The sequence below is a fragment of the Lygodium microphyllum genome, chromosome 1 (assembly GCF_053477565.2).
Source record: "Lygodium microphyllum isolate KBCC chromosome 1, Lygodium_microphyllum_v1.1.10, whole genome shotgun sequence".
Lineage (NCBI taxonomy): Eukaryota > Viridiplantae > Streptophyta > Polypodiopsida > Schizaeales > Lygodiaceae > Lygodium > Lygodium microphyllum.
In genome coordinates, this window is record NC_141135.1 from 131,629,481 (window position 1) to 131,691,222 (window position 61,742).

Sequence of the window (61,742 nt, forward strand, 5' to 3'; positions counted from 1 at the left end):
GGTTGTTAGAATATCCTACCTTAGAAAATCCCTTGACAAAGAGACTCTTGAGGTTATTGAAGTTATTACATTCAACATTGTCTAAACTAGTGTACCACATCCATCCTTTGTCTCCTAGGCAAAGTCTGGAAGCTTGCATGCATTGAGCAAGGTTTGTGAGGTTGTTTGCCTTGCATACTAGCTCAAACTGCTCCACAAAGCTATACAGGTCATTCTTGGACTAATACGTGTTGAGTTGCTTACCAACCACATGTATCTGGGTCTAGCTCTTAGAATTCAGGTCGATTCCTAGTCTTGCTAGCAACAAAGTTGCCAAGGATGCTTCACTTTTCTCTACAGTCATGTTGCCTAAGAGTCACTTTGTAAGAAGCTCGCTTAGCATAAGATCAACCTCTAGTGCTCTCTCCCTCTCAAAATTTGGTCTTGTCTGATTTCAATTGGTGAGCGCTAAGATGCATTGGACTTTGCACATTTCTATGTCTTGCCTCAGCTTTTGAGCTTACTACTCTTAGTTCTAGGCAGTTATACCATGACGTAGTGCTTTCCTTGCCAACTTCTACTCTTTGTCGAGATCGGCTATGATGTCCTCGACTGGTCTACCATGATGCTCCATTTTAGTTTGCAAGTCATATTGGGTTATCATTTACTAGATGTCGACCAGGAACTCTCCCAAGTCAAGCTCATCATTTTCAAGGTTGGTACTAGTTCCTGACATGTTGCCGATTTCTTAAGCAACTAGGGCATCGATCAGATTGATCAAGCCAAGTAGAGCTACATCCCTAATCATGCATGTTGCTCTTGCTCCCCAAATGGCTCAACGATTCAAGTCTCTCAGGATTCGGTGATAGGTGTCCTTGGCCACTATTCAATGTCTAGGGATCTCCTCCCACTAGTGGGTTTGTTCAACTTAGCTTATCTTGCATAGATTCCTTGTCATTTAAAACAATCCTCAATGTTACATGCACTCAAATTCTAGTGGGGTGCTCCTCAAAGTGCGTTGTGTGAGATCAGGCTTTCAGCTTTTCTGATGCACATCAAATGTTTCATTAATGCAGTATGAGAATTCAATGAAAACAATATAATGCAGCATACACTTTTCATGATCCTTTTGTGCAAGTGAAGACGACTCTAGCTAGTTTGTTCTAGTCTCTATGGCATTCTAGATGTGTGGTCTGAGAGGTAGCAGGTTCGGTCAGTTATCTAGGTCTTTATCGGGACGACACACAGTAGAGGGTCAGTGACCACATTCATTTTTTGGATCGTTAGGTCACGATATGACTCAGACTGGTACAGTTTATCTAAGCAAACTAGGGACTCAAATTGTCCAAGCGATAGCAGGACTCGAATGACTATGACTCTATCTGAGTGTGGCATCGAAAATTCTAGAACGGTCAAAATTATACCGAATCTCACACACACCTTGATCAATCTCTCAACTATGATCTTGGGGGCAATTATCCAACATGGAGACACACCTCAAAGCTTACTTGCCGACGAGGCTCAAAGGCATCTCTCTCTTTGCTGTCTTAATGCCTTGAAGCTCTCTTTTGCCTCTTTTTCCCCTGTTTTGGACCTACTATTATAGTAAATACCCTATTGTGTGTTTCTCTATTTTTCCTATTTTTTCCTTACCTAAATGCATCCAAATCACAAGCAACCACTTACACTAATCCAACCTACTTACCTAAATTCAAAAGAAAAAAACCTTACTTACAAAGGAGATCAAATACCTCTTCAACACCCTCGCTTCCAACCTATCTCAAGCACTAGTTTGAGGCAACCCTACTTCAATGCTCGATTCAGAGCACACAAGCACTCAAAGATTGAATCCATTGGTCCCAGCAATGAAACCAAAATGTGAGAGCTCGCACTTGACTTCCAAGACCCACGAATCACTTAGTGCAAGCATTTCAAGCCAAGTGTAATGGCTACCTCTCACATAGCCATGTGCACTCTCACACCCACAAGTGTAGTGAGCTTACCTTCACGCTCGATCGAGTTGCCTCCTCCCTCAAGTACTCTAGTAGCTCCATGATCCAAGGTGCAAGCAAAAGCAAGTTCGATCCTCAAGCTCCAAGCTCCATTGTCATGAGTGAGACAAGAAAAGAGAAGAAGAAGAAGAAGAAGAAGAGAGGAAAAGATGGAGGGAGCTTGGCGCTCTCTTAAAAAAATTTAGGGTGCACCTTCGCATTCAAAATGTGCCTTCCCTCTTTTACACTTGCCGTGAACTTTTAAGGTTGCCCTTGTGCTTTTGGTCTTTTTCCTCTTATTTCTTCAATCGAGCCTTCGTTTTTTGCTTTTCCCTATATCTTTTTAATTTTATTTGCACTAGGGTTAACACACACATTGAGATAAAAATAGAGAGCTTAAGCTTTCAAGGGCAATTGCTTTAAAAGAAAAGGGCACATATTCTATCAAAGATTATAAGGTAAAGCTTCCATTATTGTTATGAGTATATTTTTCTTATTTATGTGCATAAGCATGAAGGCCACCATCACCACGAGGTAAAGTTAAGTCTTTTGTACAACGAAATGTAAATTTGGTGCCCAAAAAATGCAAGTGTTGGAAAATTAAATGTGAAGGTTAATGTGTGTGTTTTTGGCTGTTGTTATGAAAAAATTCACTCTTTCTTTATTTAACATGTTAGGGTTATAAATTTTCCTCAATGGAAACATTATTTTGGCCATGAGTATAAATCGAAGACAAGGCTATGTGAATGGGTATTTTTACGAGTTATTAAATGTGTGAAATAGGTATTTTTCATTTCTTAAGTAGAAATTTCATTAAGCTTATGAATTTAAATGATTATGTGCTAACTATAAGTAAAAAATGAGCAACTTTACATACATATAGAATAATGAGAGAGAGAGAGAGAGAGAGAGAGAGAGAGAGTAAAAGAGCATAAGCTACATGTAGGAGTTGGGTATATATAAGCTAACTATAAGCTCATAGTAAGTGTAGGCCAAATATAATCTAGGTTAGGCCTTGTTAGGTCAAATCCAAGAATAAGAATAGGATAAGTGTGTAAGGTAGAATATGCCAAGCTAGGCCTAACTTGCAAACCATAGGACGTGCTTCATAATTAACTATCTACTATATTATCACCTAGCCACATCACCTTCTAGACTAGTCTTTGGTAGGGTTAAAAAGCTATATAAAAAATAGATGCAAGCTAAGTGTAGGCCATTCTATAACCCAATGATGCTAGGCTTAGATATATTTGTCTATATTATGTTGAAAGAAAAATCCATATTAGGCTAGGCTTCATTAAGCTTAGGCTATGCCAAGCCATGTTGGTTGGCTACACTTGTCTATACTACATTTTAAGCTAGGTCTCACTAAGCTTAGGCTAAGTATAGATTTAACTACTAAATTATCTAGGTGTAGATTCAACTATTTAATTACTAAATTATCTAGTTGTTGATTTCTTATGTGTTTAGGGTGCACCATTCGTCCTATTTGTTGTAAGAAGAAAAGGAAACAAAAATACTCAACTAATCAAAGGTATAGTTATTTATATTCACTTTGATAATTGGTTTATTCTTTTATAATCATGGTTTGCTATAGTAATGGTTGAGTTTCAAAGTTGTGTTTTTTGTAAATGTTTCTCTTCATTTTAATACAATTTTTGATATAGTGAGGGTCATCATATCAAGACCCCAACCTTGAGGACGAGAGAGAGAGAGAGAGACAGACAGACAGACAGACAGACAGAGACAGAGACAGAGACAGAGATAGAGACAAAGAGACAAAGACAAAGATAGAGATAAAAACAGAGACAGAGATAGAGAGATGGAGAGACAAAGATGATGATGCCCGAGAGGTAGAGACCTAATTTGGGAACCCTCCCATCCCAATCAAGTTGTATAAGTATATGAATACTCCTTGACTTTTTCAACCACAAATAGTTGCACAATCCCCAATAACTCTATTAGTACTAGTTGTACCCTTCCCAAGTGCAAATGCTTCATAATCCCCATAGCACGAGCCAACCCATGAGAGTGGTAGCAATAGTAGCCATGGGTGTAAGCATCATAGCAAAGGTTGTATTGGTATAGCTTATTTTGGTGGTAATCATAGCCCCTCTCCAGCATAAAGAGATATCAATAAAGGCCCAACAAAATGAAGAGAGAGAGAGAGAGAGAGAGAGAGAGAGAGAGATAGATATATATATATATATATATATATATATATATATATATATATATATAAAGAGAAAGATAAAAGCCCGGCAATATGAAGAAAGACAAGAAAAGTCCCATCCAAAAGTGTTTTACCAACTAAATGTATCGGGTGGGGTTCTCTACAATTATGCGAATAAAGAGGTCATGAGCTACTTATGATCTATAGTGCATGTAAACTATAGAGATTACTTCTCATGGTTCAAACATCAAGACCCAACTGCAATCCAAGGTGACCATTGTTGCAATCCATGAGAAGTCCCCTAATCCCCCACATTTGAGGTTCACAAGTGATTTGGTTACAGAAAGGATCAAAAAGGAAATCTCTCATAAGAGGACCATGGTTAAACATAGAGCATTGGAAAACAAGAAGAGGATAGAGCAGGGTTTGGTTCCTAAGCCAATGCTAATCGCTACATATGGTCAAGAGTGGATAGAGGCTCAAAGAAAGTTGGATCATAGGGTCTTTAGACCATAACAAAAGGAGGCACAATGAATCCAAATGGAGTGATTCAGCTCATTACATTTTGGGTCAAAAGGCATCCATACATGGGAGGCAAACTTTGTAAGCATTTAATTTTTATTCGTTTTTATATGTAACTATTTGGTTTGTTTCAATTTTTACATTTGACTATTTGGCATTTATTATATCTAATCCTCTTAGTGGTTTCATTTTGCAATTGTGTCTTTTTGGTCAACTACTCACTAGTCACAAGATGAGCTACAAGCATCAATATAGTAGACTGGACACATGGATACACTCATCATCACGCAAAGCAACAGTAGGATGAAATCACAATACAAAAAAATTATTACGTCTTTTTTTTGTGAAATACTTTGAAATTTCTTAGTATTCTAAGCTTTGATTATGCATGTCTATAGGGCAACAACATAATGGGAAACAAGGGAGGAAGGGACAGGCCCAAGAAGAGGGGATGATGCAAAGGACGAAGAGCACAATGTTGGGGAGTGTGATGGCAATAGAGGATCGGGATGATCAGGGAAATGGAGATGATAATGAAGAGGGAGATGATGGTGTTGAAAGATAAGCATAGGAACTCTCCTTACACAAGAGAGGACAGGGGAACCCCTAACCCTAACTCCTCCAACGGCTATATAAACAGCCTAAAGTACACACTCAAGATGGTGAGAGTGTACTAGTTGTACTTTGAGAAACTAACTAAACAAGATCGTGTTCTTGTACTTGAGCTCTCTCTCTCCCTCTTGTGCACACTCTCTCAAGCTTCAACTCTGATTTTCAACATATGGTGGTGCTGCCTCTTCAAAGGATATGTGACCTTTGTTGTATATACTACCATACTAGGTTCTAAATCCATAATAGATGGTTTTAAAATCTTGTAAGTATAATCATTTGTACATTTTGAGTAATGCAAACTACTTTTGCTCATTTCTCATGTACACTTAATTTATTAATGTGTGTACCTTTTTATTAATATGTGAATGTAGTTCATAAAATTGATACCCATGAGTATGCAAGAAGGGCAAAAAAAATCAGGGAGCTGCTGGTTGTAGAACTATGACTAGAGCTACGTGTTTGTGAAACATCATTAAAAGATGCGTAAAATTTCAAGTAGAACTAGATTTCTTTTCACATTTAAAAGACTGTGAAAATTGTGCATTTATGCATGTTAAATTAGTCATAAAAGGTTTCGCTTATAAATCGTAATATAGACAATTTTAGACATGCTCTTTTGATGGGTGCTTAATAAGGATCGTAAACATACCTATAAGTATTTTTCTAGTTCAACAAATATGTCAATATAGCTGTGGGAGCTCTCGCTCAACCGCCAAGACCCACATACCGCTTATTGTTTCAAACGTTCCAAGCCGAGCACTAATGGCCACCTCTCACATGACCAATGCGCCATCCATATCTACGAGTGTAGTGAGCTTACCTCTGTGCTGTTCGAGTTACCTCCTCTCCCGCGCACTCCGGTAGCTCCACGATCCGAGTGCAAGCTTCAAGCAAGCTCGATCCTCCCACTCCAAGCTCCAAGCTCCATTGCTGCAAGAAAGACAAGAGAAGAGAAGAGAAGAGAAGAGAAGAGAAGCAGAGAGGAGAAAATGGAGAGCTTCTCCACCCCACAGTCCCTCACCCTCACACACTCACTCCCTCACACTCTCATACTCCCTCTCTCAAGCACAAGCTCAAGTAAGCAAGAACAACAACAAGAAGAAGAAGAGGAGAGCTACTTTTGGCCACACACAAGAATGAGCTTCTCATTCTCTTTTCAACTTTATATACAAAACCCTAAATCCCTTTTGGGTGGTCATCCCCTTTTCCCCTTTTTTACATGGCCGCCCGTAGCATGGGCCCTTTTTCCCATTGTCCTTCTATCTTCCTAACTTCATGTCCACCGCCTGTCTACATTTACAAATTGCACGGGTGAGAGCCCGGTGCTCTTTTACAAGATTTCAGGGTGTGCCTTTTTATTTTAAAATGCGCCTTTCCCCTTTTGCCTTTGCCTTGGACTTTTAAGGTTGCCCTTGTGCTTTTGGCATTTTCTCCTCTTCTTTCTTTAGTCGGGCTACCTTTTTTCCGCCTTTGCCCTGCGTCTTTTCCACTTCCTTTTGCTTTCTTTGTGTTGGGGTTAACATTACCCCCCTCCTAGACGAGTGCCAGTCCCATGGCACTCACTGTCGTAGGTAGCAAGCTATAGCATGCACCAAAGACGTGGGTGACAAGGACGCCTGTGGTTTCCGTGGAGGAGTGTTGGTGGTGGTGTGGAAGAAGGTCTTGAGACTTTTTTGTGGCCAAGATGGCTGGTGGAAGGATGTTGGAGTGGGCGGTAGGGCTAATGTGTGTTTGGGATTGCATTGACGGCTAGCATAAGTGTTGGTTTGTTGGAGATTCTACACATGTCGATTCTTTGCGGGCTTGTCGGATGGTAAGGGATAAGCATTCAGGGTTGGGTGTCGCTGAAGAGCGATTGAAATTTCATTGGAGGCTTTAATACCTACAATTTGAAAACCTCTCATGTGGTCTCTCCCTAAGGGGTAGTGCTAGTATTCTTATCGTGCACAAGACATATGTGATTAGTTTGGGAGACAGGTCAAACTCTAAGCAAGCTGAGAGTATTGTCCTACACTTGAGGACCCAAACTATGTATATACTTTGGTGTAGATATTATGTAAGTGCTCATGCATACTTAGATATTACGTAGTTAGAAGACCATGGGCTAGTTTCTCATAACAATGTGTGGATAAAGCAAAGTTGTCCATGTTAAGAAGAAGTACACGTGAAGGTATATGAGACATCCTTTGCATTGTGACTGCACGACGGAGCATAATTGAATACAGGGACACCACACTTTCGGTATAGCAGGAAGCTAGTGGACTTGCTTGATGAGGACGGTGTACATTTCATGGCCAATCGTGCGGTGCATACCACAATGGATTGTAGTGGTATTAAGGTAGAGTGCAAGAGGGAATTGTGCAAGTGGGTCAGGGTGACAGGTCTAACCATAGGCGAGAAAAGCTCCCTGGGTATGTCCTGCCCTTGATGTGCCCTGAACAATTGTGGGTGATGCTAAAGGGCTAGGGGACTAGGGACGAAGCCAGGCGACCAAGGTCCCTAGACGTACCTAATTTGAGGACCCCTAGGTGCTATGCTGTGATCGTGGGTGCTTCTTATCTTTTCATTCATTTTTTTTCATTTTCTTTTCCTTCTTTTTTTTTGCCTGAGTACAACCATTACAATATGTTGAGGCTATCAGCCTTTCAATGGGTTGGAAAATGTCAAGCTTTGAAGGCTCAGGAAATGGATAGTACAATGATGATTGTGCCCTAGCCTCGTTGTTAGAGAAGCAATTGTTGAGATGGGGAGACACACTTGAGACATTGCAAACCTCCTTGTGACACACGTGATGTTGGTACGATTGAGGTAACGATTGCCATGAGCCAACTATAGAGCTTGACCCAAAAAGGGATCGTGGCCCATAAATGTGCTTTGGGCCATACGATGTGGGCGGTCGGCAAGGGTGATTCGTGCTTTCGGCAGCATGGCTTTGCCGCGGCTCCTTGTGGGGTCGATGGTCTTGCGGTGATCGACCATTGAACACTGTCGCACAGAAACCTATATCATCCTGCATCCACTTGTCACTTCGTGAGAGTATATGCTCGCTTGTGTTAAGTGCATCAATCAAATGCAATCATGATAACACACAATTTTTCAGGATTCTATGATGTCTATTGGGATGCTTATTTCATTGCTTGTTAAGGTCGCATACATTAACGAGAAGTAACGGGAATGTGTACAAGTGGGGATCTTGCCCCTTTACTCATCAAAAAACAAAATGTTATGGCATGCTAACTTGTCGAGCTACTTGCACATCATAGGGATTTAGTCGATAGGTACGAGGCGAGGTGAGTCCGAGTGGCTAGGCGACCGGGCCGGTGCTAGTACGGGGCTCCCATGAGGCTGGGCAGGGAACATGTCAGCCAGGACATGAATGGTGTAGTCCCGGGCCTCTACCGTTTCCAGAATGTCTTTAAACAATTCATTAAATTCTGCCCTATCCCTAGCCGCCTTGTCACTTCGTGAGCACCTAGTGCCCGAGCGTGCTTGGGGGGTCTGTGCAACTGGTGTTGCCACATTTTGTGTGCCTCCCTGAGCATCCGCTCCCCTGGCCCGTGGATTCTTCGGCCTTTGTCCGGGGCGGTGTCGCTTGGGGCCACATTTCTTGGCGTACCTTTTAAGAGTTGGCACGTAGCGCACTGGCAAAGGGGCGTGTGTTGCATGTTCCCGTCGACTAGCGTCCTTGCAAGCTAGCTGCCCTTGGTTCTCCGTGTTTTCCTCACGGGGGACCTGTAAGATGCAAATCAAGGATTAGGATTTGTCACATGATAAGACCATTCATATGTAAGGGATTATAGTGCAAGTTATCAAGCGCATAGGATGAGAAGGGGAGGGGTAGGGATGTAGTGCTTATTGTAGAGGGATGGCCCCCGTGATGTATATTGAACCTCCTGCCATTAGCAGATCTTGGTTCATGCCGAGTTACGTCGGCTGGTAGTCATGGATTTAGGTAGGGCTCCTCCTCGGAAGGATAGACCAAAAAGGGAGAAAGGTGTATAGAAAGGGACGGTACCCCATCTACACCATCAGAGTTGTTGGTCAAGGCTTCCTATGGCGGTAATGAGGGTTGCATGCCCTTCACTTGGAGGTGGGAATGGTCACTCGACTTTTAAAAGTGTGATGAGAGGAGGACCTGAGGAGCTTAGCCTGTCAAACCCAACTCTTCTCCCTGCACTTGACTGTCATTGCTTGTGTGTGTTGATAGTATCTATACAGGGTGACACAAAAATCATTGTTTATATATACATCTATATATATACAAATACGAATCCATGTCACCTCACGAGGATAGAATCCAATTGTAGAACTCAGGGTTGTACTGGAGTGTGGCACATGCATCTAGTATTCGTGGCAGCTTACTCAATACCGATAGATATTTTGCCGCATCGAGTACCATGGAACCTTGTCCGAGTCTACTGGCAATATATAACTCCTCCTCAGTGAGAACCTTATCAAACAGAGCGTTCTCTTGGCTAGTTCCAGCTAAGTCCATACCCCGAATGGCAGTCAGCACTCGAAGGGAAGTTGGTGCCACATAGGTTGGGTCTCTTCGAGACCGCCATTTGGCCAATCGCTCCTCTGAGACTGTCATGATCTGAGCCCCTAGTTCGACCATTACAACGCGGCTTTCACACCAACACTGCTCAAATTGACTCTGGCCTGTTGACAGTCGCTTTAGTTGCTCTATGTCTACGAGATTCGATCAGCAGAGCACTTCATTGAACGTGACGGTTAAGCGCAGTTCATCAGCCTCCTCGTCAGAGATGAGTCGCATGCATTTATGCAAGAGCCTGTCATAGTGCTCATCAAGATGTTCTTGCTCTTCCCAAGATAGAGGAAAGGACAAGTAATCTCCAAGTTGCTCCTTGGGGATTGTGCCCATGTCCTCAAGGACGTAGACATGTGCGACCACTTTGAGCTTAGCATCCAACTCAGTTAAGCATTCTGCGATACTTCTATGTTCAACGAGGGCTTGCTCGGTTGCTATCTCATGCAAGGTTCTAGGAGTTTCCTTAGGCTTTAGCATAGCTGGAGGCTCAGGCCTAGATGAGCAAGATTGGTCAACGCTAGGATTTCTTATGCTCTTGGGGTTCTCACGTTTCTCTTGAGGTTTTGTTGCTATTTTGTCATGGTTCTTCTCGGATGTGGCTGGTATGGATTTGTCACCCTGTTGTGATGATGTTGCATCCACTCTTGATTGGTCAATGCAAGTTCTATTGTCAGTGGATAGAGTGTTGCAAGCAACTATTGATGGTAACAGCTACTTTGCTTTTTCAAAACACACAAATGTGTCTGAGGTTTCACCGGAATTAGGAGAGGCATTAATGGGTTCATTGGTGGATGGACTCGATGCGTTATTCATCAGCTCTCCGGCGCTCTTCGTCTTAATGTTCTTGGGGTCCACAACCACTTGTGATTGTTGCTGTCTTCGTTGCTTTCTCCTCTTTTTCTTGGTCAGCGCAGGTGCATCTAATGGCTCAGGACCTTGGGCTAGGTCGACCGCTGATGTGCTTGGTTGGGCCTCAGCATTTCCCTTCTCTAGTGTCTCCTCATGGGACACAGTCGTGGCCTACTGAATAGCCTTACCAAGCTGTGAGGGCACAACTGTCTCCCTTTTCAGGAAGTCTAGCTCTTCAACCAACTCCCTTGCGTGTAACTCCTCCAGCCTAGGCTTTAGGCACTTTGAAAGTGCTGGAGTTGTCGATGAAGTTGGTTGTGACACCTCCTCCACAAGTAAACTTCTAAGGACATGTTCCACAAGGGGCATTGTCACGGCCAAGGGCTGTGACTGCTATGATCCTTGATTGGAAGTAGTAGCAACTAGTTTAGTGGGCTAGCTACCCTTGGTGGATTGCAGTGTCAAGTCCCGAGGGCGATCAGAAGTGGTTGTGACTTTTGTTGGCCTTTGAGCACTCATTTGTGTAGATCGAACATGAGCTGATCTAGTCGCATTAGGTGGCTCAAGGCATATCCTTGGGTCGAGAGCTACAGATGGTGTCGTGTCCCACCTCTTTGACGGTTGAAAGCTTAGATGGAGATAGAGATTGGAATTGAGCAGTCGCCCTTGACAACTGTTGTAGTGCTTCCTGTGTCTGTTTGGGAGAAGAGGGCGTAGGAGATCTAGGACTCCTAGGTGGATGTGGCACTAGCTGAATGATTTTCTCAAGGCTATTAGATGATTGTGCCATTTGCTTTGTTGAGCGAGTAGCCTTGCCATGAGCAATGTTGTGCCTATGATGCTTGTTCTCCCCTTGGGAAATCAAAGGCTCATTGGGCACTAATGGCTTTTGTGCACACTCCATGGTTACATATGACATCTGCTTATTAAGCATGCTAGGCTGAGGCTCTTTCCTTTGAACAATCATGTCTGGTTTCTTGCCTCGAGACCTAGAGTTTCTCTTAGATTTCCTCCTGTGCCATGCTTTTGATGCACTCTGGCCTTCAGTTGATAGAGGCAGTTTAGCAGGGGATTTTGGTACCCAAATCCATTGGTTACCTGCGTAGTACCCTTGAGCACGTAGCAACGCTTTGGATATCCATCGCGATGTTGTGCTGACCCTCCACCGATGCCTGTGTCTATAAGGCTTGGGATTCTTTTGGGGTCTTCTACGATATTTGTAAGTCCCAACTCCATCCTTGGCCTTGTCTCCTGACCTTTTTGTTTCAAGCATGGCCTCACTCACTGGTTCTCGTTGTTTGACCTGTGCTTGTATCAACTCTTCCAACAAGTCCTTGCCCTCATTTGTAGGCTTAACTATTATGTCATCACCTTCCTTGCCTTTCCCTCGAGGTTTGATGAGGTCACCCTTGCTAAAGGTTGTGACTATCCTCACACCTGGTAGTGTCAGGTGTATCCTCTGTGCTACATAGTCAGCCTCACACTCGGTCGCCCTTTTGAAGGGTCTTCCTAGGAGGGTTTCTTTCCTGCAGCTAGCACTTTTTGGAGGAACATGAAATAGGATAGGCAAGCTTTCCATTTCAATTGTTGCAAGGATTTTGCACTTCCCTATGAGTGCTTGTGGGTGTCTCCCATAAGGGCTAAGAGTTGCACTAGTCAGTGACAGCTCTGGTTGGCCTAGTAGGGTCCATGATTCATAGGTCAAGATGTTAAAATCTGCTCCTTTATCAATCAAAGCGTCAATAGTATGCTCTCTTTTCGCGGTGAGTTTGACCCTAAGATAGGCAGGTGATACTATGTCTTCATCTTCCAGGTCTTGGCTTGTAAATTTAAGCCTTCTAACAGATGCATTTGAGTCCCTAACTGCACAGTCAGACGTGGATTCTCTACTGAGGTCTTGGGTCGTTTGTGCAGCGCTACTCAAGGTACATCTCTCGTCAAGAGTGTCATGTCTAGTCATCTTGGCATTTGTAGCTTGCTGATGTTGCATTTCGCTCTGACTAGACATGGTATGAACACAATGTCTTTGTGTTCTTGTGATGTGGCCTTTTTGCCCTTGATGGGTGGCTAGATTGGCCCATTGCTGTTTTAGGGTCTCTGTTTGTCTCTATTCGGGTACGAGCTTTTGGTTGCTCTTTTGCAAGTGAGAATCCATGCTCGTGTAGAGCCATTACTACACTAGGGTCCAATTTGGAGGGCCCGTCACGGCACGCATTTTCCCTCCAACCTACTTGGGGGAGGTGCAGAGGGGGGGGTCCAGGGGGGTAGTCCCCCCCGCGCCCACAAGGCCATTACGGTAAACACCATGCGCAATTTGGAGGACCGTTTATAGCCAAATTTTGAACTACTTCCTCTAAGTTTCAGCCCAATGATCGATCTATGATATGGTTTCGGCTCTGTATGGTTTCTCACTTAATTTCACTGTCTTCAGGTTAAAATTTGAGAAAATCTAAATTCGGCCCAACAGGTCCGAATTACAGGGGCCGAATACCCGATTCGCACTGTCTGAGGGCCGAGTAGGAAGGGCCGAATGTGACTGGTCCGAATGTCAAATTCGGCTAGTCCGAATTTGGATGTTCGAGGGCCAAGTCGGCCGGGCTGAGTGGGTCACTCGCACGGGTCGAATGAGTTTTTTGGCTGAGTCGGCCGGGCCGAGTGGGTCGCTCGGACGGTCCGAGTGGTAGTGGGCTGAGGGCCGATTCTGGGACTCGGCCCAAAATCACCGTCACTCGGACACGCCGAGTGCAACGCGTTTTTTACCCGCGCGATGATAAATCGCCCGAATCACACGATTCAGGTCACGGCGTGTCACACATATCTCCACATCAAAGCTATGGATGGAGGGGAAGAGTTGTATATACCTGGAATAGCCAATAAACTCCACAATGCAAATCGGTAAGCAAATCAAACCCTCTTTCCCTGTTTTGACAACAGAAACCCTAATGCTGATTTTCTTTGTTTTTCTTTGTTTTCTCCTAATCTAATGCATCCAAATCACAAAGTAAATACCTACACTACTCCATCTCACAACATAAACCTCAAACAAAACAAAAAACCTACTTGCCAAGGAGATCAAATACCATCTTCAACCCCCTCACTTCCTACCTATCTCAAGCACTGGTTCGGGGAAACCCTTACTTTGATGCTCGATTCGAAGCGCAAGCGCTCAAGGCTTGAATCCGTTTGTCCCAACAACGGAACCAAAATGTGGGAGCTCTCGCTCAACCGCCAAGACCTACGGACTGCTTATTATTTCAAGCGTTCCAAGCCGAGCACTAATGGACACCTCTCACATGACCGACGCGCCATCCATATCTACGAGTGTAGTGAGCTTACCTCCGTGCCATTCGAGTTACCTCCTCTCCTGCGCACTCCGGTAGCTCCACGATCCAAGTGCAAGCTTCAAGCAAGCTCGATCCTCCCGCTCCCAGCTCCAAGCTCCATTGCCGCGAGCAAGACAAGAGAAGAGAAGAGAAGAGAATAAGAGAGGAGAAAATGGAGAGCTTCTCCACCCCACGGTCCCTCACCCTCACACTCTCACACTCCCTCTCTCAAGCACAAGCTCAAGCAAGCAAGAATAAGAAGAAGAAGAAGAAGAAGAAGAGGAGAGCTACTTTTGGCCACACACAAGAATGAGCTTCTCATTCTCTTTTCAACTTTATATACAGAACCCTAAATCCCTTTTGGGCGGTCATCCCCTTTTTTACATGGCCGCCCGTAGCCTGGGCCCTTTTTCCCATTGTCCTTCTATCTTCCTAGCTTCCTATCCACCGCCCGTCTACATTTACAAATTGCACGGGTGAGAGCCCGGCGCTCTTTTACAAGATTTCAAGGTGTGCCTTTTTATTTTAAAATACGCATTTCCCCTTTTGCCTTTGCCTTGGACTTTTAAGGTTGCCCTTGTGCTTTTGGCCTTTTCTCCTCTTCTTTCTTCAGTCAGGCTACCTTTTTTCCGCCTTTGCCCTGTGTCTTTTCCACTTCCTTTTGATTTCTTTGTGTTGGGGTTAACAATAGCCATCTATGGGCCTAAACCTTTGTAGTGCAAGCTAGCTTGTAATAAGTTACAACTAGACTATACTTAGGCTAGGCTAAGCCTACATTATATTAAATATATGTTCTTATCTCTAACTCTCCCAATTAGACTCGCAAAAGTCACTTGCGATGTTTTATTCGTTAAGAATGGCATGTACTTCATGTGCTCCTATGTTGTAGAAGGTGGCTAGGTGTAGTAGCTCCAGTCTGGCTTTTTCAAGGCCTAGGACATCTAGGAAGTCCAACCATTCCCTCATAGAGTTGAATTCAACTACACCACTATGGACCAACATTCTGGTCACATTACTTGCAGTAGGATCAACTAGGATCTACTCTATGGTTTATCAATCAATATCAATATCAATTGTTCTAAGTTCATTATTTGATGTTTCCTCCTATGAAATTTATCATCCCAATCCTTTTCTTACTATCTTCTAAAGGTTCATCATCACCTACCAATATTCCTAATCTCTCAGGAACTTGAGCAAGTAAGAAAGCACTAATCAAGCTCCGTGTTGTAGCTTTCAAGAGTGCTTCCAATGGCTTTAGATGTGCTAGAGTGGCTATGCCTAAGCCTCCCCCTCAATGACTCCCATGCTCTAATTAGCTTGAATTTATTTACCATATTCTTGGGAGTCTATGGCTCTGCTATGATGAGTTGAGCATCATGTAGAATAGCATAAAAGGTAGGTCGTCATGATCTACTTGATTTTACCTTCTGAGATCATCTTTGGCATTCATTGTCTCACTAGCATACTTGTATTCGCTTTCATCCTTATTGTATTGGATGTATCTATTTAATAGCATACAACTCATAGAGCACTAGATGTTGCCTTTGAGAATGGTAGAGATCATTGGAAGTGTTCCAAGTCTCCATGTCCACTAAGATAGCATTGGTGCATTTTTAGAAACACTATTTTTTTCCCAATATTATATGAGTTTTGCATCTCTCATCCAAGGTCTCCTAATAGAGGTCATAATTCACACCTTTCATAACCAAAAAGTTAATCGAGATTTGTACATCTCTAATATTGATTGACCAATCAACTCTAATAGGTTTAACCCTTTGATACATATGCCACTATCAAATTGAAATGCACATTCTCAATAAGAGGATTATCCCATGCTTGGAGTAATCAATAGTTCACAATGTTCACACTAACATCTATACCAATTATTATTGTCCTAGTTATGTCATCTAAGGCAAAAATTGAAACTACAATGTGCTTTTCAAATCCTTCCTAGAAAATACTGACTCCTAATGCTCTTGAGGTTTCATTGGGGTAATTCTTTAATGTATACACTTAGGTTAAGCTCTTTCCAAAGATGCGATCATTTTTTGATCCAAATCTTCAAGTCTATTGTGATTTGCTTTTTGAGCTAATTGAACTTTTCCTTAAGAAGACATCACTAATAAACCTTCACCATTTTGTTGGTTAGATACAAATCTCCCAAAGGTACTTAGACTTATGGGGTTGGATTGTGATATGGTACTTGACATTTCCCTTAGCACTAAGGTTTGACTCTACTTCATGGCGTTGAAATTGCTCTTGAGATTCCTTGGCCTAATCCTTTACTTTTTCAATGACGTATAGTTGATACTTTGGGTTAGGGTATCCTACCACCTTCAAGCTTTCTTCTTCCTTTTTCTTTTTGGTGTCATGAGGGTAGTTTTGGCTCCAATGACTAGCTTGCTAGTGAATGTTGCTACATGCTACACCTTCACTCCTAAGAATCACCTTGGTAGCATGTCTTTTTATCTTTCCTTATGATTTTTTTCTTCCAATCAATTCTACCATGGACGGTCCTAGGAGGTTGGCTTTTTATCATGATCTTTAAAAACTATTGTTAGCTAGAGCTTTGTAAAGCTCTTTATCATGGATCCTATTGAAAAAAACTATTGTCATATCCTTAAGTTTTTGTCGTTTTGTAAAAAACATTCTTTCATAGAGACTTTGGGCACTAGTCACATACTTGCTAATTGACTAATTTTCCCTTTGGTTTGCATTTATTAGCTTGCTTATTAAAGTGCCTACATAGCAATTTTTTAGAACATTTTATGAGCAATCACCTAGTCCCTAATGGCATCCTTTTCCCTTAGGCTCAAATTCATCAACTTGCCTATTAGAGTGGCTAAAAAGCTTACTAGCAAAGCCCAAAATCTTGTGCTTTCTTGTTAACAATTTGAAGGTTATTGGCTACCTCTCCGAAGAATTGCTTGGATTGTTCCACAAAGCTACACTTGTTCTATATTTGTCAAATTGTTTAGTTATCATTGGAACCTTAGGTTGCTCTTTGGTATCCAATATTGTACCCAATCGATTAAATGTTATTCTAATAGACACACTAGTTTGGGTAGTTATGGAATTACCCAAAAGCTTCTCTAGTAAAGATTAAGGTGTCCTCAAGTCATTATAACTCTTCATAGTTTCAAAAATTTCCTTTCATCATCAATATCTTATCTTACCTAGCTTGGGCCACATGTTGTTGTTTTCTAGACTCTAATAGATCTTTCTCCCAAGTTTTGAGTAGCTCTAATAGTATCTATGATGTCTATAACAACCCTTGTTTGGATGTTCCTCTTAGTTCTACACACTTAGGACCCTATGATAGTAGTTATATAAAGCTTGCAAGATTCATTGAATGTGGTTGATCCTTTGGTGCTCCATCTTAGTTTGCTTCTATTACTATTGATCAATTAGTTCATCAATTATGTCATAAATGAGTGAAATGGGTGTTTGATATACAAGTTCGTCCTCTAAATAAGGCACCGTATAGTTTAGTATATGCTTTTTATGCAAAGGTCATTCTCTATGTTCTTAGGTCCACAAGGAGCACTTAATGGAACACTTTCTCTAATCTATATTCCATTTAAGGCTCAATGGATGATCATTTTAATCAATCATACATTGTTAATGTCTTCTAAAGTTGAGCCCTCTTCCTTCAAGGTATTGTCTTGATCATCAAAATACAAGTTGGGCAAGTTAGATTTCCCTATCTATAGGTATAGGTCAACGTCTTAGGACTTGGAATCTTGATGAATATGGTTTTAGAATGTTCTTGAGCAATTTGTTTTGGTCCTCTATCCCTAAGGTTGGGCACTTGTTTTGGGCCCTATGAGTCAGGTGAGACATTCCTACTATAGCTCATATGCATTCAAGACAATATTCCTTTACTGTTTAAACACAATTTTTTACAAGTCACAAACTAAGCATTTTCCAAGTTTCAAGTTAGAACACCTAATCTAAATGCAACGCTTGACCAACTTGCAAGTGATATCCTAGTGGACTTTTTGTCTACTATCTAGACTAGCTGGAATACAAAGTTGAGTTCTTTTGAGTGTGTCATGGCTAGATGGGGTCAATTATTGCATGTCAGAATAACCTAGACTAAGCAAGAAGGTCAATAACTGTGAATCCTTGATTAAAAATCTCAATCTTGGGGATTAAAAAGGTTAGTCTTGCAGTTCCCAAAGTCACTCATGGCGATGGGAAAATTATTTGCTTGTGTGCATTGTGTCTAGGTGGTTCTAGTATGCAAGGCAATGTTAGGTGCACTGTAGTATGTTTGGGGTTGGACAACACCCAAATTGGACACTCAAGGTGACAATTAAAGACAAGTTTGTGGAGTAGGATCTTACATTTCCCAATGCTCTAAGTGGTCAAATACTTCCCATGGATATTGGGCAAGCACAAAAATCTGTCTCTTGCATAAGCACTTGCTATGTATCCAAACTTAGTGAAGGTGGTGTTGCAAAGTAGAAGAGGTGATCTATGAGTCCATTAGGGTGAGTAGGATTACCTTTTGGGTCAATCAAGGTGAGTGGATTACCTTCTAGATTTCATACCACCTTTTGAGTCAGTCATGGTGGTGCAAACTGATGATTTATAGTCAAATCTAATGCCCAAACTTTGGTATATTTTGTTAGGGTAGGATCTCTAAATGTCTACGAGGCTAGTATGCATGCAGATGAGGTGCCAAGCCACCAAGCAAGCCCTAAAGAGTCAATCATGTGGTGGAAGGCTACCCAGATGTCAATCATGGTGGTCATGCAAGTATGAAATTAATGCATACATGGTATCTTGGATCTCGTGAATGTTCAAACCAAGCTTCAGGTGATGTTTGGACTATGAATGAAGGGACTTTGGTCAAAAATCAAGCATGCATATGTTCAACTGGATATGAATTCAAGGTGTGGGGGATACATATAACATGCCAAGAAGTTGATCACACTACGATGGTTTTATGGCATAAGTCGGTCATGGTGATGCTTCATTATGGCTCGAATCTCAATCTAGGATCAACATATGGACACAATGTGGTGGTTTTGATCTTTGCTACTGCAATTTCAACCTATTGAATGAAAATGCACATGTAGCACTCATGGTGGTCCATAGAAGTATCTACAATAAGTCATGGTGGTATAACTCACCCACAATTGTGTTAGCTTGTGTCAAACAATGAGATGAAGGTGAGAGATACAAGGTAGGAAATCTAACCTCTTAAGAGAAGTCCTTGTAAAGGCTATGCAATCAAGAGAAGTAGGACACACACAAATTTCACTACCATCAATACATGCAACCACTCCAACTAGAAATCCAATCCCAATCCAATTTGTTTCCCTTCCTGAATCAATTTCTTGAATCAAAAAGCAACTTTGGGTGCATACCTAGAAGATATGTGAGATGTTATGAAAACTTAGACTAGCTATAGAGGGAAGCTCTTGCAACTTTGTATTGCAAGGTGAGTCCACTCATCATCTCTTGTTGTTGTTGTGATGAGACTTTCTACACTTGGTTATGATGACTCTAGGTTTTCTTATGGAAAATCAAATCATTAGTAGTACTAGGCTTATTAGTACAAGGGATAGATTTATCTTTTTCTAAAAAGTATTTGATTTTTTTTTCTTGTTATAGTCATGATAATATCAAACCCAACCATGATGATTTTAATGCAATGTAGGTGTTTCTTTCTTTAACCCAATTGAGATTGTACCAACCCAATTGTGATGGTACCTCAAAGGTACTACCCTTGTTTCCTTTTACCCAATGTCACTTCCATTTGGAGTTGTAGGCATTGGAAATGATGGTGTCAATACATTGGATACTCATGCACTCATGTCAATCAAGATGATGTGTTTTAGAAGTCAGTTATGGTGATAAGATGATACCCTCAGACTATAGCCATGGTGCTAGCAAAGAATCTTTGTAAAGCACTATTCTAAATATGGCATAGAAATTCTATAAGACCTATCAAACTCAAAAAACCACTTTGAATTATCTATATACTCACGTTCAAGGCAAAAGCATGTAGCCATGTTGATTAGCAAGCTATCATGGTGGTCCCATGATGTAGACCAATCCTCTCCAAATGATGGCATTTGCACACAAGGTGGTCCCATTTAATAGATGGTGTTCTAGGCCAAATTCCCAAATAGTTTGCAATGAGTTATTGCCCTAAATCTTATGAATTTATGGTGGCTTAAGTTCCCCCAAAGTCATATTTGTTGATCTAGGACAACAATCATTGTGATGAGAAACTCACTCTAATTATGGTTTTGCCACTTGAAATTGTACCAATTTAATTGGCACTAATTAGACCCAATACTCAAGAAGTTTTCCACTAGGCTTAGGCCATAAATTCAAGAAATAAGGTGTGTTTACCTCCAAAAAACTTGCCGTGGTGGTCTTGTCATGGTGGTCTTGGACAATAGTCATGATTATGGGGAACTCATACTCTTATGATAATTGGCTTACTTCCAATGACCATGTATGCAAGGTATGATAATACACTTATCTCCAATGACCATGTATGCAAGGAATGAAAATACACTTATCTCCAATGACCATGTATGCAAGGTGTGATTTGACCTAACGTTCTAGTCTATACACAATATCTCTTCAAAAGAAATGTTAGAGGATGTTTTTAAGCTCCAAAGTTAATTACGGCGGTCATGACCTATAGCCAAGGTTATGAGAAATCTTAGTCAAAGTGGTAACAAACAAGCTCTTAGTGATCCTATCTCTCAACGGTAAGTTAAGCCTTAACTCTTTGAGGTTTATGCACTATTCAAGAACTCAAATTAGTAGATATCATTTAAGGATGGTTGATTTGACTGAACATTCTACTCTATACACCATATCTCTTCAAAAGAAATGTTAGAGGATGTTTTTTAGCTCCAAAAAGTTAACTATGGTGGTCATGGCCTGTAGCCAAGGTTATGAGAAATCTTAGTCGAAGTGGTAACAAACAAGCTCCTGGTAAAATCTTGGTGATTGCAATTATCAGTCATGGTGATGAAAAAGACATTCAATTTATGGACCAAAACAATGAATAAGCTCTTCAGTTGGATGCTATGCTATAATTAGACCTTATTCCTTAAGTTTCTTGTATGTTTTCTTCAACTTATAAAGAATAAAATAATGATATTTATAGCACAAAAACTAGCATATTTGGTGATCACATGATAGAATAATGGGGATGGAGAAATCACTCCTATTTGTGGGCATAAACAAGCACAATGCATCCAAATGACAGCAAACTTATAAACGTACTGCATGTATCAATGGGTTGAAGCCATTTGCTACCACATATGATGGAAAACCCTTATGCTCTACAAGAAAACTATGACATGAAGCACAATATATTGTGCAAGCAAGTAAGACAATGGATACATTCGACACACTTAGCTTAACACACAATTTTAGATGAGGTTTTTTTATCATATTTAATGATTTTTAGAAGAAGGCAAAGAAGAAGAAAATGGATCCCAATATATTATACTCCTTACTTATCCATTCAATAAACTAGTTGCATTTAGATTTGGCCTTCCTACCTAAGTTGTGTGTGTTAGGTAGTAGATGGGCCTTTTGTAATTGAAAAGTAAGGGATCAATCATTTCAAGAGATCTTAACCTCTTATTTTCCCAAAAGAAGTAATCCTAAATTAGCCATGCATGGTTTGGATTAGCTATGCCTTTTTAAACAATCATGGCGTCCTATTCCTACACACAATGAGGATATGAGAAACCACAAACAGAGAGTAATCCATTGTGGTCCCAAAAAAAGAATCAAAAAAATTTTGGGCTTACATGCACTCAAAGAGTTTATCGTGGATAAACATTTCTAAGGCAGTTCTAAATGTGTCCAGTCATTTTGAAGTGAAATAGGACAGGTGGCAATATGATTAACATGGACCTAAACATAATTGTATAATCATCTTTTCTTTGAATTTACCCTGATGGTCCTGAATAAGATGTGTTTGGTTACAAATTGTGCAATTGTGGTGTGTCCTTAGAAAATGTGTTTGGTTACATATTGTCCAACAAGATCAATGTGATGTATATGAACCAAAATTTTATCAAAACAAATTTTAGTATACAGAGTAGGGGATAAAAGGCAAGCCTCCCTGTTTACATCGATAACAAATTAGAAATTCTCTAGGCCTTTGTTGCCCATTTTCCCCCATTATATTCCAAATGTTTCCATTATTCCTCCTAAAAGTGGAATTTATTCCTTGATTTCCATCACTATTATAATTATTTCAAGGGATTGGTGGTCTCGCTTGGGTAGTCAAACAATTTGTGTCCAAATGCCATGTCTTTAGGCAAAAGATATAGAATGATGGGAGATATACTAAGTTCATGGTTATTTCCAAGAATCTTTTTGCCTTAGTCATTCACAAAGGCAAGGTTACACAATGGCCTCTTCTATTTATAATTGTTTCTTAGTGACTCCTTAGGAATCCTGACTATCTTTTGGGCACATATGTTATCGGAAGTTTTCCTCTAGACAATGAACGTTATTTCAACTTACATATAATTTCTAATGAGAGCGACCACTTCTATAATGAGTTATGTGTCAAGGCCCAAGTACAAATTTGACAAGATAAAAGTGCTTAGCTTGCATTGTGATGGTGATCACCATATAAGAAGAAATTTGAGATGGATCACAAGAAGAGTTTTCCCCTTAGCTTCATGGAAAACTCATAGTCCTTAAACCATATTGCAATCTCTTACAATATGTGTAGCAACAATCTGTGCTTTTAGCAATAGTACCTAAAGGATGTTGGACGAGTTGTAAAGGAAGGTCTACAAGCTATCAATGCAGAGTAGGCATATCATGAGATTGCAACAAATAACTAGTTTCAAGAAACATGGGGATTTGGGACTACTAGGCATACATGTGATAGTGATCAATTTCGATTGGAAATGACTAAGAGCAATAGACTATTCACAATAAAGTTGTTTTCTTAAAGCATTAGATTAATACAACTAAGATGAATTGGAGTATTTAATTGATTGGGTAGATAGACTTTGATATGAAGCCTTGGATGTTAAAGTTTCGGCACTCAAATGTTAGTCACATGAGTGTTAATGCATGGTCGAATATTCTCAAAGATATTTGTTGGGTAGGTTTAATTATCAAGGGTGATGTTTCTCTAGAAATATCAATTTGATTGATTTTTGTTACATACACTCAACATGTATCCTTAGTGAGTGACAACTCCAAACTACCCCACTACTTTCATGTAAGGATCAAGCACCTAACTAGATCTCTATAATACTAAAAATCTACTTACTATTGATCAAGCAAAGTTTCAATGGTTAACACAAACCTAGCTAGATCTCGATAATACTAAAAATATACTTACTATTGATCAAGCAAAGTTTCACAATGGTTACCTAGCTAGATCTCTATAATACTAAAAATCTACTTACTATTGATCAAGCAAAGTTTCAATGGTTAACAAAACCTTTTAAAGGACACAAGATAATCAAGCAACTCAATCTTGGTTTTTGGGCAGGTCAAGGTTTTCCAATTGATTCTTGTTGCTCTATGAATTAGACTATTAAAGCATTAATAAGCTAGAGGAGGTTCTACATGAAGCTTAGCAAGGCAATTTTTTCCAAAATAGACATGAACTTCTTATGTGGAAAGTTTGCATGAAAAAGTTGCCAAAGGAAAATTAGGCAATCACATGTTCCAATTATGTGCCCCTTATGTATATAGTAGAGAGGTTTATCATCTATTGTGGAGCTTTGGAGCTATGAACTAGTCAATCCCTTTTGGAACATGCGAGCTGAATTGCCAAAGTTGACAAGTATGGATGATTAGTAGAGGATTTTGGGCGCATCTTCAACACGGTACACCCCCCCCTTTGCAAATGCAATGACAAGTATAGGTGGCAGTGGAAGATACCTAGAAAATACCAAAGTTTTTAGAGGTCAAAGTTGGCAAGCACAACTTTAGACAACATATCATTGTGACAAGGGAGCCTGATTAGTGTTTGTGATGCCATGGCTTTACGCACCAAGCCATAGAGTGCATCTACTTTGGTGTGAAGGCAACCCAGTAAGTGATTGAATAGATGGATGATGAGGGCTTCACGAGGGTCCAATGGCACTATACGAGGAGGCAATAGGATGGGTTGTAATCAATCTCGCAACCCCAACCCCTTTAGCAGAGGGCTAGGGACCAGGAGACAAGTCCCCACCAAAGCACCCCCCCCCCCCCCAAAAAAAAACAAACCACCATATATCCTCCCACAAGAGAACAGGGCTCCCCCTATCTAGATGACGCAGTGCATAGTACCACCCACCACACAACTGTCCCCACCCCCTCCCCCCCCCCCCCCCCCCAAACCCCAACCCCCTTCTCAGGGCTCTCCCCCCCCCGGTTAGCCAACCATCCCCACCATAGTCTACATCCCATCCTACCCCTTCCCCCTCGTGCACTACATAGTCATCCCCGCCCCCCCCCCCCCCCCCACCCCCACATGCAAGTCCCCCCTCTTACACTTAACTGGCCTCACCCCCCAACTGCATCCTCCTTCCATAAAGAATGACAACCCCTATCTCTGTGCTAGTGGTGCTAGTCCCACCTCTACCAACCACCATTGAGAGAGGTGGCTACTCGGCCCCTAATGATCTCATCCACTTGAACAGTCGATTAGGCCCCTGAGTGAGAAAACTCAAGGAAGAAGGCATAGTTCAATCCATCTAGTGGTGCCAATAGATGAATTTTGCCACCCATCAATTTGCAAACCACAAAGATCCCCACCTTTAGGGGAAGTTGAAACTTTACATGTCTTGCCACTCTCATGTTTAACCAGGGGATGTAGCAGAAGAACCCTTGTGACATAAGTTTTTCTTCGAGGGGAAGTGCAAGGAGTTGGCACTACCGTAGGACTAGTAGTGCAATGGATCCTTCCGATGGATGTTATCCAGTAAGAATCTCGTCTCTTAGATTGGCCCATGAACACCTTGGTTATGCGATCGAGAGCATTTATTACCCCCCTCGTACACCACATGTCTACCATGGGGGATGGAGTTCACCCTCTAAGCCTGCAGCAAAGTGAATGTGCAAGCCCCACAATTCCTCCTCTTCCTCATCTTCTTCCATGCTGAACAAGAGCTTGTTTAGCAACTACTAGCCATATCCATAAGTTTGCACCTTTCATCTTGGAATGTGTCTCCACTATAGTGGGGCACATGGTCCCAAGAAGTTGATCATCAAGCAAGTGCTTCAGCCCCCGCCCTCCTTGGATGGATTGACATTTTACTTCTTTAGTAGCACAAGCTCTTTCCACCCAAGCTAGTAGGGCAAGGAAGGTACTCCCATGGAGATCACGCACCCATTGGGAGTACTCCATCAGTGCCCACGACAAGAGTGGAGGAGTTTGTACTTCTATTGGTTTATGTTTGTTAGCCTAAAGTAAGGCAAGGAAGGTACTCCTATAGGGAGATCACACACCTATTGGGAGCACTCCATCAATGCCCATAGCAAGAGTGGAGGAGTTTGCACTTCTATTGGTCTGAGTTTGTTAGCCTATGTGTGAGACCATGGGACAATTGTGGCAACAAGGATCCTATGGGTACGGCTTGACATGGGACACACTTGTTTTTGGGTCCTCAACATCTATGCCTCTACATAGGTTCACACGCATCGGCTTCTAGGCGCGAAGATTGCAATACATCTCTAGACAATTGATTCTTGGATTGTTGGAGGTGACTTCAACAATCTAGAGACCTTAGAGGATCAACATGGCCATGGTAGAGGAGAAGCATGAGGTATGGGAGATTTTCCTGCTTGCAATGGGCACGCAAGATGCTTGGCAAGACCCCACCTTCCACAAGCAAGATGGTTCACTAGAGTTTTCCTAAGGTTACAAGAGGCTAGGTGGCACCCCCTTAGAGTAGTTGGACACGTTTTATGTTGGGAAGTAGGGGTATTCCAAAGGAGGGCAGGTTGGGTAATTGGTTGGGACCACCCTCTCGTCGTTGTTCAATGCTACTCACATTGGATGTGCATTTTTTTGCACTGGACACTCACTCTTGTCATATTCCAAATTCAATCTATGGACATCAAGAGGTGAGGAGGCAGATCAAGCAACTCTAGACCATGGTTTGGGCAAGGGGTGACCAGATTGCATAGAAATTCATAGAGGTTCTAGGGGAGTCCAGCAAGATTTGCCAAGGAGAGCCCTCTAGGTCGACTACAATACCAAGAGAGAAGAAGGCACTTTGGAGAGACCTAGTAACTATCCAAAGATTGCTTAGAGAAACACCTAGAGATCCCACCTTGCACATGCAAGAGCTTAGAGCATGGCCAACAACATTTTGGGCATGGAAGGTTAACATGATGTGCAAAGAGTTCTTCCAAGTGAATCAACCATGCATCCTGGGAGACCACGAAGTCCCCGTGACTAGCATCGGAGGGTCCGCTATTGCCCAAAGGAGGTGATGGAGCTCACTACGATCTTTTGTAGACATCTTCTTCAACAACAGGCATTATCAAACAGGGTACTCCAATGTAGATGGTAGGTGTGGAAGTGCATCCTCTCCCTTGTGACCAAGATGATGGGATATGCACTCCTTGCGCAATTCAAAAAGAAGGAACTAGATGAGGTGTTCCATACAAGATGGGCAGAAATGCCCCACAAGATAGGTTGTCTAAAGTCTTCCCCACTTATTGGGAGGTGGTGAAGGACCCCCTGCTCCAGCATTTCAACACATATTTGTCTCAAGTTGGATGCAAGGTAGCCTACCAAATTGACTAGTCAATCTCCTCCCCAAGGGAAAGACCACTTGGAGCTGTCCCATTGGCGATTTATCACCTTGATGTCAATAGCCTATAAGGCCTTGGCCAATATACTTGGCAACAACCATTCTCCCATACATCATCCATGACACACAAGTTTCATCCAAGAGAGGAGCATCCAAGAAGATGTCTTTATCTTCTTTGAGGACACTTAAGTGGGCTGCCAATCAATGGCAATGCTTCTATTGGATTTTTAGGCCTATCACGAGATTGGCTAGGACTTCCTAAAAGGCACCATGGCACAATTGGGCTTCCCCCAAGAGTCATTCAAAGGGATATCTGCTTTGTACACGTGAACCACCAACAAGGTAGTCATAGAGGGCACGAAGAGAGAGGAGTTTTGTTTGGAGATGTCGATCTAACAATGTTGTCCTCTAGTCCCCCTGACTCGTCCTACTCTTTGCAAAGGCGATGTCCTACTTTCTCCACTTGAGAGCAAGTGGCTTGCGTGATCTCAAGCTTTTAGTGTGAGACAGAGTTGATGGACTCTTAAGTTTGCAACTAACACAACCCTCTATGTGGCAAATGAGGTGGTGATGCTGGAGAGGGTGACACTTGCATTGGAGGTATTTTGCATAGCTACGGAGTGAGAATCAACTTGCCAAAATCTATTGGGATTACCACATATCCAAAGTCTAGCATTGGGTGGGCCATCCACTTGGGTTTCAAAAGGGTGAGCAAGGGACAAATCATATGTTATCTTGGTTTCCAAATGGGACTCCACATTACCCCAACCCAATAGATTCTCCCATTACTCCATCAAATGAAGTCGATTGCCTCGTACATTGCTTCATGTTGGTTTCTCCTCGTCCTATGTCTCAACTTAGCTTCCTCCTATAGAATTTTCTTTGGGCTAGTTCAAATGGGTCTAAGAGCTCCCAAGCCAAGGTGCCATGGGGACTATCACCCAACATTGCTCTAAGGGGGGTTGAGGATCATCAACCAAAGTGCCGAAGTCTAGCCCTCCTAGGCAAGCTAGTGATTCATGGACTCACACCAAGAGAGCAAACATGGAAGATCCGACATAAGAGCCTTCAAGAGTGCAACCCACAACTCAACAAAGAGTGGAGACCATCCTTGAAATGGATCTTCACATCAGCACAAATCACCCACCCAAATCCTTGCATAATCTACTAGGAGTGTGGCATGACCTAAGTAATGGCCTAGGTAAGGCCTCAATTCAAAAGTTTGTCAAAAGGAGAGAGACCGCCATCCGATGGTTTGAAAACCCCAAATTCGAGATCATTATAAGATCCAAATCGTTGAACAACCTCGCATCCAATGCAATAGTTGGGAGGCCAACCATGCCCACATTGTTTCTGTGTGGAGGGAGGTTTATAGGTTTATAGGCCAACCATGCCCACACTCCAAAACAGCAAAAGGCTAGCCCTCCTCAGAGGTCAACAAGAGGTGGAGATATTAGCTATACCTTGGAGGAAATCAACTCTTCAACTATTAGTCATGGAAAACCATGCTTCAACTATTAGTCATGGAAAACTATGTTGACATGTTAAAGTATTTTCCATCCATATAGTGCCACAACATTTAAAGCAACACACTTTCAGGCAGAAATCTCTACCGACATTTACATGTCACTATTGCAATACATGGGATGGAGAACTCATCAGTAATAAGTATCCTATATGCAAACAATTGTACCATAACCATATAGCAAGAAAACATTCTAGCAATTTGTTCCTCCTAGATTTTCAAGACCAGTGATTTGTCCAATAGGTCCATGGTAATTTTTTATTGCTGATCTTGTTCTGGATTGAAATGGACCACCACCATTTCAATTCAATCCAAACATAAGAGAGATTTCCATCCGTAGCATTTATGCGAGAGAAATCAGCAAGCAGAACCTCACAAGAAAAACTAGTTTCATAGCATACACCTTTCACAAAACAACCCTACAGCATCTTCTGACAATGGCACTTGACCTTAAGAGAAATATGAAAGAATTCTGTGACAAACTTTCAACTGGCAAGGCCATCAACGGATAACACAATCTATACTTAACTGCAGGGGACGGGTTGTTCCACATCTATCTGCTGTGCTCAAAATCTTTATGCAATATACATCATAAACATATAGTGCATCAAAATTTTCATGCTGCCAGAAACGTTCATTTGCAATTAGTTCCACAATATAGGGCAACAAGATTTGCAAACTGCAGATCGTAGCACTTAAAATTGAAACCAAAGACCTGCATATGACACACATGTGCCCACACTGTCAAGCTCAAATAGGAAGAATAAAAAGTATTGAAGTAGGTACAAGGGCTTTGATTGTAGACAATCTGGAAGGAGTCTCCTCTCGCAGCCCCATGTAGCAGCCATTACTGAAGTAATGCATGCACACAGACACCTATGCACATGCACCTGCATATGCAGACTTCATGTATGACTCCAATTCATAAGAAGGTATTAACTTTTGATCAATTATAATGTTGATCCTGGTTTGACGAGTTCCCTGCTTTGTATTCAAATTTACCTTTTTGCCTCTCCATTTTCAAGGGCCGCAAGCAATTTACATAGCCTTCTACATAAAAATTAAGCCTCACACACTATAACTCGATGTGTATGCTTCCATACCTTTTCATCAATCTTTGATCTTGGTGATTTATCCTTTGAACCATCTTAGGTCCAAAAAGCACCCAATCATTTATCACTGGGTGCAAGAGGTACCTAATGGTATGTCCAAAAAGCACCAAACCATTTGTAACTGGTGCAGAAAAATATCTTAAAGGTATGTCTTAGTAACAGCTCCTTAGGGGCGTAGAAACTTCTTTTTACCACTGCCCATTACCGCCGATCCTGTGCCTTCAATAGAGATTGAATTGCGACAAAGATAAGGTGAAACATAGCCAGGAGCCTGCACAATGCCAAAACACGTGAATGAAATTCTTGTCTAGTAAACCAAAATAAAAAAGAGAGCCGTGATGTTTGAAGCAAAACCTTTAACAAAGGTATTGGAATGTCTAGTCTGCCATGAACAAACGTATCCACTTGCTGCAAGCTCTGCAATGGTAGAGGGCTCAAGACATAGTAAATGTTCTTGTAAACATCCACTGCCCTAACAATTCCTGCAACAGAGAGAGTTTTAGGTGTCACGTAAAAGCTTCATGCATGCACTTTTAGTTGTTTAACCATAACAACATGTGATCAGAGACCTAACTGAAGCCTAAAGTCTGTGTATGAGTATGCAGCACATGTTCACACGTGTTACTGCTATATGGGAATCCGTATTTTGCCCAAAATTGAAGGGAGCAGCCTATCACAATCACATATGTCTCACGGGTGAATCAAGAACTGTGGTGTACATAAATAGCAGGTTGTCCCACTGAAACGGCAGAGGAAAATGTACTACAGGTCACTATGAAGGTGATTGCGGAGATAGAGTCAGGCTTTGATGAAAATTGCAAAAAGACAACCAGAAAGGATGTAGTGGAGAAGATGTGTTGTGCAGAGCTAATGTGCTAAGGTCACTTCTTTCTGTCAAGAAATCAATCATCCGTTCATGAACTCACCCCTTCCATTCTGTTGGAAGTGGTCATTCCACAGTATCAAGAGTGCCCAAGAACTATTTTGGCCACCCCCTTTATTGCTTATTTTTACTAACCTGTCTGTAGGTCATCCCACTTTTGGTCTACAAAAGATGGGTATGTGATCATATGGTATATTCGCTCACTTGTCCTTGCACATTCTTGGTGTGGAGTTATAGACTGAAGTATAAGCCAATGCCAGACTCTTGTACTCTTGATTCACATGGTGAATTCCTATTCCAGTGCATCTTAGTTTTGTGTTTATGGCTTGTGTGTTCTCTTTTTCACTGTCTGCTGAATAGGTTATGTAGAATTTGTGCTCTTATTGTGAATAGGTTATGTAGAATTTGTGCTCTTATTGTTATTTCTCTGCTCTGCTAACCTTCCATTTTCCAATTGTGCATGTTTTGGAGGCTACATTGTAAGCTCAACTCTTGGCAGCTTGTCAACAGCATTGGCAGTTGCCATGTGGACTCACTTGTTACCCTGCCTGCATCACTGTCACCATACATGCAGCAATGTTTACTCGCATCTCAGTTGATCTGCTGACTGGTTTTTGTTTATACAGCTTTATGTATCTGGTTATTCACATGTTCATATTTCTTTCTTGCATCTTCAAACATACTGGAGCTTTTTCGAGGGTTCTTCTTGCATGCTTGATGCTCAGCTTCACCTTTTGCATTAACATTTGGCACTCGCACTTTTCTCAGCTCAAGGATTTTGCAAGTAGTCACACTTTCTCTATTACTCTTTCTACGCAAGGAGTGCTCTACAGGGTGGATGTCAGATCGCTCTAGCTTCAGAGCAACTCTCTGCTTTTCTTGACATGTGGCATGATGACCTTCACACGTGTGAAGGTGAAGGGATGAACGGTGTCACTTTGTGTCACATCTAATTCATGTAGCGGTGTTTCAAATAACAGGAAAAGTTTCCCCTAAGAAAATGCATTTCCGGAATTCATGAGACATTTCGGAGTTTTGGACCTGTCTAACAAGTGTTTCAGAGTGTTTCCTGCTTCTATGCTTCACGAGTTCTTGCACAAGTTACAGACTTTTACCGCATACAGGATTCATTGGACAGATAATGTCAGGGTGCACAGTCATACCCAAGTAAAGATCTTAGATTGGTGCGTCCAGTGCCCTAGTTGGATGTGAAACATGATGTGTTCAAGTAATCTCGTACAGGGGGACCTGGAGGACACACTAATGCTCTAGTGTAAGAATCTATGTGACATGGTGAGCTTTCCATTGAGCTTGTCTCACTACAAGTGGTGCAAGTGCACCATTGGATAATTTGATTACTTCCCAGCATTGGAGGACGTCTACTTTTCTTTTTGCCTCTCTATAAATCTATGGAGTTCCATCACCAGTTCTCATCTTCCACTGCTTCAGCATATGTAACTGGTTCTTTGATCTCCATCACTTTTGTCATGTAAGCATAATGCTTTGCAGTGTAACCACTATATGTCAACCTGTCAACAGGGTATCTGACCCTCTGTGAGCGTCTAGGCTGTGGTGCACTGCTCGATTCCCCTCTCTCATGAGGCGGAATGTACCTGCTCTACCTTGCGCCAGGCGTATAGACACTGTGCACTACATTCACCATATCTGCCCATTTATTCTACAAAAGGCTTGAGGAATCCTCAAACTAGTAATTTGATTTTTCTGTTTTTATATTTCTGCGCCTTGGTCATCTCATCCTGCACCCACAGATGCAGTAAATCGCTTCCAATATCAATGCCACTTCTCTTCTTTTTGAATAAGTGAACACTGTCATTCTTTGTTCACCACCACCCAAGCAACCTGCATTCAGTTACCATACCCCGCCTATTAAAGGGTTTAGTCAATCCTCTTGTTTTTTGTTTAAAAGCTTATCCTGACTGGGTACTTGGCAGCATGCATGACTGACACATGAAAGCTAGATCCATACTGGTCTTCTTTGAGCAATCGGACCTCATTGTTGTTTGTTGCATCTCCCAGCCATACCACACATTTCTAAGATACCAAATATACAAGTAAACTTCTCTCATCCCCACCCTCCCCCCAATTCCTGACCAAGCACCATTGAACTACTGCATGTGAGGATGTAACTAACAGAGTTACTTCCACAGCACCTACAGTAGCAGTTGGATATCAAACTGCATATAGATATCAGCACACAGGTTATCAAATGGCAATGCAATTTTGTGGTACAGCAAATAGAAGAAATAGATTTCACCTTAGTACATTGAATTGGATGTGAACCCATGCAATCTAATTACTCTACACAGAATAGAGTCGTTAAACTTACTTACCTAGGCCAATGCAGACAATAAGTGTTTTCTCTGATTTGTCAGATGCTTTTGACGCTGAGCTGATCCCCAGTCCCACTATAGCTGCATTCAAGCAGTACAGTGATTCAGATGAAGGGACCTGAAAGTGCAAAGCCATCCAGTATTCACAGATATAGTCATCAAAAAACAGCATAAAACATACGTGGACGATTCCTGTTTTTTTAAAAAGAAATATCTGGAAGGACTGTTGGTTAAGATTGACCCTAAGGCTGTAAAAACTCTCTAGATTTACCCATAAATACTCATTGTCTTTATACCTTCTTCAGCTGCAATTGCATCATATCAAGACCAATATACAATGTACACATCATGCATTAATTACCTTCTTCCATCTCCTAGCACATCTGGTTTGTCTATCTTTTTAGGATAAATCCCTTACAGTTTATAACCCTAGCCTTTGAAATTCATGCAATTTGTAATATCTCTCCCTAACACCCTTAAAGCCATCTACTCTATAAACCTTCTTACAAAAATACCCTCACAACTTATGCTCTCTCTCTCTCTCTCTCTCTCTCTCTCTCTCTCTCTCTCTGCCATAGTTGCAGGGGTTTCAAAAATGTGTTTGGGATGGTGAAATGGGGACCTGAAACTCATCTTAATTTTCAAAATATCTCTGTATATAGATATATACACATACATATTAAGCAATAATAGTATTTGCAGCTTTAACCTTTACACAAAAGCATCATCACCATGAGAGTAAAACGCCAATGGAGCTTGTATGAGGCACTATTTATGCTTGGTTTATGCACTACTTTGCCTTGGTGGGTCAAAGCAGTGTTGGGTTTGGCATGTGGATGCATCCCTTACAGTTTTGACAATGGTTATGACTCACGTGTGGTACAAGTGTAAGTAAATGGAATTTCAGGCATACAAAGGACATGGGCATGGTTAAACACTAGATGCATATGTTATTTAACTACAATGCCAGCATGTATTTCCAATAGTAGCACAACAAATACTCTTGACAATTTCCAAGGCAATCGAGAACAATTGCAAGGATTTCAAGGGGGAGGTAAGTCATGAGGACACGATATTTTAATGCTTTGCTTAGCATTTGATTAAATGTTAATCAAATGTACAAATGTGGGACACACATGTGATATACAAATTAATTATTTCACAATGACAAGCTAAGGACTTTGAGATAGTAGTGGATGTCAAAGGCAAACACTATAATAAGTTATATTAGTTGGGTGCTAGGTGGTACTTGGTAATAGATTTTGACCTAGATCATTTTATTAGCCATTAATGTCAATGGTGACATTGAGAACTAGGCATTTATTAGTTGATTAATTAAAGCTACTTCAAGGGCTAATAAATGCTCAAGATTGCTTGGATGACAAACTAGCCTAGCCAATTTAATTATTGTCTAGTACACTTAATTTTCTCGGCTAGCAATAATAATTAAACTAATTTTCAAAATTGATCTTTTGAAAATTAATTTAATTAGGCTAGAAATTGGTGAAAATCGAATTTAGAAGGCTACCACCTCCCATGGGGGTGCAATTGAAGAATTTCTATTGCTAAGCTCTAATTTACTGCAAAAATTAGGGTTTACTAAGCACCCTTGAATAGATGCTCAAATAATGGGGACTAGTACTTAAAATTCAGCAACTAAAATTTGGGGGTTTCAAAGAATTCCAAGAGAGCAACCAGGCAACATTAAGATTGGGGCAAATTTTGTTTCCCAAGGACCAAATTGAAGGCCAATCCCCAAGTAAACCATAGTCACCAAAAACGTTTCTTCTTGTTTTGTGTTTTGAGGTTTCCAAGCTTTGTTTCGCATTTCGTTTCGTTAGCTACCTTGAGGTTTCAAGGTTTTGAAAAATATTATTTATAATAATTGAAATTAGTATATATTAGTACTATTAGAGGAAGAAAAATAGATCCATATCCATATATAGTATTATTAGAGGAAGAAAATATATCCATAAAATGAAAATGTTCATTCCATCTAGATCCTAGAGTCAAAAGTCAAAATCCTAAAACCAAAAACATCCATTTCACCTACTGATTTAGAAATGGGCATTCATGACTCACAAATCAAAATGTTTAGGCTACAACATACATATAATACATAATGTAAAGTGAAAGTAGAAATTGATATTCGTGGGTGAAAACCTTGTGAGAAACAGGTCACAGGAGGAGTTGAGGCAGCAGGACAGTAGCACAGTTGCCTGCTGGACAGTAAACATAGCTGTACAGAGGGCAGCAGAAGGTTTGGCAGCATATGTAGCAGCAGGCAGCAGGTGGACAGCAAGGATGAGGGTGCAGCCGATAGTTACAGGAATGTGCAACATGGCTGGAAAAATCCCTATTTATAGGCACATGGACCAATAAACTGTCTAGGGTAGTGCCCAGACACTTTTGGGGCATTTAATGTTTGAGTTTTGGGGATGTTTTACTGAGCTTAAAAAGGGGATTAAAGTTCATAAAGCCTTTTGTAGCTTAACAAGTGCAACACTTGAAGATTAAAGTTCATTAACCTTTTGTAGCTTAACAAGTGCAGCACTTGAAGAGTTACAAGCATACTGGATTGTGCCCAACAGATGTCCACAAACCCCAGATCAGGGTTCCTCACTCCATCCTCTCCTTCCTTCTAGTAACTAGTTGTTAAGTGTGTTTATACTTTTCTGGGTGAATATAAGCTAGAACAGACTGTCAGGTCCTTCTTCTAATTATCTTATAAGACAGCAGTTCATACCTTTCTATATCTTGCAACAACAAATCACAATTGGACAGGCCTGCTCAAACTACATTACTCCTGATCTTACATAAGAACTCTAGAAATACTTGCTGTCCTAGAGAACTGATAGATGCAGTTTTCCACGCAGCTGTTTGGGAAACTACAACTCTGGATTCAACAAAACTTATACATCAGTGAGAGGCCCTTGCATTGAGATGTAAAAGCTGTCTTCTCTAAATTGAACTTGAGGGATGTTCTTTCATGCCATTCCTTGTGAAATTAATAGATTGGAACATGTGCACACACCACAATCATGGTCAGGAAAATTTGGCATAAGCACTGGGGAATACACTTTACCTGATGATGTAAATGGATGACATGAATTGCTGAAACTGGGACTTGGTAAGGCTTCCAGCATGCTAAAGCCATGGCTGCTTCTGAAAAAATATGTGGCAGTTTAACTGTTCCCTCTAACTTGCACATAAGAACATTCTGAAAATAGGAAACAAATCTCAAATCTCTCAGCTCCCGTGCATTGAACTTGATTTCAGCCCTGCAAAACAAATACAGATTCAAAATAATAAGGAAATGTATATTTCTATGACCATCTGTGAGACCATTCTCATAGAAATCTCATATACAGGTCCTTGTCATAACACATGATGTTCTCAGCTTCTTATGTTTCTTTTAAATGCACCTTTTGGTGGCAGCATTTCTAAACGAAGATGAAAACAGTACTAGTGACTTTATGACGCTGCACAAATGTGCTTTAAAATTAATCTTATCAAAGAGGCTATATGTGGTAAAGCAGTTACAATGTTGGAAAATATAAACTCAGTAAATTAACATCATCCTGCAGTAGTACAAACTGTGCATCTGAGTAAAAAGCAGGACCATAGCCATCTTCAAGCTATATCAACCATACAAAATACAATCAACAGCACCCTTAGTCTTGAATCCTTCCCACCAGAGTGAAGTCGACAACTTTTCAGCCATTCTTTCAGTGAGAAGCATGAATTTTCATGGTTACGATCGGTACGAATCTGATCATCTTGATATGAGACAAAGCCTGATATATCATTGATGCTCAAGTGGAATTTTTAATCAAATTTATAGATATGAGTACCTCTTTTATCTACTTGTAACCCTGCAACAACAATAACTATGGATCAATGATTCTCCAACTTCTGCAATGAAGCACCATTATTACACATGTAGTCCCTTCCTTTTCGACACAGGATTTGGCCATACTCTCTGTTCTAGGGGATCAGGTAACACAACTTTGATTATTTCACCTTCCAAGAAGCTCAGGATCGAGTGAGTGTCAAGGGCAAAAGTACACATCAAAAAACAAAAGGTTATAAAAGTGCCTTGTAACTTTTATAGAACATCTGCATACTGAAGCATAACAAATGCTGATTAAAAGAAAAGGCAATAGTTAACCTTCACCATTATTGTAAGCAGCTACAACAAGTCTAGAAAGCCAAGAATGTCAAGTTCGAGCAGAAGTAGAAGCAAGAGTCATATGATGAAAAAGTACACAGCAGTAAAGCACTCTCTCTTCTAGAAACAGTCAACCATGGGTAGCATATAGATAACTTGCAAGTATTAAAATTCCTTAGGTCAGAGGAACAGCATTCATCATATGTACCCGATAAAATTCCTATACTGGGAGCAATAGTCAAGCCTTCAATAAAACAGATGCTAGAAATATCCAGCATTAACTACACAAACCATCACTGTAACGTCAATATAATCAGGCAGCACCAAGCATGAGCTGCACAGCAGCATCAAACTTACATAACATAAACCATGTACTACCATCACTTGTGAAATCAATGAAAGGAACCTTCTAATACACATTTCAACATATTCAAACATCATGTATGCCACAATTTTTTCATTCAAATGGCTACCATACTATGCAACCTTGTAGAAGTTAAGAAGAACATACAAATTATCATTCCCACTGAGTGCACCATGCAAGAACATGAGCACAGCGTTACTGACATTGCTGTCTTTGTGATCCCAAAATCTGTTGGGAGGAAGATTTTTGCTTGATGCTTTCAATAAAATCTGCACGACATGTGTTGGCACAGTATAGCATATAATGTCAACTAGTACAGACAAGCCAACACCTGCATTCAGTTACTGCAAAGTATGAGTCAGTAAATCAACTGATTGTAAAACTTTTACTAATTTTCTTAGCCTACACAAGGTTAAAATGAGTATAACCTATCTCAAAAGAAAGAAACTGAACCTTGAATCCAGCCGTGAGTATTGATGACGAGCGGAATGGGATTTTTGAAGTCATTACAAAAAGTTTCACGAAAGTAGTCATGCAGTGAAACTATGCAATGCATGTACAACTGAGGGTCGCACTTGGGTGACACATCCCCATAAAAATAGCACCTATTCAAAATCCTCAACCACCACTTTCCATCAGAAAAAAGAAATGAATTTTCCAAGACAGATTTGAAAAAGATGTGTTGAAAAAATCATAGCCTTTTAATGTGCAAAACAACTTTTGTTACAGAAGGCTGTAAGGGTTTATGACTGTTTCAAAAATTGGATCAAATATCAGTATGTTTGTCGTTTAATGTGCAAAACAACTTTTGTGACAGAAGGCTGTAAGGGTTTATACCTTTTTCAAAAATTGGATCAAATATTAGTATGTTTGTCTTGAAGGGCTGAATGGCAAATCCCTGGAATATGGTCTTGATGTTATTTACATGAGCACGTGAAACCTCATCACTTTGTCACCATAAATTTTCAGTTCTTAGGTATACGGTGATGACAAATTCTAAGGCTGGGGATTCTCAAATTCCTATTCTGCAAGAAATGAATCATCTTCAGAAGAGAGAGCAAACAGCAGTTGTCAAGTAGAGTTCTACAAAATGAGCTCTTGAGCATCATTGGTCTCCTCACTATGTCCTGCCACTGCCATCTGTCTCACCTGCCCAGCAGATGACCTCCTGGTAGCAAGGGTAAAATGCATCCAGATATGAAAACACAAATACAGGACATAGCAGAGCACCAGAGGTGAAATATCAGCCGGGACCAACAACAGCCACAAAACAGGGCAGTAAAAACACAATGCAACCACTTTCTGGTAAAGTGGTTTAGAAATTAGCAGCAGAAACTATCATTCAACCAAATCCTTTTGCAACAAGCCATGCCTTGTGCTTATCCAGAGTGTCATCACTGTGGTACTTGGTCTTAAAGACCCATTTGACTCCAATCTGTCACAGTGAAGCAATGCGGAAACAAATGACCAAGACAAAGAGTGAACACAGAGAGAGAGAGAGAGAGACTGAAACGCAGAAAATCTGCAATGAAGAATGCTGTATAAGGATGCGGAAATATACACGGGTGCAAAGAGAATATCTACGTATGTCTCAACCTCAAAGATCTCAATCTCCGTCAACCCGGAGGGCAATCTCCACGGCCTGCAGCCTGAAATCTGTGAAAACAACTGTTCGAGACTGCTGAAATCAAGGCCAATAAATAGGCCAAGAAAAATGCCCAAAATAATGCAGGTCAGCTACATTTAATGCAGCTGACTGGACAGCAGCAGTCCGACTGCAGCAAACTGGCCGACTATGAAACATGGCACCTACACTCCCTGACACATGGATTGCCCTGGAGAACCTGCTGCAAAACTGCTCAGACCTGAAACTGTGTGTGTCCAGGGAATGCTTAACTCTAACACCCCCTCTCAGATCTTGGACACAGTAGAAGGCTAAGGGATCTAGAGTATTGTCGAAGTAAAGCCTAGGGAAGTGCATTGGTAAACAAATCTGCAAGATTGTCCTCTGTCTTGCAATAGACCAAGGAAATGATCTCATCCAGGATCTTCTCCCAAATGAAATGGTACTAGATCTCAATATGCTTAGTCCGAGCATGAAACATAGGATTCCTTGCCAAAGCAATGCAACTCTCATTGTTGCACTGGAGAATAGTAGGACCTGTCTACGGGCAGCCAAGCTCCTCTAGGACCCTGTGAAGCCATACTGTCTCACATGTAGTAGAAGACGCCACCCGATACTCCGCCTCAGTCGAAGAGAGGGCAGCCGTGGGTTGCTTCTTGCTGCTCCATGAAACTACATCAGCACCCAAGGTAAAACAATAACATGTAATGGACCTCCGATGATCCACATCACGAGCCCAATCTGAATCACTCCAACCTGTAAGTACCAAGTCCGTAGCACCTATACCAGTGGGACAATAGATCCCAAGATCAGGAGTCCCCCATAGGAACCACAGGATCCTCTAAGCAACCTGCCAATGCACCATCTTGGGTTCACTCATGAACCCGGCTAGCACACCTACAGCATAGCATAATTCAACACACGTATTAAGAAGCTAGATCAAGGTGGTGTGCTAACAATTGCTCTTAGCCACTTCAACAGCCCCAAAACATGCTTATTTTAGGCTTATTTTAGCCAAAACCCTAAAACGAGGAGCGGATCGAGAGAGTTAAGTGAGCGAGAATCTAGAACCCTAATTTTCTATAAATTGGCAGCCAGCCCTCCACTCTTCCTTCAATCTCGTTTTTGCAGGTTTCAAGTGTTATCAGCTTGCTGCCCACACCCCATTTGCAGAGGACATCTAAGCCCTTACTATCCATCACTGTTCCCTACAGTCTAGCGCCTGTTTCCAGCCCTCCACATGCTGATTGCTGCTGTTTCCACCTAGCGACTGACTGCTGATCATCTGCACTGTTGTCGTACAGAATGATAAGAAAACTGCTGCGTTTGTAGACCCTAGCTGCCACCCTAACAGTTTTCTCTCCCCTGCTTTAGTCGCTGCACTTTTTCTCTCTCGTGCAAGCTGTCCTGCTTGTGCTTTTAGTCTTTCTCTCTCATGCAGACTGTCTTGCCTACGTTTTTAGTCTTTTTTGCCTTTCTCTCTCCTCACTGCTGTCTGCATCAGACCCAGCTTCTCACTGCTGCGTTTGCTGATGTTCGACAGCCAGAGGCTGCCTTGCTATGATTTGGGATCCATTCGGAGTACGACACACTCTCTAGCACATTATCCCTGCCCTGATCCTTGAGATACAGGAGTTCAAGGTACAATATTCATTCACTGCATAGTGTGCTTACTGCATGAGCATCATATTATTAGTAGTCATATCATTTCATTTATTCACTGTGTTCATTGTCTCTGAGTTACTCTAATCCTAACCCTAACTGTGTTCTTTTATCAGTCTGTGCTTTGTCGTACGGTTTCTGTTTATGCTTCTGTGTTAGGATATTTTCTTTACAAAGGAGCCAACAAACTACCTATATCGGATAGCATCCACCAAAGGAGAATTCGAATGAGTGGTAGCCTTCTAATTCGGGTCCATAGGAGTTGTAAGAGTCTTGCATCCCTTCATCTCGCACAGAGTCAAGAGCTCCTGTACATACCACTACTGGAAAATAAAGATCCCCCTTGAAATCTAATAGATCTCATGACCTAGAAAGAAGTGAAGAAGTCCCATATCCGTCATCTCAAACTTCTCATGAAGTGCTATCTTCGGCTACTCGACCATCTAAGTATGATCACCTGTCACAATCAAATCGTCCACATAATGACAAACAACACACAACCTCCACCTGAGGTGTGTACATACAACTAAGGGTCGGCTTTGGAATGCTGATACCCTAAGTTCTCCTGGAGGAACGAGTCAATCTTCTCATTCTAAGCACCAGGAGCCTACTTAAGGCTATACAAAGCCTTCTACAACCTGTACACCCTACTATTAGAAGAACCGAAGCCACAAGGCTGCTCAACACAGATCTCCTCCGTCAACTCCCCATTCAAGAAGGCAAACTTCACATCCAGCTGATAGACCAGCCATCTCCTATCGCTAGCCAAGGCAAGAACTACGCGAATAGTGGCCATCCGAGCTGTAGGAACAAAAGTATCATGGAAATCAATGCTTGGGCGCTATGCAAAACCTTTAGCAACAAGGCAGGCCTTGTGCTTGTCCAATGTGCCATCACTGTGATACTTGATCTTGAAGACCCATTTGACTCCAATGATCTTATGAGGAGGCTTCGGCATGAGATACCAAGTGCCATTCCTCTCAATCGACTCCAACTCCTACTCCATCACTTTCCGCCAATGATCATGCTATAAAGCCTCCTTCACAGAAGTGGGCTCCTGATCTTGCATGACACGAGTCATCAAACAATAATTAGTGTAAACAAGCTCAGTGTGGTGTGCTTAGTTCCTCCGAGAACGCCGCAGGCCATCCTGCGGCTGCCACTTCTCAAGGACCCCCTCAATCTCTCCATCACGAAGGGTGTCACGGGCCCAACAAGGAGAAGGCCGGATTTCACCTCCTTGCTCTCCATCTATTGAAGTTTTTGGAAGATCCACTGATGGCGGGACAACAATCGATGAAGCGGGTGGCGGAGAACTAAGCTCCTCATCCGAAGAAGAGTCCTCAAGAGGCATAGGTTCCAAAGGAACAGTCGCCGACGCCCAACTATCACCACGATCTCCAAGAACATGGTGTTTCTCACCCCCCTCTAAGACTCAAACTTCCACGAACCGAATATCACAGCTCGTGTAGATATCCCACTTAACAAGATCACACGATCAGTAGCCTTGAGACTGCGAGATATAGTCCATGAACAAGTCTGTCTTTTGGAAGCTGCTTCAAACTTGTCACGTTGTGTCTTTGAGATGTAAAGATAGGCATCACACCCAAAAACCCTAAAATAAGAAACATCTAGCTTAGACCCAAAGTACGCCTTATATAGAGTCATACCAACAACAGCGGAAGTAGGGAAGCAATTAAGGATGTGAATTGCAATAGTCACAGCCTAAGCCCATAGACACTGAGGTGTTTGACCATGCTCCATCATGGTACGGGCCATCTCAATCACATTGCAATTCTTCCGCTCCAAGATGCCATTCTCTTGAGGGGTGTTTGTATTGGCAAAATCTTGGTAAATACCACGATCTGCACAAAATCGAGCAAGCTCATTAGAAACAAATTCTCTGCCCTTATCCGACTGTAAGGTCTTCAATTTCCAACCCGATCGGTTCTCCTCAAAGAGCAACCAATCCTGAAAATTGGAGAAAGCCTCTAACTTCAACTTCAAGAAATAAGCCCATGTCATCCTACTGTAATCATCCACAATTAGTGGAACCAGCCTATCTTCTTGGATAGGGTGGTTTAACATGATTAAGCACTTAATTACAGCAATCAGCAAATGAACATAAATTGAAATGCTCACTTTACCTTCATAAACTTGGACAGTGGACACCCTATTGGCCCCAAAACTGGCGCCCCTTTCGGTATTTCTTTAATTTCAATTGCTAATGGATAAATTACAAGCCGAGATTTCACGATCTCCTTGGCTGATTCAAAAGCCCCTTGCTGTTCCAATAATCAGCAAAGCATTCGGACAAATTGCCCCTTGATTTTCATCCAGGACTTGCTCTAATGGAACCCCAACTGGTCAAATGCTGCCCCGAATTCACAATAGATGGGCTAGCATTTGAAAACAATTCCACGAATTTCCGGTGCTGATTTCAGTGTACAATGTCTTTGACTGATAGCACGGATCCCAAGGTGGCTGCTAAACCCTAATTACTGTTGTAATTTAGGGTTTACAGCAGTAAACTCTCTGTTGTCCACCAAATTTGGTTGTAGTCTGCTACCAATGGCTGAGAATTACTGAGAATGCTTGAGCATAGACTAAAGGAGATGAGAGAATGATGTAGAGAGAGAGAAAATCAGCTGAAATGTATCTTTTGATTCGTAGCTCTGATGACAAATTTAATGGCACCAACAGCTTCAAAAGGGTGGTAAAACACCAGCTCCGCTTGCGAGCCCTCCTCTTCTACCGCCGCCCCTCTTGAGGTGGAAGAGAAAACCTGTTGCCCCCTGTCCTGTCGCGGCACACGATCGGTCGTCGTCGCCTCTCAGAGCCAAATCTGATCACCTTCTCTCCCTCCACCAAGCTCAGAATGGCTGCAATTCAGCTTCCACCACCCTCCAACAGCCTTCTCCCTAGTTGCATGGGAAAGTTTTGCCAAGTGGCAGCCTTCCTAATGCATTTTCAGCCATTAATTTAATTTTTCAAAATTAATTAATTCTGAAAATTAATTTCAGCCCTTTTGGCCCTACCCAAAATTAAACATGCCCATCTGTAATGAAATTGGCTAGGCCATTTGCAACTTGGAGTGGTTCCCAACCTCTGTTGACCCTTAGACTAGCATTAATTAATTAATTAATACTAGTCCCTAGTGTCACCACTAACACTTAATGGCCAAACAATTGTCCTAGGGTCCAACCTAGCACCAATTGACCACCAAAACCCAATTGGCATAACTTAACACAACTTTTGCATTTAACACCCACTGCATCCTCTCGGTCCTTGGCCTGTTCCCATGAAATAACTGCCATGTGCTAAACAACCTTGCACATTCGATTAATAACTTAATCAAATGTTACTAGCAAGATTAAAGCATCTCAAAATTTCATGTCCCCGTAACAATTAGCATGAAATACAAGCTCCCTCGAAGGGACTCCTTCCTCATCGGTCCACAAAGATTAGTAGAAACAAAGTCCAAGGGTGCTGAAGACCACCTTGAAGCCTTGTTGGGAACAACATCACTAGTTTGCTTCCCACGAATACAGGATACACAAGGCTGTTGGCTCACTACAATATCCGACAGACCTCGAACAAGCTGTCTCTTTGATGCCTTTCGAAAGTAATTATAACTGAGGTGGCCAAACCGAGAATGCCAAAGCTCGGACTGAGTTTGTGAGGTAAGAATAAGAGAAGTCAAGGCAGAAAAAGACCGCAATTTGTAGACTCCATTCTCCTCATAACCTGAAGAAAGAACCTATCTCAATCCTCAATCAAGAATCCATATCAAATTGGACCGAGAGGCATTGTCCTTCTTAGATTTGTCCTCTATTGAGAAACCCTTCACCCGCAGTCTGCATTTTGTGTTTAGCGTTTGCAGCCCCAAAAAGGGATGCCATCCTAGATTAACTATGCCTATTTATAGGCCACTCTCTCATTCATTCCTTATAGCTGATTTATTCAATCTGTCACCTCTTCTCTCCAGCCTCTCCACTACCCTCACATCCCTTCAGGAGGACATTGCGATTCGTGGTTCATGGCTGTCTTCATCATCTTCCTTGTGCTACGACACCCTTGTTCCCTTGTAACACATTCACTCCATGATTCAGGTTTTCATCATTCCAATCATCACAGTTTCTTCTCTCTTCCCTTCTCTTCTCCATGTTTGTCAATTTCACTCTGTGTTCCTCCCCGCAAACCCTATTGTCTCGCTGGTACATCATCTTTTGACATGGTATCACAGCCGGATCTGCTCAAACAGCGGTAAAGATCCTCCACTCCAGTGAAGGCAAAGACCGGTCACGGATTCAACATCCACTTCTCTTCTTCTGCTGCATCAAAATCTCGTTTTTGCAGATTTCAGGTGTTTCAACTTGCTGCCCACACCCCATTCGCGGAGGACATCTCAGTCGAAGCTGTCCATTGCTGTCTCCATCAATTAGCGCCTGATTTCCAGCCCTCTTCACCCAGTTTGAAGCTGATTCCAACCAGGCGACTGCTATTCTTGTGCAAACTTGCTGCTGTACAACCTGCCACGTCATCACAATCCTGTTGCCTGCGTTTTTTGTCTCTCTCCTCCTGCATGTGTTTTTAGTCTTTCTCTCTCCTGCAAGCTGTCCTGCCTGCGTTTTTCGTCTTTCTCTCTCCTCACCTATGGTTTTCTATTGGTTGCAACCTCTTACTACTAGTCGCATCCTCCTCCCACTGGCAGCTCACTTCTAGCCCTTCCACTACCCTCCCACCCCTTGAGGCAAACATTGCGGTTCATGATTCACACTGCCCTCACACCCCTTGAGGCAGACATTGCGGTTCGTGGTTCGTGGTGGCTGACCTCTTCCAGCAAGGCACACTGGTATCCATGGCTTCTTTACCAACAGATGTCCAAACTACTAGGTGCTCCTACTGTGGCATCACCGGCCGATGCTTGCCGACTTCAACCTTTGCTCCCCACCCCCCCCCCCCCGAAGTATATGCGTCTTCCACCAAGCACTCCTTGTGCCACCCGTCCTTTCTAGGCCACAGAGATCGTTCTACATCGGCTATCAGAGTACTATGCTCAAGGCAATAAGACGCATCCGATGCGCACTAAGTCCTTTCAAGCATATGGAGGATTGATTGGCGTTACGACCTCCTGGAGATCGTCGCAATGCCAGTGGCAATCTTCTCCCACTTATTTTTAGGTAAAGTGGCTTCCACGACCTACAAATTTGCAGTCCACTCCATCGAGAGACAGTGATTGTTTAATACCGTCTCCTCATCAATCTGCTCCTTCGAGAGACAGTGGCTGCTCGACTCCTTCCTCTTCTTCGGCTACCTAGTCTACTCCACTAAGAGACAACGACTGTTGCCCACGTCTTGCTCATTCTAAGCCCCACCCTTGACTACTTAGGTTCGAGAGGCTACCTCTGGGAGCTCTTCAGCACCCCACATACCTTCTTCGACACGACCGGCGATGCTTCCTTCGTCATCAGACATTTCGAAGTCCGTGATCCATGAGTTTTTGGATTCCCTCTCTACTTCAGAGGGGGATGTTATTTCTTTGCCCTCAGAGGAGGCATCTACTTCTTTGTTGACTTCAACGGAGGCCCCTCTACCTCCCACCTTAGAGGGGGGAACCTACTCCACATAAAGTTCTTCACCCATCCTCTACTTTCTTAGGGGAGCTGTCTTCGACCAGTCATCTCTTCTATTGATACCCACAATCTTCAGGTACTCCCTAGATCGGGACCTCGGAGGTTCAACCATGATTTGGTGACGAGGCCTTCGTATTCCTTCCAGCATGGATGCATGGAGCTAGTGGCTTCTCTCCCGAGGTTGAGTTTCAGTTTCTCTAGTTCACTCTATCTACTGTTCTTTACTGCAGGTTTCCTTTCCAAAGGAAATCTTGGATCTTAGGGATCCTCTACGTCTTCTTCCTCCTCTTCTCTTCTTGCCTTGGTCACTTGGTTAGCATGAAACCACCTCCCGAGATCGAGTACGGGCATATCCTTATGGTTCTCGGCACCACACAAAGTCCGACATTCCTCCCATGCATTGCATGTTTTCATCATCTGTGTACTAGGGCGCTTGGGCAGGTGAACAATTTCCCCAAGAGGGACACTGTCTAAGTGGCACCTGTTGCATGAGCATTCTTCAGCATGTAGCATTGCATCTCCACCTCACTCTTCTCTTATTCCACTTTTTGGGCCTGAGAGGGGGTGTTGAGAAACCCTTCACCCGCAGTTTGCGTTTTGTGTTTAGGGTTTGCAGCCCCAAAAAGGGATGCCATTCTAAACTAGCTATGCCCATTTATAGGCCACTATCTCATTCATTCCTTACAAATGATTCATTCAATCCATCACCTCTTCTCTCCAACCTCTCCACTACCCTCACACCCCTTCAGGAGGACATTGCGGTTCGTGGTTCGTGGCTATCTTCATCATCTTCCTCGTGCTACGGCACCCTTCTTCCCTTGTAACACATTCACTCCATGATTAAGATTTTCATCATTCCATTCATCACAGTTTCTTCTCTCTTCCCTTCTCTTCTCCATGTTTGCTAAGTTCACTCTGTGTTCCTCCCCGCAAACCCTATTGTCTCACTGGTACGTCATCTTTTGACATCCTCCTCCTCCTTTTGATCCTTCTTCTGTCCAACCAAGGCCTCAAATTTAGAAGCATTAGTCCCTTTCAATTGCTCCTCTTAGTCCAAGACCATAGGAACCAACTCTTCCCACCAAAGGAGTGCTTGGTTAGGCCTCAGCATTTCCTTTCTCTAGTGTGTCCTCATGGAACATAGACGTGGCTTGCTGAATAGCCTCGCCAGGTTGCAAGGGTACAACTGTCTCCCTTTATGGAGAGTCTAGCTCTTCAACCAATTCCCATGTGTTTAACTCCTCAAACCTAGGCTTTATGCACTTTGGAAGTGCTGGAGTTGTCAAGGAAGTTGGTTGCGACACCTCCTTCATAGGTAAACTTCTAAGGAAACGTTCCGCAAGGGGCATTGCCATAGCCAAGGGTTGTTGACTGCTGTGATCCCTGATTGGAAGTAGTAGCAGCTAGTCCAATGGGTTGGATACTCTTGGTGGATTGCGGTGTCAAGTCCATAGGGCGATCAGAAGTGGTCGCGTCTTTAGATGACTTATTCACACTCATGGTCTGCATCTGCAGTTCCAAAAAAACTTGCTTCATGACAATCATCCGATTGTACATCTAATCAAGCTGTAGTCATATCTCCGAGGCCCCTGTTAAATGCTCAATATGAGAGATAACAACTGTAGTACATGAGAGAAATAAAAACGAGCGAATACGAGCATTGAGTTTATCCCAATGTGCCCAAGTCTTTGCCAACTCCACCTTATCACTAGAAGAGAGTCTAGACTCATCTCACGAAGGACGATGAATACCCTCCGTAACAAGCTCTACCAAATCGTAGGACTCCAGAATGGCAAGCATCATGACCCACCAAATGTGGTAATTCCCACCAACGAGCTTTTGATCTGATGAAAGAGCCGATAAGATGGCCACCTTCTGGTCCATGCTCGCCTAAAACTCTGTCTTGGTCTTAGAAAACATCTTCACCTACAATGCCTGCACAAAACACAAAAAATCAGCTTTCTCTAACCATGCAAATACAGCCGGCTAGGACTCTTATGTGCTCGTCTCACTCCATCCACTGGAGGCAATGAAAAGGTAAAATCTGCACTTGAAGGTCCAAAACGCAGCCTTCTTTCTTCTCTAACAGCAAAAACCACCAGCACCATCAGCATATCTTCTCCTTTCTTGCACATCAGCGCTTGCCTCAGCCTTGTTCCGATGCACAGCCCTCCTGCTCGCATTTGAACGTTGAAAAAGTAGCCTTGTGTCGCACTGAAAGCTCCTCTTCAAATGCGTCCACACCCTACTGAAATCAGGGCCAATAAATAGGCCAAGAAAAATGCCAAAAATAATGCAGGAGGTCAGCTGCATTTAATGCAGCCAACTAGACAAAAGCAGTCCGACTACACTATCCGACTGCAACAAACTAGCCAGCTGTGCCACATGGCACCTGCACTCCCTGACGCCTATTGTACGGACTGAATCCACGTGGACTGCCTGGAGAGCCTGCTGCAAAACTGCTCAGATCTGAAACTGTGTGTGTCCAGGGAATGCTTAACTCTAACACAATCACCTTCCTATGAGCAAGCTGAGCCACAAGAGCTTGAGTGTCATTCCACTCAAATGCATTAAACTCCTACTCCATAGCCTTCTTTCAATGTTGTGACTGCAAAGCCTCCGTCACGGAAGTGAGCTGCCTATCTTGCATGGCACGACACATCAAAAAATAGTTAGTACAAACAAGCTTAATAGAGTGTGCTTGGTTCCTCTAAGATTTCCATGAGCCATCATGAGGTTGCCACTCCTCAAGATCTCCCTCAATCTCTACATCACAGAGTGTATTATGTGCCCAACGAGGAGGCCAATACTCCCCTTGCCGCCGTTTCTACCAAAGTCTCTAGAATGTCCACAAGTGTCACCTCAACAAGTGAATCTGTGGTGAAGCAATCTCCTCCTCCACTAATGGAGGTGCCTCACGAGGCATAGGCTCGAAAGGCATTGGATTGAGCGCCCAACTGTCATCTAAATCTCCAGGTGCGAGATGCTCAACACCGCCCTTTGCAATTGAAAACTCCATGAACCGAACAACTTGACTCGTGTACACTTCTGTGAAACGGGATCATAAAGCCTATATCCCTCAAACTGTGAGCTATAACCCATGCACACTTGTCATTCAAAAGCCAGCTTACACTTATTGCCATTCTTCCGAGGTGTGATCATGTTGGCAAACTCCTGATGAATGCCACGATCTCCTAGTGAAATGCATTACATCCTGATTAGTCTCTTAAACAGCCCCAAAATATGCTTATTTAATGAAATACGCAAAAACGGTATGTGGTTCAAGAGTTTTTCTATGAAATCCTAATTTGGGAGGGTGCATCCACATCTATCAATAGACGTGCTACCCTCATTCAATCTTCATCCTTTTGTGCAGGTTTCTAACTCTATCGTGCAAATTTCAACCATCAGCCACCTACCATCTACTGTCCAGTCGTCATTGACTGCAGCCCATCACTATCCAACCTCAGGCAACTTATTTCCAGCCATCACCCTACTGTTTGGATGTCTCCATCTGCTACATCATCATAGCACCTAATCAGCCTACGTTTTGCTGTCAACCAAACCACCTACATCAGCAAACACCTCTCTTGTTGTCTCCTAATAGTTCTCTTCCTTGGATGATCAGTTTTTAGCCTTCTCTAGTGGTACACTACTCTGTTTACCAAATTTCAACCTCCGACTACTATGTTTTGGTGACCAGCCTGCTGCCCTTCATTATTCAGCACTTTCTCATCTCCAACTAGTGTTTAGAATACTTGGGATCCTTCTCCAATGGACATCACTCTTCGACGCTATTGCTTTGCCCTTGGCCACTTTGTAAACTCTTCATTCATTTATAGTTTTCATTCACTTCATAGTTGTGTTATTTTCTCTCTCCTGCTTCTGTTTGTTTCTATGTTTGAGTTTTGATTTTTTCTTTTAGGGTTTGAATTTTGCACGTATGTATCTGTATCGTTGTATTTTTGTTGTGGTCATACAGTATGTTTCCTTAGTGCTACTCCACAATTTTCTTCATATGGTATCAGAGCCAAAGCTCATGTAAAGAGAATCCTATGGATATTGTGGAGTGTTAGTTTTTGTGTGAGACACACGAACGACTCGTAACCAAATCACAATGTCTCAATCACCTTCTTCTCCGGACCCCATGATCTTATCAAGCTTCTCCATCATTGAAGGCCCTAAGGAGGCATTATGGACTCGACGAGAAAGACAACACCCCACCTTCGCCTTCACCTTCTTTAGTTTCTCCTGTTCTAGATTGCAATCTCATGTTAGAGGAGTTTCAAGAGTACTTGTGCATCACATATAGTAGAACTTACACCCCTCCTACTAGCTTTGCTACTCTATCCGGACCGATTGGTGAGGCTACCCACCTCTCTGATCATGAAGGACATAAGACATCTGGAACGACTACCAACCCATCTTCATCATCTCAACCAAAACCCAGTGTCAAGTTCATACAACCCCTTAGAGTCATATGAATCAAAACCCTCTTCTGTTTCTCCTTTTAGTGTGAAGGATCCACATGATTTTCTATATGTAAACTTCAATAGAAGGCGCTCTTGAAGCAGACATCCTTCATCAAGTATATCTACATCTTCTGTTTCATTGGAGTATGTAAGCCACTCTTCTCAAATTCCTTCCATCCCACATATCGATTTCCTCTCTTCTTCATTCCAAAACCTTGGATTACACTCCATATGCGCATCCTCCACATTGGGAGTTGGAACCTCCATTTCCACTCCTTGCACATTCTCGTTCTCCATTCCATACTCAACACTTTCCTACCACTTCACATCACGGTGCATCATTACAAGGAATACCACCCTTTCACACTGTACCATTCCCTTACCCTCAAGCCACTTTGCACCATGGCGTTTCGTTACAAGAAATGCCACCCTTTTAACACAATTCCCTCCACCTTTTTGGAGTGAGTTTATCATTTTCCACTAGGACAGCTATGATGGGCATCCCCCTTACTACCCCAATCACACACATACTTTGACCTCTCAAATGCAAGGATTTTCATCCTCTGCTTATGGTGCATCACAACACTTTCCATGGATCACTCCTACACAAGGATTCCTATCCTCTGCTCCACATGTCCCTATCCCTCCACCATGGGATCCTCATGTGGTTACCATGCCCATGCCTCATCAATCCATGCCCACGTTCACATCCACTATACACATTTCTCCAATACATGGTGTGCACTTTGGGATTAATTCCCAAGTATATTCCACTCCCCCACCCTATCCACCCTACCATCATTACATATCTTATCCATCTCCTAACACTGCCACTCCTGTTGCAACGGCCAAGAATTCCTTTGTAGATAAGACTCATTTTAAAGGGTTGAATTTTGCCACTTGGTCAAACTTCATGCAACAAGTGCTTGAATCTCCATGACTTTGGGACCTTGTCATTGGTCTAGAGCTTATGGCAGACCCTTGATTAGCTCACCCTAATCACATTTGCCAATGTAGAGCCCGCAATGCCACAACCGATGTTGAGTTAATGCAAGGGTTGCTTCCTAAGTTCCACTCTCAATTACAACATTTTCCCCTCGTTGAGCGTTGGAGTCATCTCATTGATCACAATGTGGCAAGAGATTGCATTCGACGTATCAATCTCAATTTTGGGCCTCGAGAGTTTTCCATTAAGGAAGGGGATGGTCTAAAAATTCAAGTTGGCCGAATATCAGCAGTTACTCGCAGAGTTTGCCAACATTGGCTCCCCAAAGTTAGATGACGATCAAGTCACATTTTTCTTGAGCAAGTTGCCCAAAAAATACTTTCATTTTATCCAACACATTATCTCACTACTTAGATTGCCAACCTTCTACAAGTTTGAGTGCTAGTTCTTGTGTTACACAAGGCTGCATGACCAAATCCACAAGAAATTTTCCATACATACTTATTTAAAGAGGGGGCTAGTTGCATCTTCCTCGCAAGGTAAAACTAGCACTGGCAAAAACTTACAGGATGCCAATGCAAGCCAAACCAAGGGTAACTCCCCATACCAAAGAAACAAAACCCATCTGGCAACAACTCCCTAAGAAAAATAAGTTTTGTACACACTGCCAGAGATTGAGCCAAGTGGTTAAGAAGTCTCGTACCAAGACCCAAGGTCTTCCTCCTAAGAAACCTCAACAGACCGCTGCAGCTACCTCTCATCTTGCTAGGTAGTCCAGTGAGGCTACACCTCCCACTACTTGTGAAGAAAACTGCTAGGGTTTGCACAGAGGACACACACAGTGTACGACCACGACAGAAACACAAAGAGACAGACACAGACACAGAGGGCAAAACTCAAACCCTAAACGCAAAACTCAAAAACTCAAACCCTAAACACAAAACTCAAAACTCAAACACAAACAGAAGAAGGGAGAGAGAGAATACAACTCTGAAGTGAATGAATGTAAGAGTGTACAGTGTGCTCAAGGGCAAAGCAATGTCGCAGTGTGACATCCACTGAAGACGATCCCAAGTCGGTGACCACCAGTCGGAGTGTAGAAGTGCTGAATAGTGAATGGCAGCAGACTAGTCACCAAAACGCAGCAGTCTGGAGGCTGGAAATTGGTAAACGCAAAAGTGTACCGCCAATTGGAGGCTAGAAACTACGCACAATCTACTGTAAACAACAGGCTGAAATAGTGTCTGATGTGGCTGGCGATGACTGGATGATCAGATCGCAGCAGATGATGATGTCGCCAGCAATTGACGTCAGCATGGAAGAAGGCACCAGCAGCAGGAGCAAACACGAATGGAGTGGCAGCAATCTCGAGGGCTGGACAACCCGGCAAAGCCCTGCGAGTGGACGTATGCGATGGTGGCCATATCCTTAGATTAGCTCTATCTTCACTCTCTTAGGTCCTTAGGCTACTAAGCCGAACCCATAGGATTTTGTCCTTAGACTTTCATTCTTACACACACATGCACATTTACTCACACACACACATTTGCATCATTGCATTATTCATTCAATTAGCTTTTCATTTCTAATTTGTTTTGTTTTTTGAAGCATCTCACTACTGACCTCTATGCTTGCAAATTTTCATCATTTTGCAAGGTTTTGTTTTCTGTGTAGAACTAACATATAGATTTGCACCAATTCTACCTAGGTTGGAGACTTGGGATGCGTACCGTTCCATTTATGATTTCATCATCCAAGGAGTTTTCCTCTTCTACAAGTATGGAGGCTTCCCCTCCTAAGGTGGATCGTGCAACATCTCTCTTGATGCTATCATGGCAATCACTTCTATCTTGTTCATCCAAGTGGAATGCTTCCTCACATCATGGTTCTCGATGCCACCCAAGACTAAATACGGCTCCTCTTCCTTCCCTAGGCCTCAACATCCATTGAGAGGGGATTGCTATCCTTCTTGGTATTCTACAAGCATCAATACTTGTCTTTGACATCAGCCTTTCCTCCCCTTTTATACCTCCTCCTTTTGCATTGCATGATTTCATTATCTTTGTAAAGAGCACTTGGGCAAGTGAACAATTTTCCCATGAGCGACACTATTCAAGTGGCACCTACTACATGAGCATTTCACAACATGTGGCTATTGCTGCAGTACCAACGTTTTTGTTGTCCAATAGGCTGCCTATATCAACAAACACCTCTCTTCTTGTATCCTAACGGTTCTCTACCTTGGGTGATCAATTTTCAACCTTCTCTAGTGATACACTATTGTGTTTACCAGATTTCAACCTCCGACTACTATGTTTTGGTGATCAATTTGCTGCCCTTCAATATTCAGCACTCTCTCATCTCCAACCAGTGGTTACAGTACGTGTGGGATTCATCTTCAGTGGACGTCACTCTCCAAAACTACTGCTCTATCCTTGGGCACTCTGTATACTCTTCATTCATTTACAATTTTCGTTCACTTCAAAGTCGTGTTCTTTCTCTCTCCTTTTGCTTGTGTTTGTTTATGTGTTTGAGTTTTGAATTTTGCTTTTAGGGTTTGAGTTTTGCACCTCTATATCTGTATCATTGTGTTTTTGTCATTGTCATACACTAAGTTTCCTCAATGCAAACCCTAGCAACTACTCCATAATTTTCTTCGCCCATGTCACAACTCTATAGAAACAGAATTTGTATCCTTTTTCATTAATTTGTCTATATAATGATTTATTAAATTTGTTTCCTTTGCACTAATTAGATATAAGGAAAAGTGCATTAGAGCTGGCCACTGATGAGCGGTCACTGGTTATGGCGGACCCACGCAGTGGGTTAGAGAAAAGATAGTTTACACTTCCACCTATATGGCCCGATTGGGCGCATGTGACCAGAACTCACGCATATCAGGGTTAGACTCGCACACAGAAAGGATTGATGCCTTGAAGTGTGGACTAGATCCGCCAGAACACACAATTACAATCAACAAGATGGCATGATCATGAAATGCTTGTACAATGTGCATGTGTGGGCTGAAAGCTTGAAATGCACATTTCTTTGCATAGGAAAGTCACATGAAGATTCTGATACCATTTTTGCAATGTACACAAAAAAAGCTTTCATATGACACCCATATTGGGGGGGTCCCTAAATTTTAGGAGCCTCGAATTAGCCTAAAAATGCTAGTCCTAAAAAATAGGAATGTCATTCTAAAAATAGTAAATTCTGTACTCTAACTGTGCTTACTAAATTTGGTTGTTTCTATTCTTGACAGTATTCAACCCAAAAAGGAAGGCCATAGAGAAGAGACAAGTGTCAAGATACTTGTCACACAAGTTTCCAAGTGTCCCACCACTTGTCACATCTCATGACATGTGGTTGGACACTTGTCTTGTGCTACTCCACTTTCCCCTTTTGTACTAGCTCTTCCCTCTCCTATAAATAAGAGCTCGTTTTTCTTCATTCAGCATCATTTTTATTTGCTGTAAACTCATGTACAGCACCCACAGATAGCCAGAAACTGGCCCCATCCATCCCCATCATCATCCCCCACTTCTCCATTATCAAATTCCTCCATATTCCCACTTCTATCACTGCTGTTTTACAGGACAGCAAGCCTGTAAATTCATTACAGCACCTCCTTCTCGAGCTCTTTCTTCCATTTTAGCAACAAGAAGCAAGCCCTATCCATGTACTGCTAATCAACGATGGAGAAAGGCTGATTTCCCCTCTTTCTTCTTTCATACTGTAAAGAAATCAGTTCTTATCATTACATAATAGATAATGCATGTGTATTTGTACATCTTTGCATGATCTTGTGAGAGTGAGAATTACTTCTCCTCACTCTCAGGTTGATTGTAACTGAGCTCTTTCCTAAGGGACTTGGGTTGAGCAGAAATACATTCCTTCGGGCTCTCAGGTTGATTGTAACTGAGCTCTTTTCTAAGGGACTTGGGTTGAGCAGAAATACATTCCTTCGGGGGGGGGGAGGGGGGGCGGGTTTTTTGGAGGGTTGGTTGCCCATCTTCAACCCTCAATCTTGTCTCCATTACTTTTACATTTTCATGGCTGTAATTTTGTGAGTAAATTTCATTTTCAGCTTTAAGTGTTCATTCTCTTTTATATTAAATCTCGAAAACAAGCGAATATCATAATTGTTAAGCGTACTACATTGTTCGGGGCGTTTACATCCACGCTAACTAAGACTAAATTTCACTATGCGCCAAGGTATCCACGCTAGGCACATTGTGACAATCATAAATAATTATTTTTGCGGACATCTTCATTATTGGGCACATATACTTGGCCTTGTTTATATTGTAATCATTTTTAATAGAGCATTCTTCCACAATCTCTCTATCAGTAGCCAACTTTTGGCATCCAAACTTATAATTATATTCTCTTGGCACCTAACATGTACTAAGTATCGAGAGGGGGTGTTAACCTCGTCTTGCTCCTAACTAAGTGCATGAAGACAAGGGTTAAGTCATGCTACTTGTGATCCACATCATAATTCTCCTCATTCACATTCAACATGTAATCCCAATAACACATACATATTCAAGAACTAGAAGCTATTCAATGTCATCCTTTCCATCAAATATAGTGCAAAGTATGTATGATTCAAATTTCAATAGTCCCTTTCTTCTCCTTTTGAAGTGCAAGCAATGGGTGTAAGTGACCATAGAGACTCGAATTGATACCTATATGTAGATGTGGAAAGAGATGATTATAGAATCAGAAGAAGCAAGGTAATACTTCTATGTTTTACATGCTCATTTCAATGATTTTGCTTTTGGAGCTTCATCATCACTTAATTAAAACCTGGACAAATCCAATTTTCACCCATTCCATAAATCACTCTCCTTTTGCTCGTGTACACACAAGTATCTATGTCTCCCTTGAGGGTAGCCAAGATATGTCCTTGGCCTCTCCTTCTGAGTAGCCATTCACCTCTAATGTGCATCTAAACGTAGCTGAGTTTACTTTTCCACAAGACCCTCCAATTCAACGGGTTGTAAAGCATAATGTCTCCTTTGGTTCACATATCTATGGCACTGATCGAGATACTAACCCTCTTCTCACCTACATATCTTTGAATTCTAGCAAGTCTCACTTAGGTTTATATTCAATTTTCTACTGCATGTTCTTACTCTTATTTGTTACATCTTTAGCTTGCCTACCCTTTGGTAGTGGAGCTCTAAATCTAACAGTAAAGCAATTAAAACATCATCATTGAATTAGAGATATACGTATTCTACAATCTCATGCGGTACTTATGCTTGTTGCTTGTGTTTAAGTTGGGAACTAAAAACTACACGGACCACCAATTTCAATCGAGACAAAGACTTGGATAGTTTGGTACTCCCATAAATGTTGTTCCTCTTCACTTTCTTGGAATATCATGGAGGCTTTCCCTCCCGAGGCCGAGTAATGTAACCTTCCTTGGGGCTATCATTTCATAGGTTTTTAACTAGACATGCACTTCACTCTTCTTTATCAAATGCTCCTCCTCCCCCTTCAACATCTAAGAGATGGTGCTTACTTCTCCTTTCGCCTTTCAGTGGTGAGAGGGGGAAGTCTCATTCTCTTGGTGCTTGTGTAATTTTGGTCACTATATTCATGTACTTGTGCATTTGCATTTGTATTGTTTCTATCTTTATGATCATTGTTATAAAAGGGCGATTTGGCAAGTAAATGATTCCCCTATGTGTCAAATATAATAGGTTTGCTCTGATACCATGTCAAAATAAGCAACAATGCAAAGAGACAATGCAAGGAATAACACACTGTGTACGACAAACACTGAGAGAGAAGAGAAACTCAAAAACACAAGAAAAACACGGTGACGATGCACTAGATTATGCTAAAGGGATAAAAATTTCGAAAGTAAGCATCCCTCAAAAGAAAAACCCTTGCATTGTGTAAGCATACTCTCTTTTACCTCATCAAAATGTGGTCAACTTGAATCCACACATGCACAGCAATTTAAGCAATCACACTTATGCAACTCCATGACAACTTACCCTCCTCCACCTTATTATCTACCTCTTCACCAAGACCCTTGCCACACAAGAATTCTTTATGGGGGATAATCTTGCAATCTTATTGTTCATATATTGCCTTTTTTTCAAAAAATGTATATAAGATCCACTAAATTAGGCTACTCAAAAGAAGATATACATCACCTCTATGATCATGGTAGGCCTTGGGATAGTCCATTGAGGGACCCTTGGTCTAATGCCTTTGTTTCTAGGGATGGGACCCTTTGGGTAAAAAGCACAACTGATGCTAAATTGGGGATGGAAACAAAAATGGAGACAAAAGCAAAGATGAAAACAACAATTTTTGAGAGGGGGAACGTCATATCATCACAAGGTACTAAAGTATAATAGAATTTATTCTAGACCTGATTCCAAAAAGAAATTGTTACAAATTAGAAACAACATCATCAAAATGTTTATACTGGGAATTTGGACGTGGTTGTGAGTACTCATATTTGTGCACCATACAACAAGTGCATGTGTATATTTGTGTTCTAGGGTGACTTGTGTGCATTTCCTTCCCTGTCTTGTTGGAGAAGGGGCCATTTTAAGCCATTTTCCATGACCATAGTAAAGAGAGGATGGAGTGATGATTCTTTCTCCATCTTAGGACCCTTCTTAGTCCTAAGAGAGTGTTGAGCCAATAAAATTAAGACATGCATGAATGCTTAATTTAGACTTCTTAAAACAACCCCAAAAAGCAATTTAAAAACAGATGGATTTAATATTTAAAAGTAGGACAAATGTCTTTAAAAATCTCTTTAAAATAGCATGTTGCGGATGTCCCATTTTGTCCTTACACTTCTCTTTTTCAACTACCAACATTAGCACTTTGCTCCCTTGCTGCCCACACCTTGAAGGACATCATTGCCAGCCTTTGAAGGACATTGCTAGCCAAGAGGAGCTCTGCCCGCTCTAATGCGGGCATCACTAGTCATTCGGTGGCATCGCCAACCACCCCACATTATCACATGTTGCCTAGAGGTCATTGCATGTTGTTTGGAGTCATCACTCATCATCTAGAGTGCTCCACCAGCCTACCTATCTATTGTCCAGCTGGTCTACTTGGCCGGGGTTAGTCTCGGAGCAACGTAGTCTCCATACGTCATCTGCAGCCTACAAATTGCTGCTTCACAGCCTGGCCTACTGACATTATCAACACCCGCTCACTTATTGTTCATCAAACTAACTTTGTGTTTTGTTGCCTAGAGTCTCCTCCAACATCTTACTGCTCAAAGGATTGGGATTGTGTTTCACTTCCTCCATTATTGCCCACAACATCATCATCATCATCAATGGAGTAGACTATTGCTGGTGCATTTTTGGATCCATCATGAATACGACACACTACAACACCATTCACCCTCTGCCCCGATCCTTGAGACACAAAGGTTCGAGGCCCCCTCATTGTCTTATTTATATTCTCATTAAGCATTCTATAAATCACATTGTCATACATTTTGCATTTCTTTGTATTTGCCATACTATTTCTTTACACGTAAATATGTATGTATGTACACACACACACACACATCCCTTTACACTTTCAACAAGCAAAACCACAGCATTACAAAAGTCAAAAACGACTGCACCTTTCAGGGCTCCTCATTTCGAGTGTAGGCAAACCTGCATCCAAAAAATAAAATCATGAAGCACGGAAAACACACAATTTTGACGGCCTTAAATCTATTTTGTGGCAAACAGCATCATTAACCATACATGGCCCCTCTTACCTGAAATTGGTTTATCAAGGATATGTAGGGACAAGCAACCAGATGGAGTGAGCTCTGGTTGGCCGACATCCGTGTCTAGAAAACCAACTTTATTGTACCTGCAAAAAGACAGAAGATTCAACCTGCTTAATGGCCTTCCCCACTAGGCATATATATAGAGACCTCCATAGAGTCAATTCAAAAATCATCACCCTTTTCTTGCACATGTGAGGCTGCATACAATACCACAAGTACTTTGGAACAGCAATGGACAGAACATGTTGACACTTAATCTTGTTTTTTTTTTTGTTCTTCCAAAAGCAATTTATCTCCTTCATGACCAATTTGGCAACCAGCAGTGTTGGATAACGAACTCTTTCACCCCGTGCAAATGCACTGCTAGAATCTTCTCATGGTGCATAAGATACAAAATTTGAAGATGCAATATGCAAAGGCCAGGACGCACAAGTGGTAACATATCCTACAACGTAACATTAAAAGTTCCACATTGAGGCGGGTGAGCCTCAATTTATAAATATAATAACTAATGCTGATACCAGGTGCTGATAAGCAAGTAGTTTTAAATTGTGGATGCTAATCTGTCTTAGCATGTTGTAGCTACTCATGCTGAGCAATTGCTTTTGCCTTGATGGTTTTACTTTAAACTTATCAACGCAATATCAAAAGGATCTGCATAAGACAACCTTTCTAGGTGAATCAATTCAGTGCGAGGTGATAGTGGTAATAGAAATTAAGCAGCCATGGGGACGACTCCTACGTCTGCAGCAGAGAATTCAATAGATATCTGGCAAATGTTGACTTCCCGGCGTTCTTTCCTCCACAAATGCAAACAACAGGAGCCACGGAACGCTCTGACTGCAAAAACCGAACCGAGCTGCGGGCGATCGACTGCACCGCTTCCTGCCATTCATCGGGGATGATCGGCCCTGTGGGAGAAGCTTCGTCGGCCAAAGGAGGAGCCTGAACTGCCTTGTTGTCACTCTTAGGGCCGACCACCTCTTCTTCTGCCGGCTCTGCTTGCTTGCCTACTCTTTTTTTTTCTTCTTCTTCTTCTTCTTCTTCTTCTTCTTCTTCTTCTTCCGCCTCTTCTGTGAAAGACTTTCACTGAATGTTTTCCAGCTTTCAGGGCACCATGTTTAGTTTTCACAGAGCGCTTCTGCAATCTTCTACCCTGTGTCTTGTGTAAGGGGGAGTACTTGGCTTGCACAGTCCCCTTCAGAAGGCGACTCGACAGAAAGCCCTTCATACCACAGCTGCGATGGTCACGTCCTCCTCAAATCAGATTGCTTTTGCGATGAGAGGACCGTATGCTAGCTTTAATTATCACGGAATTAGATAGATAGTGTATTCTGTTTATTTATTTTCTAAGTCTTTGTTCTGTATTGCTTAAAATTTAAAGTTGAATATTTGAAATTCTGAGTGGTCTACAAAGCAGTTAAAAGAATGAAGGTAATATATTCAGTTCATCGATGTGTTGATGATCTACTTGTATAGTGCCCTTTGTTCTATTATGAGAGTACTACTAGGTATTGTTTTGAAGTCTTTTCTGAGCAACAACATCGTAGTTTGTGTAGAAGTAATGTTGTTCTAACATTCAGTAGTTGTTGGAGTTACTATGAATGTTGATGGGTTATCTTTGATGAATGGGATATTTTGGATGATTGTATTCATCATTTGGTGGGTTCGGTCCAAGATTCTGTATGCTCGATGATGTACATTTTGAGGTCTTCCTCATTTACCATGAGACCACAGAGTTGACACTTAATATAGTATGATTAAGTTGTGTTTTCACTACTTGTTAGTCCACTCTCTGATTTGAAGTTTGCTCATTGGAGCAATGCATGACAAAATAAACCTTTAATTTGGTGGCCTCAAGGAAAATCAACGAATCATGCTAGCTTTTTATGTTGCTAGATGATGTTTCCATAAGCATCCCATAGAGTGGGTTCAAAGTTAGATCTGGATTGGGTTTGGTGATGTTGTAGTTTTTATAATAGTCATAGAATGTCAAGTATTCCAAGCTTGATATGGTCCAAGCCCATGGGGTACATGACAATATTCCCTAACCTTGTGAGCTTCTACTATCATATGTCTACAAGGGAGATGTCGATGTACTCAACAATGTCATTGTTGAAATTTGCATGCAATTCAAGGCAGTTTCAATGGGTGACACTAGTTTGGATAATATTACAATAGATTTTTTTTTAAAAAAAATTGAGTCCAAGTCTTGCATGCCTACTCTATTGGCACCTTCTGTTTGAATGTTTTGTTTACCAATTGACTCGGCCTTCATTGCGTACTTGAGCAAGAAGAATGAGATGGAGGAGTTCATTGCTCATTAAATGCTCCTATGAGCCCCTCACAAGAGTAGTGAGGTTGGGTGATATGATATAACACTTTAGTGCTCATCTCCAAGATGGTAGTAGATATAATGTTGACCTTTAGGGTCTA

At 41.9% G+C, this 61,742-nt stretch overlaps 1 protein-coding gene across 1 annotated transcript; it reads right to left on the reverse strand.

The window, feature by feature from the left end:
* Positions 1–29,059: 29,059 nt before the first annotated feature.
* LOC148041693 (Pre-mRNA cleavage complex II protein family) lies at positions 29,060–60,392 on the reverse strand (the record flags this gene model as incomplete). The annotated part of the gene is made up of 9 exons (XM_087681346.1): positions 29,060–29,685; positions 29,769–29,896; positions 32,649–32,766; positions 35,734–35,929; positions 37,331–37,514; positions 37,637–37,788; positions 59,151–59,184; positions 59,292–59,389; positions 60,049–60,392. Coding segments are annotated over 9 exons (1,359 nt in total), but the record flags the coding sequence as incomplete, so codon positions are not given.
* Positions 60,393–61,742: the final 1,350 nt, after the last annotated feature.